The sequence below is a fragment of the Mchenga conophoros genome, linkage group LG10 (assembly GCF_057382185.1).
Source record: "Mchenga conophoros isolate Kocher_MC1m ecotype Shallow Benthic linkage group LG10, M_conophoros_male_GT1.1, whole genome shotgun sequence".
NCBI lineage: Eukaryota > Metazoa > Chordata > Actinopteri > Cichliformes > Cichlidae > Mchenga > Mchenga conophoros.
Genome location: NC_140535.1, coordinates 36,588,484 through 36,659,671, shown reverse-complemented (window position 1 = coordinate 36,659,671; position 71,188 = coordinate 36,588,484). Strand labels below are relative to the sequence as shown.

The window sequence follows — 71,188 nt, the reverse complement described above, 5'->3', positions numbered from 1 at the left end:
GACTCACACACACACAGACACATAGATACACACGCACACAGACACACACACACACAGACACATAGATACACACGCACACAGACACACGCACACAGACTCACACACACACACAGACACATAGATACACACGCACACAGACTCACACACACACAGACACATAGATACACACGCACACAGACACACGCACACAGACTCACACACAGAGACACATAGATACACACACACACACACACACACACACACACACGCACACAGACACACGCACACAGACTCACACGCACACAGACACATAGATACACACACACACACACACACACACACACACACACACACAGAGACACAGACACACACACAGAGACACAGACACACACACACACACACAGAGACACACACACACACACACACACAGACACACACACAGAGACACACACACACAGACACATAGATACACACGCACACAGACTCACACGCACACAGACTCACACACAGAGACACACGCACACAGACACATAGATACACACGCACACAGACTCACACACACACACAGACTCACACACGCACACAGACTCACACACACACAGACACATAGATACACACGCACACAGACTCACACGCACACAGACACATAGATACACACGCACACAGACTCACACGCACACAGACACATAGATACACACACACACAGACACACACACACACACACACACACACAGAGACACACACACACACACACACACACACACACACACACACACACAGACACACACACACACACACACACACACACAGAGACACACACACACACACACACAGAGACACAGACACACACACACACAGAGTGGAGAAGGCACAGGGATGTGAAATTGACCTTACACGGTGGGCTGTGTGGAGCCCACTCTAGATCACAGTGGGCTCTAGATCACAGTGGGCTCTAGATCACAGTGGGCTCTAGATCACAGTGGGCTCCACACCAGTGAAACTGCTCTGTAACACCGGATCCCTGAGATGCTCATCCAGGAGAAAAACAGTCGTGTAGGTGGTTTCTGTCCTTTCATTGTTTATCAGTTAGTAATGTCTTTGGCGTGTGTGAAGGGCCACAGTGGAGGTAAGGCTCTAACACAGGTAACAGTTATAAATCTCTGCTCTCCTTCACATTTTCCAAAGACATGCAGCAGACTGGACTGGTTCTGGCCCCCGGGCCTTATGTTTGACACCCCTGAAACAGAACAGAGCATGTGTGTGACGTCCTTACTGCTCCTGATCCATGATGACACTTTGGTTCGGTCCAAACCTGCAGCAGGTCTGAGTGAGCGAGAGGGTTCCTTTAAGATGCAGGAAAGCCTGAAATCACCCTGGAATCATCTTGGAATCATCTCCTCTCTAACCAACACAGTCAGTCTTACACTGCTGAACCCCGACGATACAGTGATGATGATTCAGCAGACTCTGGGATCAAATGCTAAGAACTGAAGATGGTCCAGCTTCTTTCAGCTCCTACAAAGAGGACGACTTCATCAAACACACGAGACACGAAGGAAAGAATGAAACAGGAGGTTAAACACAAACATGTGAAGACCTGAGCATCCAAACAGGAAGTGAGAGACCAAAATAAAAGCTGCAGGACCTCGTCAGTTTCATCCTACCAGTCAGCTGCTGGCGTTTTTTCAATGCGAGCCGGTGAACCTGTTTGTTCGGGCGAGGGAAACTCCTCCCACTGTTTGTTCAGATATCACAAGTGATTATCTCAAACCAGTTTGTCTTCCTGTGGTAATCAGATAATCTCTGTAAAGATCGTGTCACGTCATGTCCCGGGCTGCTCCGACCAGATCACTTCAAAGACGGTGGAAAAATTCACAAAGTGAGACTGTGTTGGTCGTCCTTCTACTGCCCCATAGAGCTCTGCCCAGGAAGCTTTTATTATGAAAGTGTCTCTCCAGGGAACATTACCAGACTCTTACTCTGAAGGACTCTTTCATGAAGCTCCCCATGCTGTCACACTTATTGTGACATTCCAGTGTATTATTAGATGACTTACTCTGAAAGCCCCTGTAATTATATTGCAGGTGTTATTATTGAGAAAGTATCACTAATATTGCTGACCTTTTATTGTGATAGTCTTTTTCACTGTTCTCTAAACGTAAAAGTCTAAATGAAAGTTTAGCATTTTTATTGTGAATCATCATTTGGTATTACAAGACTCTTATTGTGAAAATGTCAGTGATCTTTATTGAAGTCTTATTGTGAAAGTTTCTGAGCTTTTTGTTGTGAAATAATGATGAAGCTGATGTCATGTGTCCTCCTCAGATGAAGATGCTCACAGTGCACTGAGTCGTAGCCTCACCTTGCCAACTCTGGACGGCGTCACTGGCGTGATCGCCACCAACATCCCGTCACTGGCAGGAGTCGCTGCTTCCATTGGAGGCTCCGCCCCCTGGAACCCCTCCACACCCTCTGCTCCCCCCTCCTTAGACAGCATAGCTAATAGCATTACCACCCACATACCTGACTTAGCAGAAGCTGCTAGCACTGAGGCTAACCTTGCGTCATTCAATCCAATGCCACCTGGTGCTAACACAGATACTGCTGTGCTAAGCCCCGCCCCCTCCACCACACCTGCACCTGCTCCTAGCTTGGACAGCATTTTTAACTCACTGGCTAACATTCCCAGCTTTGCGGGGTTTGTTAGCAGTGTGGGTAACCCTGCTGTGAGCTTCTCTCCATCAGCCCCACCCCTCCCAAATACTAAACCCCACCCACCCTCGCTGACGGGAAGTGGAGCTGGAGATGCTCGTACAGGTGCAATGACAGGTACGACCACCAGAAAAAGGACGTTTGTGTGTAATTTTTATATAAACATCAGGAGGGTATGATCCACAGTTAGAGTGCAGCTTCACTTCCAGCTGGTAGAAAGTGTCAGGAGGTCAGGTGCAGGTGATCACCTGAGGTGGTGCACAGCTTTAGGTCACCTGAACGTTAAACATTCTGCAAGCTTAAAAGGATTCAGCCCTTTCTGAGGGTAAGAAGAACTAACACATGCTCTTTGTGTTCCTCTGAACCTGTGTCCAGATGTTGGAGCGCTGTCACAGCTGGTGACATCAGCTTTAGACCCGACTGCTGCAGTCACGCTGCCACCTGTAGAGGGTGCTGCAGGGTTAACAGGTGAAGGTACTGTTAGTATTTCTTCTGCTGGGCTTCTTCCCACTGGCTTCCAACTGCTTCAGTTTTTCCTGGTTCTGGTTCCAGTTTTATCTCCAGGTCCTCATAGCACCAGAGCAGAAAACCCGTCGGACACCACGTTGGCCTGCTGGACGACCCAAGAGGAAGCTGAATCTGAGTCATCCAATGAGGAGGAAGAATCAGGTGTTAGCCCCGCTCCTTCTACAGCTGAAGCAGATCCTCGTTCTGCCCCGACGACCAACAATGACAAGTGTGTATGGTTACTGTGAATTCAGACCGTTCTCACTCCCGAGGCGTAACATCCTGATGTTTTGTCAAGTCGTGCGGCGTTCCTGAGGAACGCGAAAGGTGACCTTCCGTGTTCATATGGTACACGCCGGGTTATAGATGAAATCCAGTGACAGTCCTGCGGAAACAGACGTTCCAGCCCTAAACCTAACCTTATCCTTAACCATAACCTTGTTCCTAACCCTAACCAGCACTTTAATGACGTTAAATAGTGTTCTCCCAAGCGATTTTAGGAAAATGAACGAACATGTGTAGATTGAGTCCAAACGGTTCTCATACTATCTCATATTATATTTAGGAAAAAACGTAATGTTGACGGTTTGTCACCTGGCGTGAAATGTTTTTGGGATGAGAACGTGTCGGTAAATTGTATCACTGTAGGGTTTACCTTACAATGTAAAGCTCCTTAAAGGGTTTGAAACATCTTTCTCATGGTGTCGTTGTGTTTGTTCTGCAGAATCTCGACTAATACTTCCTTTCGTTTGATACCTACTCGGCCGGCCCCGCCCCCTCCCAACACAGCAGGCCGATCAGGAAAATCTGTCAGACAGAAGACACCGAGGTAAACACAACTACGCACAACGCCTGCAAAACTAAATCGACCTTCAAAGTGTTAACGTGGGTGTGTCCTGCAGGGCGGCCACCATCCGAGTGTCAAGGAAGAAGGGCGCCAGCGGGAAACCTACTCCTCAGAGCCCTGTCGTCCGGGCAAGCTGGCTGGACGTCTGGAAAGGCTTCAGGTAATGTCAAGGCCATCACAGGTTTCACAAGTCGTGCTTTAGATTCACTCCAGGACAGAGTCGGCCTGGGCCTCAAAACCTAAAGGGTGTCCACAAAGACTAGGTTCTCGAGTGGTCCGTACTATCTACTGTTGGGATATTTATCATGTATCAGCACCTAAAGATCTTCATAAAAGGTTCTTCATTTTCTGGTCTTTTGGCCTCACCTGTCTCGTTCGCTGAAACAAAATCCCATTAGAAACTCATGTTTCCTATAGTATGAGCAGAACCAGCTAACCTGGGCTAATCAGGGGACCCAAAATCATGTGACTGCTTACTTGTCAGTTGAATGGATGATGAACTTGTTTTCTGCCTTTAACAGACATAATGTATTATGGGCGACGCTGGACGGACAGCTGATGTCTCTGTGGAAGAAACGCACAGTAAGCTGGCATCTCTCACCTGTCTCACTGTGTTATTTACCTCACTCTGTGTACCTGTCTCACTGTGTGGACCTATCAATTCAATTTTATTTATATAGCGCCAAATCACAACAACAGTCGCCTCAAGGTGCTTTATATTGTACAGTAGATACAGAGAAAAACCCAACAATCATATGACCCCCTATGAGCAAGCACTTTGGCGACAGTGGGAAGGAAAAACTCCCTTTTAACAGGAAGAAACCTCCAGCAGAACCAGACTCAGGGAGGGGCGGGGCCATCTGCTGTGATTGGTTGGGGTGAGAGAAGGAAGACAGGATAAAGACATGCTGTGGAAGAGAGACAGAGGTTAATAACAGATATGATTCAATGCAGAGAGGTCTGTTAACACATAGTGAGTGAGAAAGGTGACTGGAAAGGAAAAACCCAGTGCATCATGGGAATCCCCCGGCAGCCTACGTCTATTGCAGCATAACTAAGGGAGGATTCAGGGTCACCTGGTCCAGCCCTAACTATATGCTTTAGCAAAAAGGAACGTTTGAAGCCTAATCTTGAAAATAGAGATAGTGTCTGTCTCCTGAATCCAAACTGGAAGCTGGTTCCACAGAAGAGGGGCCTGAAAACTAAAGGCTCTGCCTCCCATTCTACTTTTAAATACTCTAGGAACAACAAGTAGGCCTGCAGAGCGAGAGCGAAGTGCTCTAATAGGGTGATATGGTACTACAAGGTCATTAAGATAAGATGGGGGTAATGCCATCCAGAGTAAGAATCTGCTTAGATACCATATTTCTAAGATTTTCAGGGCCGAGTACAATAACCTCAGTTTGATCTGAATTAAGAAGCAGAAAGTTAGCGGCCATCCAGGTCTTTATGTCTTTAAGACATTCCTGCAGTTTAACTCATTGGTGTGTGTTATCTGGCTTCATGGACAGATAGAGCTGGGTGTCATCTGCATAGCAGTGTAAATGTATGCTATGTCTTCTAATGATGCTGCCTAAGGGAAGCATGTATAATGTAAACAGAATTGGTCCTAGCACTGAACCCTGTGCAACTCCATAATTAACCTCAGTGTGTGAAGAGGACTCTCCATTTACATGCACAAACTGGAGTCTATTAGATAGATATGATACAAACCACTGCAGCACAGTACCTGTAATACCTACAGCATGTTCTAATCGCTCTAATAGGATATTATGGTCGACAGTATCGAACGCTGCACTGAGGTCTAGCAGGACAAGCACAGAGATGAGTCCACTGTCAGAGGCCATAAGATCATTGTAACCTTCACTAAAGCTGTTTCTGTGCTGTGATGAGCTCTGAAACCTGACTGAAACTCTTCAAATAAACCTCTGCAGATGATCTGTTAGCTGTTTGACAACTACTCTTTCAAGGATGTTTGATATAAAGGAAGGTTGGAGATTGGCCTATAATTAGCTAAGACTGCTGGGTCTAGAGATGCTTTTTGAGTAAAGGTTTAACTACAGCCAGCTTGAAGGCCTGTGGTACATACAGTGGCTTGCAAAAGTATTCGGCCCCCTTGAACTTTTCCACATTTTGTCACATTACAGCCACAAACATGAATCAGTTTTATTGGACTTCCAGGTGAAGGACCAACACAAAGTGGTGCACACGTGAGAAGTGGAACGAAAATCATACATGATTCCAAACATTTTTTACAAATAAATAACTGCAAAGTGGGGTGTGCGTAATTATTCAGCCCCCTGAGTCAATATTTTGTAGAACCAGCTTTTGCTGCAGTTACAGCTGCCAGTCTTTTAGGGTCTGTCTCTACCAGCTTTGCACATCTACAGACTGAAATCTTTGCCCATTCTTCTTTGAAACAGCTCCAGCTCAGTCAGATTAGATGGGCAGCGTTTGTGAACAGCAGTTTCAGATCTTGCCACAGATTCTGGATTGGATTTAGATCTGGACTTTGACTGGGCCGTTCTAACACATGGATATGTTTTGTTTTAAACCATCCCATTGTTGCCCTGGCTTTATGTTCAGGGTCGTTGATGCTGGAAGCTGAACCTCCGCCCCAGTCTCAAGTCTTTTGCAGACTCCAAGAGGTTTTCTTCCAAGATTGCCCTGTATTTGGCTCCATCCATTTTCCCATCAACTCTGACCAGCTTCCCTGTCCCTGCTGAAGAGAAGCCCCCCCAGAGCATGATGCTGCCACCACCATATCTGACAGTGGGGATGGTTCAGAGTGATGTGCAGTGTTAGTTTTCATCCACACATAGTGTTTTGCATGTTGGTCTCATCTGACCAGAGCAGCTTCTTCCACATGTTTGCTGTGTCCCCACATGGCTTGTGGCAAACTGCAAACAGGACTTCTTATGGTTTTCTGTTAACAATGGCTTTCTTCTTGCCACTCTGCCATAAAGGCCAACTTTGTGCAGTGCACGACTAATAGTTGTCCTGTGGACAGATTCCCCCACCTGAGCTGTAGATCTCTGCAGCTCGTCCAGAGTCACCATGGGCCTCTTGGCTGCATTTCTGATCGGCGCTCTCCTTGTTCGGCCTGTGAGCTCCAGGCGACCGTGGCTCAGGGGGTTGGTAAGCGTATCTGTAACCAGAAGGTCGCCGGTTCAATCCCCGGGCTCTCTTTCCTGGTCGTTGTGTCCTTGGGCAAGACGCTTCACCTACTGCCTACTGGTGTTGGCCAGAGGGGCCGATGGCGCAATATGGCAGCCTCGCTTCTGTCAGTCTGCCCCAGGGCAGCTGTGGCTACAACTGTAGCTGCCTCCACCAGTGTGTGAATGCGAGAGTGAATGAATAGTGGCATTGTAAAGCGCTTTGGGTGCCTTGAAAAGCGCTATATAAATCCAATCCATTATTATTAAATGTCTCAATAACTTTATCCCTGACCTGTCTGGTGTGTTCTTTGGACTTCATGGTGTTGTTGCTCCCAATATTCTCTCAGACAACCTCTGAGGCCGTCACAGAGCAGCTGTATCTGTACTGACATTACACACAGGTGCACTCTATTTAGTCATTAGCACTCATCAGGCAACGTCTATGTGCAACTGACTGCACTCAGACCAAAGGGGCTGAATAATTACGCACACCCCACTTTGCAGTTATTTATTTGTAAAAGATGTTTGAATCATGTCTGATTTTGGTTCCACTTCTCACGTGTGCACCACTTTGTGTTGGTCTTTCACCTGGAAGTCCAATAAAACTGATTCATGTTTGTGGCTTTAATGTGACAAAATGTGGGAAAGTTCAAGGGGGCCCAATACTCTTGCAAGCCGCTGCAGCTGATTATTAGAGATCGTAGTTACATGCGGCTGTCCTCTTGTTTGATGGCAGATACTCCCTTCACCCTGGCCAAAAAGGCCAAAATGACCAAAGAAAAAGTGGAAAACAGTTAAACATGAGAGGTTTTTGGACAAAGTTTGAGTTTTTTCCATTGTTTAAGCACTGCTTCCAGCTAAGAGTGATGCCATATATGCCCCATAGCTGCAGAAAAGGCTAACATTGTTATTTAAAAAAAAAAACAGCTAAAGCACCAGTTCAAGCACCGTTTAAGCACCGGCACCGTTTCAAAAGTACCCGTTTGGCACTGGCCTCGGATAAAACCTAAACGATACCCATCCCTAGTGGTGGGTGGGTTCTTTTACATTCTGAGGAAGCCAATTGGGTCTAATAACAGATTAAATGCCATGTTGAGGCTGTCATTTTTAGCATCCACATTAGGGCTGCCACAAACGATTATTTTTGATCAGAGGCGGAGCCAGACATTTGAAACACCCGGGGCTTAGCCCAAAAGGGTGGTGGGATTTTTTTTTCCGGGGGGGGGGGGGGTTAGAAATGACTGAAAGATTAATTGGCTCTGTTTTGAGTTTTGTTCAAAAAAGAATGACTTCATAGAGGGAAAAGTATATATCACATGTGCAGGACACCTTAAACTAGTTTTTTAATTAAGCAGCAAGAAAGAACAAAGTCGGGCTGTATCAAGACACGAGGACTAAACCCCGATTCAACCAGACCCAGAACTGATCCAGAATTAAAACAGGACTACAAGAGTTCAAAATCAGGACTACTGAGGATTTAACCAAAACAGAACCAGAATCTGAACTAGATGATAGCAGCACTGAAAATCATCAGACCTGCACTACACTTGTTTTTTAATAATACCAAAGTCCACTGTTTAGATTCAGAAAGGTTTATATAATTATTTATCCTTGTTGTGCAAACAAGCTGCAGAACTTAATAAATATAGAATTTGAAAAATAACAAACCTAAAAAGAAACACGAGGTACGAGATACATGAGGACCTGTGATACGGTGATACTTTTGGTAAACAACCATGTGACTAACAGGTGTGTCTCACCTGCTCTTGTTCCCTCTTTGTGCTGACAATCATCAAATCTACAGTTGAAACCAGATATTTACTCTTCAGATAAAAACACTTTTTTAATTGTAACATCAAATCAGACTAAATGTTTATTTTTTAGATAAATATAAAAACATATTTGTTAACTTTAAGAGTAAAGAGAGAAACTGTCTGTATTTCTTGTAAATGGCACCAAATTGTATTCAAACTGAGCCACACTTGTTGGGTCTAAACTCAGACCCCGCTGTATCTAAGACTTATTCCCATGAAAGAAAAGCAAGGCAACAACGTTCGATTTCTTGCGCAAGGGAGGCCTCTCGTCTGTGACCAGCACGTTGAAATGACCACACTGGTGGCCTCCTCTCGCCGCCTTTTATTGACAAACTTCAAACAATAGTTTACAAAACACCTCCCCTTGCAACCCCCCTTTGGTTACAAAGACAAGGCACTGTATGTAAATGTATACACTGAGTGTGTGTGTGTGAGAGTGTGTGTGTGTGTGTGTGTGTGTGTGTTATGTGAGAATGTGTGTGTGTGTGTGTTTGTTGGTCAAAGGGTCATAAAACCTAAAAGCAGGAACAACATCCTTGGTCATAAAGAGGGTAGTCTTCCCCCACACCCAATGTATGGTTTACCAAAAATAACACAGTGAAACCATACAAAGGGTAGGAAGCTCTACCAAACATCAAACAGATCTTCAAGTTAGGATGTATCTACAATAAAACCTCCCCCAGCACAGAGTGGCTGGAGAGGTGGTCAGGATCAAAGGAATGGCTTTGATCCTACTGCTTAAACTAAGACTATACAAATTTAAGAAACACAATGGCAACATTCAACAATTAGACTTAACATTTCCCTCCTTTTTGTCATTGCATACTTAAATTTCAACTTATGCACCCTTTGTTTAGACAGTGTCAGTGTAGATTTCATTCATGCACAGTAAACTACATCCTATACATAAGCAAATCAGTATCAACAGTTCAAAAACAGGAATTAATATTTTCAAAAGAAGATGCCACCAAGGACCAGACGGTAACCAAGCTATCCAGTCTTGTGGCGGATCTACTCCTGTCGTGCAATTCATTATGTATTTCTTCAAGTAAACAACTGAATGTCAAAGGTCAAACAAGAAGAATCATCATTCTCAAAAATCATGTGTCACTACAATCCAACTGTATATAGACATAGGTATTTAAATGCATCAGTTGACTTTATTGTTTGTCCATGTGGCTCTCAGCTAACTTCAAAGCTGCAGCAAGTCAACACCCTTCTTTATTGACTCCTATCAACCCCCCAAATCTTCTCACTGTAGGCATCCTGTGGGGGTTAGAGTCAACTTGTGAATTATCTGCATTTACAACTCTTCTCCTGTCCTGTTGTCACCACAGAAAAAGCTTTGTAAAGGAAATTGGATCAAGCTGTTTTGATCTTCTTGGCTCAAAACCTCAAGTGTTCATGATGTAAATGTAGACAAAAGGCTTCTCTGTTTACATCCTTCTTGCAAAAGACAAAAGAATAAGTGATGTTGCCATGTTCCATGGTTAATCTCCAACTTGGGCTAATCCATTGTCCTTCATACACATAGGCATTTGGCCTGTTTCCAGTTCGTTTAACTGTATAATGTCCTGCAACAAGTCATATTCTTTGAGTCAGACGAGCAGGTCTGTCCTACCAGAGCAGTTCACCTTCCCAGCTACTGGTGAATCAACCTTCCATTCAGGTTCAGAGCAGTTGAAAAGTTGGCAGTGTTCCTGGATGTGTTGCTAAAGCAACCAAACAAACTGTCTCGCTCTCAGTGATGCTACATGGCCACAGTCCAGAAGAATGTGTAGCCAGTGGCATCACAAGCATAACCATTGGTCTCGTTGTTTATGTGAGCGGTTGTGTTCTTAAACTGCCACCAGTAGTTGTTGAAAACCCATGCGGGTACCTGGTGTGGTTCGCTCTGTCCCAGTGCGCTCCCTGTCATCCCACTCAGGGTCCACAGGCACAAGAAGATGCACAGCACATTCCCAGCCATTCTGATGAGTACCTGTGGCTCAGTTGGTTTCTTCACCGGATTGAGACGAGGGGCCCTGGAGGCTTTCCCCCCCCTTTGTTCCCGGTCTTCCTGCCACTTACTCCGAGCTGGCCTGGATGTGTGTCACCTTCTTGCAGTGCGCTTGATATATCCAAGTGTTCCTTCCGGCAATCTTCACTGCTGTGGTCGTCGTCAGCAGCATCCGATATGGACCTTCCCATCGTGGACTGGACCAGCACTTCCTCTCCATGGCCTTATCATCATCCAATCTCCAGACTTCAGGCTCTGCTCCTGCGAAGAAACAGAATCATCTGGCAGATCATTTGTTCTCATGACTACTTTACTTTTAAACATTTCAAGCATCTAATCCGCTAATATGCTCTCTCTTCTGCTTTTCTATCATCACTACAGAAGACTAGAACTCTAAATGCTCTACCATATATAATCTCAAAGAGTCAGACCATTCTCTGTTGGAGTAATCCTCATGTACTTATTCTATACAGTCTAACCATGTCCTGCCTGTCTTCCTAAATCTTAACTTTACTGTTCCATTAGTTCTCTCTGCAAAAAAGCTTTTTTTTAAAAGTATTTAATAATCCTAGAGTGAGTATAACGACTGCTCATCTCCCTCCTGTTTGAGACATGGCATAGCCAATGGCTCAAAATAGCAGCAGTCTTATACAAATTATTAGGCAGTACTGGTGTATCACACAGATAAAAAATCATCCTGCAAGCTTGCTCCCTCTGTAAGTCACAACTATTGTCCTGCAGTAGGTGAGTGGGCCTGCATGTCTGCTAATGCTGTACTGATAAAAGGTTAACACCATGTTTAACTAAAGCTGCCTCTTTTGCGATCTTATCTGCAAAAACTTTTCCTAATGCAACCGGATCTTTCCCTCACATGTGTGCTGCACATTTACAAACGGCAATTCCACTGGTTAATAACGCTGCATCCAGCAGAATTTGCAAGAGTTTGGTGTGTTCTGCAGGTTTCCCTGTAGAGGTTGTCACACCTCGTCTCACTCACTGCACTACAAAGAAATGTACAGTAGCAAATGTATACTGCCTATCAGTGTATATTGTCTCTCTACAGCTTTACACGCTTCCGTTAAAGCTAGCATCTCTGCTGCTCAAGCAAACATGAAACATGCTAGTTGTCCTACAAAGATTACTCTCTCTCACTGTCTGCTACAGTAAAACCTGTTCTAGTCTGTCCCTCTGCTGTTATAAAACTCAAATCATCAACAAACCAAACCTTTTCCTCAACGAGTGGCACATCTATTAAGTCATCCCTCAGCTTACACGTCTTCTCCTCGCGCTCTCTACACTCATGAGAAGTGCCCTCCTCCGTTGGCAAAAAGGGTTGGACAGATTCAGAATTCTGCACCACTTTATGGTAATATGTGTGGTTGTGAGAGTAACAGTAACATTAAAGACAAGTGTCTTGTAGGTGACAGAAATGTAAGTTTAGTCTGCAATAGTAAACATCTACCTCGTGTGGAACTAACAGTGTCAAAGGGTGAAATAAACTATTGAAACATTGTACAGCTTAAGCTGCTGCACATACTGATCTCACGCATGGAGGTAAAGCACGAGCAACTAGAGCTAATCTTTTAGGATAGTAAGTTACTGGCTTCACTTGTGGAAAAAGTGCTGTTAGTTATTTTACAGTCACCTTGCATTTGTGCTGTTCACAGAACCACAAGTCCATCGCTGGACCTCCTCTGCGCTGTCACTTTTTGGAGCTTGGCACGCTCCCTCAGGTTCCATTTTGTGGGCGATCCTCTCAGTCACTCCTTCTCATCATGGCATCTCACGACATCTACAAATTGAAAAAATGACACTCCTCTCGCCACACGGCTTTCGCCATGTGTCAACTCCCCAATGAGACATGTACAAGAATGTTGCACAGTCTCCCTAAAACAATCTCCAGGGTTTGTCCCTTGGAGCAGCTTCACTCCAAGCTGTAACCCTGTATAAAAACATTAATCAGCACTTAAATGTTCAGCTTGTTTAGCTCCCAGCTCCTGTATCACAGAAGACAAAGTCTTAAATTTAAAACAACTTCACATTCGCAACCAACTGTAGATCATAAGAGTAATAAAGTATTCAGCATCACAGAGACAAGTATCATTGCAGGTTTATTCTAAACTCATTAAACTCCTACGTTTTCCCATAATTTATTCCAAATTATTTAACATCTCAATGTTATTCCACATTATAATCAGTGAACTTCACTTATAGGCCATCAAAGCCTCATCTGAACAAGGATGCACCACTTGCATAGGTTTAATACTTGTAAATAAACAGCTAATCACACAAATCACTGCAACAATAATAGAAAACATTGTTTAATGTTACTTCTGGACCCCACCTCTTGACGCATGGACACTCTCATGCGTCAACTCACCAAACCTGGATCCCTGCCTTAAAAACTGGCTCCACCAGGAGCCTGCATACTCACCATCATGGCCTGGAAAACAAGATCTGGAAGTAAAATCAAACGTCACACTTATAAACAAGTATATCACAAGGGTAACAAGCATTCAGCATCAGCAAGACAAGTGTCATGTGCAGGTTTTCTCAAATCATTAAATCCCTATTGTTACCATAATTCGCCTCAAACATGGATCATCCCATGTGCTCAGTTAACATTAATGTAATCGGTGACTTCCCTTAAGCAAAGTCACTCCACTCATATATTATTATGGGTCCAAAAGTGGCCAGCAAATGAGCCCATAATAAACTATTCCATAAATATCGTAATCTCTTATTTGTTTTACTCATGTCACTTGTCCACTTCTGCTGAATGCTACATGCACTCTCAAAGAAAACAAAACCTGAAATAAAGAAACAAACATCCACCAGTTGTTCTGCTAAAAACCACATCATCAAATCACATGAAAAACTGCAATGCTGTAAGAAAAAATGCAAATGTTAGCGCTGCGCAGGTGTGTACACACTTTCTCACAGTAACTTCTGTGAGTACCACAAGCCCATGAATAACACACCTCTGATAGATTCACAAACATAAAAATGGCATTTAAAAGGTTAAACCATCACGCAACCTCAGATGTTGCTATCATCTTTCTGCTCCTGTAACAGAGACACACACAGAGATACATCCACACCTTTGTCAAGTGGGGGTTGACTTCACACAATGGTGTTAAGTCAGTCAGTCAGTTCCCCATTTATTTTAAAATTCTTACTCATTCACTCAGTGATTCCTTCTTTTGCTAATTGTGGAAATTATCGTTGCATTCGTTTCCACGCTCAGCAAAACAACGTCATTTCAAAAAGAAAAATAATTTAGACTGGATTTCCTCGTTGAATCCTTTTGGACAGGAACTTGTTTCCTGATTGTCCCAAATAAGAGCCCATTTTAATTTTGGGGAAGCTCACTTTGCAACAGTTTTCTCGACGACGCTTCGATTCTAATCGTGCAGATCTGCTCAAACAGAGATCATCAAACAAAACTTTCAGTGCACCATGAAAGTAACAAAATAAAAGAAAGAAAATAAAAGAAATCAAAGAAAATAATGGAAAGAAAGGCCTTGTTTAAGTCATGACACGTGTTCTTCATGCCAGGGGGATAAATCGTAACAACCCAATTGGCAGGTTCAACTTTAGTAATAAAGACAATCAAACAGCCAGTTTAATCTCAAACATTCATCCAATCAGCCATACACACAACATACAGCATAACCCTGTTGTCTTAGCACATAATCAGTTTTAGTTCTCATGTAACTAAATGTGTGTCATGGTAAAACTTCTTCACACACCAGAAACTCACAATCAGCTCACTCAACTCACTCATTTAAGACCTCTCATCAGCATTCTGCTTTCTCCTCTATAATGCAACCATCTGTCCTCCTATAATATTCAGTCCACTAGTCTATGTATCACTTTCATCTTACTAGTGACTTGGACAAGATGACAAACAGAATCTCATGCTTAAGATGCTGTCTGGTCTCATGAGTATCATTGTATGTGTATATGCATGTGGGGTTAGTATAGTTAATGCATTTTCAGTATGTTTTTGTGTTCATCTCTCATCACACTTCCATTATTCTCATCACTGCTTAAAACAACACACATCTCTCTCTGTTTTTTTTTCTTTAACCGTACTTTTCTCCAAAACAGAAAATAGCATTACAGCTGTTTCAGACTGAGAAACACCAAACACTCTTCGTGCCATCATTCATCCACACAACTGTTTTATTTCTTTTTGTCCACTGGGCAGGTGACATGCAGAATCACGTCTGCCCCAGCTGGATACCTTTCACACACACCATGACGTCAGACACTCTCACACTCGCGGAATTGATCAGGAGAAAAACTTTCTTCATCTTCACACTCTGTTACAGAAACACCATATGGGTTTTTTTTTTGTGTTGTGTCAGGGATGGATATGTAGTTGTAACGTTTGTGTTCACTTTCTTTCCTTTCTGTCTCCTCTCTTGCCTAGTCTGTCTTGGACTCAATGCTGCTCCTAATATGCCTTTAATCTCTCCTCCACTTCTGCTCTCTCACGCTCTTCTCTGACTCTACTTTCTGCTAACATTCTTGCTTCTCTCCTCTTCTGAACCTGCTCCAGCCACAACTTAGCAACTGCTAACTGCAATTCCTTCCTCTGCTTCGCTTTACCTGTTTTACCTGCTACACTTACAGCTATTCTTTCTACCAGCATTTTACACTTAACTTCCACTAATGTCCCTTCAAATCCACATTTCTTACACCAACAACCTACATACTGCGTGCTGCCTGGTAAAACTTTCTGCATAAATTTTACATCTCCTTCTAAGGCAGACTTACACATTTTATTCTCCATTACAAGACAACAATCAGCCACACTCACGCAGACCACGTCTGGCCCGCACACACACAACATAGGCCTATCGCTTGCGTTTGCACGCACAGCTAGCGCTCTCTGTTGAAAACTCTCAAACGCCCCATATGGCGGAGAATTCAACCTTCGGACACTCTCCAACGCCCCAAATGGCGGAGATTCCGGACTCTGAACCTAGGTTCTCTCCACGCCCCAAATGGCGGAGAACTCTCTACGCCCCAAATGGCGGAGAAGCCTGCGTCTCTCTCACGCGGCTAGCGCGCTCCCGGACTCACGTTTAACGCACAGCCCGTAGCCGCTCTCTATTGTTTTGGGTCACGTGCGCTCTCGTGACCAGCGCTCCCCCGGACTCAAACGTTTCACGCAGAATCACGGTGACGCGTATCTAGGATCCACATTCATTCACACGGTTATAGAGACGCTCTCTAAGGCCTTCTGTACTCACTGTTTGTTTACGTTCATGGGAAGAGTCTCTGGATCCCGTCAATCGTTATCCATCCCGAGGGGAGGTCAGGCGCAAACTTCCCGGCCTGGTGGCAAGCCAAAAACACCAGGGCTTTACGTCAATCATCCCAGACGTTGCGGTGGCGTCCTCTCCCTCTCCTCGGTGGATGCAATGTGTTAGGCTCCGGCTCCGAAGGACCAAATAAATGTTGGGTCTAAACTCAGACCCCGCTGTATCTAAGACTTATTCCCATGAAAGAAAAGCAAGGCAACAACGTTCGATTTCTTGCGCAAGGGAGGCCTCTCGTCTGTGACCAGCACGTTGAAATGACCACACTGGTGGCCTCCTCTCGCTGCCTTTTATTGACAAACTTCAAACAATAGTTTACAAAACACCTCCCCTTGCAACCCCCCTTTGGTTACAAAGACAAGGCACTGTATGTAAATGTATACACTGAGTGTGTGTGTGTGAGAGTGTGTGTGTGTGTGTGTGTGTGTGTTATGTGAGAATGTGTGTGTGTGTGTGTTTGTTGGTCAAAGGGTCATAAAACCTAAAAGCAGGAACAACATCCTTGGTCATAAAGAGGGTAGTCTTCCCCCACACCCAATGTATGGTTTACCAAAAATAACACAGTGAAACCATACAAAGGGTAGGAAGCTCTACCAAACATCAAACAGATCTTCAAGTTAGGATGTATCTACAATAAAACCTCCCCCAGCACAGAGTGGCTGGAGAGGTGGTCAGGATCAAAGGAATGGCTTTGATCCTACTGCTTAAACTAAGACTGTACAAATTTAAGAAACACAATGGCAACATTCAACAATTAGACTTAACAACACTTATGCAGCTCCACAGTTCTGTTCCTGCTGTTTTTGTTGACATCTCTTGATGTTCCCATGTCACAGAAACAGCCTCTGTGTTTTGTCTTATATGCATCCACAGCTGTGCCACCAGTTTACTCACATGGACTCTACGAACCAATCAGAAGCTTCTTCAGCTCAGAATGGAATCGTCTGCAGTTTCTTATTAATTAACAATAAACTTAGTGTACAGGGAGTGCAGAATTATTAGGCAAATGAGTATTTTGTCCACATCGTCCTCTTCATGCATGTTGTCTTACTCCAAGCTGTATAGGCTCGAAAGCCTACTACCAATTAAGCATATTAGGTGATGTGCATCTCTGTAATGAGAAGGGGTGTGGTCTAATGACATCAACACCCTATATCAGGTGTGCATAATTATTAGGCAACATCCTTTCCTTTGGCAAAACGGGTCAAAAGAAGGACTTGACAGGCTCAGAAAAGTCAAAAATAGTGAGATATCTTGCAGAGGGATGCAGCAGTCTCAAAATTGCAAAGCTTCTGAAGCGTGATCATCGAACAATCAAGCGTTTCATTCAAAATAGTCAACAGGGTCGCAAGAAGCGTGTGGAAAAACCAAGGCCAAAATAACTGCCCATGAACTGAGAAAAGTCAAGCGTGCAGCTGCCAAGATGCCACTTGCCACCAGTTTGGCCATATTTCAGAGCTGCAACATCACTGGAGTGCCCAAAAGCACAAGGTGTGCAATACTCAGAGACATGGCCAAGGTAAGAAAGGCTGAAAGACGACCACCACTGAACAAGACACACAAGCTGAAACGTCAAGACTGGGCCAAGAAATATCTCAAGACTGGTTTTTCTAAGGTTTTATGGACTGATGAAATGAGAGTGAGTCTTGATGGGCCAGATGGATGGGCCCGTGGCTGGATTGGTAAAGGGCAGAGAGCTCCAGTCCCACTCAGACGCCAGCAAGGTGGAGGTGGAGTACTGGTTTGGGCTGGTATCATCAAAGATGAGCTTGTGGGGCCTTTTCGGGTTGAGGATGGAGTCAAGCTCAACTCCCAGTCCTACTGCCAGTTTCTGGAAGACACCTTCTTCAAGCAGTGGTACAGGAAGAAGTCTGCATCCTTCAAGAAAAACATGATTTTCATGCAGGACAATGCTCCATCACACGCGTCCAAGTACTCCACAGCGTGGCTGGCAAGAAAGGGTATAAAAGAAGAAAAACTAATGACATGGCCTCCTTGTTCACCTGATCTGAACCCCATTGAGAACCTGTGGTCCATCATCAAATGTGAGATTTACAAGGAGGGAAAACAGTACACCTCTCTGAACAGTGTCTGGGAGGCTGTGGTTGCTGCTGCACGCAATGTTGATGGTGAACAGATCAAAACACTGACAGAATCCATGGATGGCAGGCTTTTGAGTGTCCTTGCAAAGAAAGGTGGCTATATTGGTCGCTGATTTGTTTTTGTTTTGTTTTTGAATGTCAGAAATGTATATTTGTGAATGTGGAGATGTTATATTGGTTTCACTGGTAAAAATCAATCATTGAAATGGGTATATATTTGTTTTTTGTTAAGTTGCCTAATAATTATGCACAGTAATAGTCACCTGCACACACAGATATCCCCCTAAAATAGCTCAAACTAAAAACAAACTAAAAACTACTTCCACAAACATTCAGCTTTGATATTAATGAGTTTTTTGGGTTCATTGAGAACATGGTTGTTGTTCAATAATAACATTATTCCTCAAAAATACAACTTGCCTAATAATTCTGCACATCATCAATGTACTCCTACATTTGATCAAAGTGATAAAAATAGCTCTGTCTCTCTTTATTCTGACATTTAACTGATTCAAAATATGTTTCAATATTTATCTAAAACAAAAGTTTACTCTAAATTGATGTTGTACAGTAAAAATGTTTTATGTTTTCTCCCTAAAGTGTAAATATCTGGTTATAAATGTGAATATCCTGCTGTGTACTGAAACCCCTCTTGTTTTGCATAGAAATATACTGAACAACATACAAAGCATAATATATAAAATAACATTTACCTGAGTTTTTCTTTGAAAGAACCCTCTAATGTCCATTCTTATATTTCAGTACATAACTGAAACCGATTTAGTCGGGGAGGGTAAGAACTGAAAATATGAAATAAACACACGTAAGCTAAGACTCTCTAAAAAAAATTGCATTTGTTCGGCTTTTCATTTCGCCATTTGTTGATTCACTCGAAGAGCGAGTAACGTAATATTGGTCAAGTGATCAGTTTGATATCAATCTTTCGTGATTCACCGTCATATTTACATTATTTGTACGGTACAAATGATTTGCTTTGGTACCTGGTCAAACTTAAGCTCTCCTTAGTATGGCTGGCTGCGTTTCTCCAACAGCGCACTCACAGGCAGCAGCTGCCCCGCCCCCTCGCTCAGTCGCTTAGTGCCTGAGCTCGGATCATACCAATATCAGGGGGGATTCACGCACAGTCGTAAATTCCCACAGTGTGCACTATGTGCTTCGAATATTGTGTGTACTTTTTGTTTTATACAGTTGTCAGCCAGGCATCTAACTATGAAAAAATTACACTCCAAAAGACCCCGGGCTTCTGACAAAACAACCCGGGCTTAAGCCCAGTAAGCCACCCCCACGCTCCGCCCCTGTTTTTGATAGTCGACTAATCAGATCATGCATGATTAGACATAAAACGTACAGCCAATTACAACCAGCATGAATCTGCTCTTATATTACTGTCATTAGCTCACAGCTTGAAGTGTTTAAGGTGCTAACTAACAATAAAGGGCAGATGACAGTTTATTAAACTTTTAATGAAATGTCCAGATTGTCTCGGTGGAGTTTAATGAATCGTCCGTCTGCTCCTTGCTGTCTAAAATATATCAGGACACTGGTGTAAACTCTCGACGATCTCACACTTCTGTTTTATCAGTTTTCTGTTTGACGTTTATTCAGCTGTGTGAAAACGAAGGAGGAACCCAACCAGGGGATTAATAGAGTTTTATTTTATCTAATCTAATCTAATGACTTCAGCCAAAGCGATTTACTCGTTTGCTTTGCTCTTTAGGACCGGTTCAGCGAGGTGTTGTTTCATGTCTCCAGTATCACCAACGTGAAGAAACTGGACAAAGGCAGATTCTCTGTTTACTTCAGGAAGAAGCATTATGACTTCATGGCTCATAGTGAAGGTAAGAACAGTGACTCTTCTGGTTTCTACTGGATTCTACTGACCCAACACAGGAAGACGACTGGGGACAGCTCCTACCAGATTGGTCAAACCTGCCTTTGTTTTATAGCGTGAGCGATTTTAGCACGATTATAAAAGAGACCTGCGGTCTCGGCTTCCCTGTTTCACGCCTCATATTTTTTCTGCTTGCTTCTGTTTGTCTATCAGAGGTTCAGGACGGTTGGGTCACTTCTCTTCTCGCCACTCGAGGCAATCCAAGCCCCACCCCCCCAGAACTCCATGGACAAATCACCCTTAAGGACCCGCGGGGTCGTGCTTATGCTGCCCTCTGGGGTCATGACCTTTGGATTTACCCTAACAAGGAGGGCTTCCAGCTGGGTGTGGCCTCGTATACCGTCCCCCTGAATGTGGCCTCGGTCAAATCGACGGGGAAACACTCGTTTAGCCTCATCACTCCATACAAGACCTTCAAGTAAACCCCCGTCTGTGTGTCTGCCTGTCGGTCCATACCTGTATGGTGTTTATTTGTTTGCTAAAATTATATCCTCCTCTCTTTAACCCCGCCCCCTACCTACAGCCTGTCTGTTGATTCGTCCAAGGATCTGTCCGTCTGGGTGGACAGGCTGTCTTCAAGTATCCAGAGCGCTCTGTCCTGCTGTCAGGTGGCGCTGCGTCTCTGGGAACACCCGTACAACAAGGTGTGCGGGGACTGTGGTGCGGCCAATCCGGAGTGGGCCTCGGTCAATCTGCTGCTGGTCATATGTCAGCACTGTGCAGGTATGACAGCACACCTGGTACACGTTAAGATTATTAATGCAGAGGGTTGTGTAACAGCAGAATGAGACGCATCGATGTGAACCTTTTCAGGATTCAAACGATCGTTGGTCACGGACGTAAAGAAGCAACATTACCCAGGACTTATGTCAGAACACAAGTATGAAAAAGGCAGAAAATAAAAATATTGAGGAAAATATGTAACACAAAATCGATTTTAATCTACCAAAACAAAGGCACAGATTCATGTCCAAGAGACCGCACCTCCCTGTGCTGTTTTTAAAAGATCAGAGACTCAGAGCTGTCCTCTTAAGAATCTGGATGCTGTGAATGAGCAAATATAACCAGGTGCAGAAGATCCTCCAAAGTGCCATTAAAGGCCCAGAAGAGAAACCAACAAACACTGTTGTAAGATCTCGGTGATATCACAGGAGTAGCATACGTCCAAACCAACAGAGCAGAAAGCTCTGAGATAAAGAAACGAAACCAAATGTGAGCCTGACTCACTGACTGTTAGCTGGAACAGTTTATATGATGCTGATTAAATGAAACGATACCAGCGTTCCAGTTTCACCACTGCCAATAAAACGTGTGCAGTCTGAGGGAAACACACCTGTCAATAAAACTCACCTGCTGATAACACACACCTGTAGACTGTTGATACACTGTGATCACTGCGAAAACACAACCTTCACACATTTTCTTTTCTGTTGTTAAATAGAAAAAATATTTGAGGACTAAAGCACTGGGCAGCAACCCTATCCTCACTTTTTCATTCTTATTCACAGTCTTGTAAATACTATATTCATTTATTTATTTATTTATTTATTTCATTTTTTCTTTGTTTAAAATTTATTGTACATACTTATCCTCTTAAAATTGCCCTTTTTTCACTTGTAGTGAATTGGTTTGTATACAGTTTTTGTTGTTCGAAAGCACAATGACAACAAAGATTCTGAGATTCTGTAAAACCCACTGAACGCAAAATGCTAACATGTTCTCAGGTCACCATCGAGGCCTGGGCAGCAACCTGTCGAAGGTGCGCAGTCTAAGGATGGACAATAAAATCTGGACTGAACCATTGATACAGGTGAGTGGGTGGAGATTGAACACAGTGCAACACAAACACAGTCCCAGTTCAACCAGCCAGTTAGCAGCTACAGCTGCCTTTGTCACCACCCACTGTTGTTATGATCTATCAGGTCTTTAAGTGATGACGTGATGAAACCTGCTACTCTGCGTTTAATAAGGCTGTTGTGTTTTTAACATGTTTTAATGCTTTGTATCTGGTTCTATTTATTCTCAAAAGCCCCTAAAAACAGTCACTGATCACGGTCGGCCTCTCTCAGTTTTTATCACCACTGTTCATTTTAAAGCTCAGTTTTTAAAACCTTAGGATGTAACTGCAGCCCATGCAGCAGTATATGAATGACTAACTATTGTGGATGGATTATCTCAGTTGTTCTCCGTTTACAGCATCCTGCCATGCGATTGCATTTGTCCCTGATCATCGGGAACTTTTATTGAGTGGGAAAAAAGTTTATGCTATGCTAACATAGCTGTGTCGCTAGCGGTCACGTAGCACATCATTATATACCAGCTAGCCAAACTAAAGTAACCCTACAAACGTCACTGCTGTTTAGTTTTCTGTCTTCATTTATTTCAGAAGCGATAGCAGAGCTGTACGTTTGAATTTGTTTTAGAAATCTCTCAGTCGGGACAGGCTATATTATATTTAGACGGAAACTAGCAAGCTAACTCCTTGCTAACTTCTAACTCTGTTAAGTTTAATAAATTCAGTTTTCATGGATGCCTGAACGTTAAACTTAACCGTTACACCTGGAAGAGCAGCCACAGTGACCATTTGGCTTATGGACCTGCAGCTGAGTCCGGGCCCAGACACGGCTAATGACGTCAGACTTAAAGACCGGATAGAGACCAGTTTTTGTCTCAGGCTGTAAACATGTTTATTTCTGCTGTAGAGTTTTAACATTGGAGTCAATGCTGCCTCTGCTGGACATTATGGAAACTGCAGTTAACTTTTACCTTCAATCTTCTGCCAGCTGTTCGTTACCTATGGTAACCAGCTGGCAAATCAGGTGTGGGCTCCAGCGGTGCCAGCGGCAGAGCAGCTCCGCCCAGAGTCCACAGATGAGGAGAGGTCAAAGTTCATAAAGGATAAATACAGCAGGGGGCGCTACAGACGAGTGCACGCTCTGGCCTCATTTCCCTCCATGATGGAGCAGGTCTGACCCAGAATCAGCTCAGCCACCGCACACGCTCAGAGGCGTTACACAGGTGTCATATGTGTGACAGGTGTGTGTGTTTGTGTTTCAGAGGCTGTATCAGGTGGTCTGCACTGACGACGTGGAGGAAACGATGTCTCTGATCTGCTCCGGAGCAAAGGTACTGTCCTGTGTTCATGATGCTCGTTAAGCTTATTAAACATTTATAACACACTCCCTCCTTCATCTGAGGCTCTCACCTGTGCAGGTGTCTTCATCAGACCCACAGACCCCCTCCCTCATCCTGCTGGCAGAGCGAGCCAATCAGGCTCTGCAGACCGAGCTGCTGCGAGTCAACGAGTACACAGGTAACACACACACAAAGGTAACACACACACACACTCACACACACAAAGGTCACACACACACACAAAGGTCACACACACTCACTCACACAAAGGTCACACACACACACTCACTCACACAAAGGTCACACACACACACTCACTCACACACAGGTCACACACACACACACACACTCACACACACAAAGGTCACGCACACACAGGTCACACACACACACACACACACACACACACACACACACACAAAGGTAACACACACACAGGTGACAGTAAATGCTGATCTGAGCTCACCTGCCGCTCTGTGTGTGTTCTGTGCTCAGAAGTCCCGCCTCACCAGCCGCTGGCAGGTAGAAGGAGGTTGGACTCCGCCCCCTCAGGTATGCAGTTCAAATGAATCCAGGTGCCCTCGCAGAGATCAAAACGCTGTACATGAATATGAATGTGGTGATATGTCAGAGTCTCTTTGATCCACCCAAACATCAGCAAACACTCACCTGTGTCAACTGTGCAGGTGAGGAGAAGGAGGAGCTTCACGGGAAACTGGAGGATGATCGTTTTCTCTTCTCGCTAGAAAACGAATCAGCAGCCTGCGACGTGCTCGACCTGCGAGAAGTCCTGTCTGTCTTCCTCAAAGACGGGTAAATATGCAGTACTAATACCTCTGGTACCACAAGTACTGCAGTACCTCACAGTAATACTGCGTTTTAGAGGTTTTAGCAGAAAAACACCTGACTGACCACAGGCTGTGTCTGAAAGGCGGAGGCCACCTTGATGAGGCCACGCCTCTGTGAATGTTTTTTTGTGAACTTTGAACTCATTCATGGTGATGTCAGCAATGATGTAAAGCTCAACCATCAGTGGCCGGGGTCACGCGGCACACCTGTCAGCTGGTTTGGGACACCTCGGTGTCAGAGCAGGAGGAAGTGGAGGGAGAGCTCGGGGTGTCTCTGCTACGACTGTCAGGAAATTCAGTCCGTTGCACAGTGTGAGGCAGAAGCTGCGTCCCTGTCCCGGGTCACCTGTCTGTTGGACAGTGTTTCCTCCGGGCCGACCCGAACTCGTTCAGAGGTAACGCCATGACAGAATCAACCACCTGCGGCCTCAGCTCTCTACTGCAGCTTCAGCACTGGAGGTGTGGAACGTGGCTCGCTCCGAGTCAGTGGACCCAGGACGCTGTGCGACACAGCGAGCCCGAGCACTGCCCCGGCTCCTTCAGGGTCCTTCATTTCATCAAAGGGTAGCTCTGAATCACTCAGGACCAGTTTGTTTGGGGACATCCTAAATCATCTGCATGATGTGTGGATAGAAGAAAGCATCCAACAGATTTAGTGCAGGACACACGGGACTGAGCTCAGACCACTGCCAGCGCCAAAGCTACACCAAAGCAACACGCTGAGCTCGTTACACACAACCGGTGAACGTTTTACATCACAGGAAGTTCCCACAAACAAAACAGGAAGCTCAGGGCAGCCAACTCTGACACCGCAGCTCCCTCTGCTGGACACATCTATTCACTGCAAACACCTACAAACCGACTCAAACAGCAAAGCTGAAAGAATCAGTCGTTTCATATGGTTACCAAGGCAACAGAAAAACAAAGTGACTGGCTCCTCAGCTCTTATTGTTACTCTGCAGACGAGTCCTAGCTCCAGGGTGTTTGTGTTCAGGTATCAGCTGCTGTGTCTGAGGTGGAGGTGTGGCCTATCCCAGCTGTCATAGGACGGGAGGCGGGGTCACCTGGGCAGCTCACCTGTCTGTCACAGTACTTTTATAAGAACCATCAATAATAATCATAAACTGTTAGTTTACTGGGGCAGCACGGTGGCACGGTGGTTAGCACTGTTGCTGTACAGCAAGAAGGTCCAGAGTTCAATTCCACCATCAGGTCTTTCTGTGTGGAGTTTGCATGTTCTCCCCGTGTTTGTGTGGGTTCTCTCCGGGTACTCCGGCTTCCTCCCACCGTCCAAAGACATGCAGCTTGTGGGGATAGGTTAATTGGATAATCCAAATTGCCACTAGGTGTGAATGTGCGAGTGAACGTGAGTGCAAATGGTTGTCTGTCCCTGTGTGTTGGACCTGCGACAGACTGGCGACCTGTCCAGGGTGTACCCCGCCTCTCGCCCTATGACAGCTGGGATAGGCTCCAGCACCCCCGCGACCCTGAAAAGGATATGCGGAAGCGAATTGATGGATGTTAGTTTACTAATGTCATAATGAATCTTTACTCTGATCTATGACATCATAACAGCCTGCCTACTTACAGGTCCTTTAAACCAGGTGTGATAAACATCAGCACGTCTACAGGTCATCCAGAAGATGTTCTACAGGCTGGTTATTAAGCCTGATAAATGAAGTATATCAAGTATAAATGTTGCATATTAGTGGTACAAAAACATCACCGAGGGCATTTATTTTTGAGGGTTACAGTGTGTCTCTGTGATGAAGATGACCGAACCATACCTGCTGCTGTGTTTCAGCCGAGCTCATCAGTTTGAGATCGTCACACTCACAGATCAGCTGATCTGTGCAGCTGACAGCAGGGAGGGGCTGTCGGACCACCTGGTCCATATTCTGAAGGTAATGTTGGTTTGGGTCAGACTTTTCCTCTAAATCCACAGCTCAGGTCCTCTGACTGACTGAATTCATGTTTCCAGGTGATTCTTCCAGGGGGCGTGTCTTATGCTGAGGTGGGCGGAGCCTCCGCAGTCAGTAAAGTGTGTATTGTAGAATTGGGCAGAGCTTCCAATCATCCAGAGGCCTGGCTGCTGCTTTGGGAGGATGGAGTCAGCATTCACCCTGTCCACAGAGAATCCCATGAGTCTCTCACAATTGATCTGGGCATGCTCAGTCACCACGGTAACAGTCTGTCTTATGAGTATGCGTCTGTATGTTGTTTTGTTCAGTAGATGTTGAGGGAACACATATTGATCTGTTTGAGTGCTTTCTTGTTGGAAATGTTTTCCACCCATGACTGGATGTTGGTCCTGCAGCTGACGGTTATTCCGTGTGTAAATGTTTTCATTCACACACACTCGTGTAGTTTATTCTTTGATTATCGGTCTGGTGTCACCATCTCTGCCCTACACAGCCTGAACTCTCCGAGCAGCTTTCAGGCTTCTTTGCATTCGGAGCTCTTCTGTGGCTGTCGGCATTGTGTTGTGTGTATCTGCTGAAATCAGTCAGGCTGCTGATGAATGTGAGGACAATTTGATATCATTGACCACTCTGGGTTTAACTCCTCTTACAGAAATGGATCCATCTGAAAACATCGTCACCATGGCAACTGCAGACAGGTGTGCAGCATCACTCTATAACATCTTCATTAAAACTAATGATGTGAATTCAGAGCTTCTGATTGGCTGACACCACCACAGATATATGTGACATCACAGCTGGTTTCTCTCCTCAGGAGGGTGTCGTTGCGTTTCGAAGAGCAATACAGCTGTCGGTCCTGGTTCACCCACCTTCAAAGAGCTCTAGCCAATCAGAGCCCAGCCGTGCCACGTCCTCCTGCAGCCAATCAGAGCCCAGCCGTGCCACGTCCTCCTGCAGCCAATCAGAGCCCAGCCGTGCCACGTCCTCCTGCAGCCAATCAGAGCCCAGCCGTGCCACGTCCCCTTGCAGCCAATCAGAGCCCAGCCGTGCCACGTCCTCCTGCAGCCAATCAGAGCCCAGCCGTGCCCCATCCTCCTGCGGCCAATCAGAGCTCAGTTTCTTGGTCTCTGTACCCGGTGATGGATGTGCAGCTGAGAGGTTCGGTACCGCCGGCCATCGAGCGCTGCATCTCCCACATCACCACCTACGGTGAGCCGAGGTCACCATGCCGACACAGTGACAGGCAGCAAAGCATCATGGGATACTTCTAATGCAGCATTTTCTCTCTCAGGTCTGAAGGTGGAGGGCGTGTACCGGCGCTGCGGTCTCGCTTCAAAAGTCAGCCAGTTGGTGGAGGCCTTGATTATATCACCAAACTCCGCCCCCCTGGAGAGTCATGAGCAGGGCGTGCTAGATGCTGGCTCCGCCCTCAAACAATATGTCCGCCGGCAAGAGAGTCTGATTCCCAACGGAGCCCAAGGGCAGTGGCTGCAGGCTGCAGGTACACGAAGAACTACTGTCTGAGCTACTACTACATGTAGTACTGCTGTCTGTAGAGCTGCTGCAGTATCTGTACTGTAGTACTAATAGCAGTAACCTCTGCAGAAACTACAAAAACATCAGAGACCTTATATGAGCCGCTATTAGCCCTCCTGAAAAGTACTGCAGTTTTTCTGAGTGAAGTAACTGTAACCCGACGCAACAGGAAAACTGTGTAACACTAAAATATTTATATATTTGTCTCCAGAACAGAAAAAGCATGTACTGCAGTATAACCGTAGTACTACTGACAGTATCCTGACAGCAGTGATACTGCAGTAGTCGTAGTACTCGGGCTAACAGCAGCGATACTGCAGTAGTCGTAGTACTCGGGCTAACAGCAGCGATAATGCAGTAGTCGTAGTACTCGGGCTAACAGCAGCGATACTGCAGTAGTCGTAGTACTCGGGCTAACAGCAGCGATAATGCAGTAGTCGTAGTACTCGGGCTAACAGCAGCGATACTGCAGTAGTCGTAGTACTCGGGCTAACAGCAGCGATACTGCAGTAGTCGTAGTACTCGGGCTAACAGCAGCGATACTGCAGTAGTCGTAGTACTCGGGCTAACAGCAGCGATACTGCAGTAGTCGTAGTACTCGGGCTAACAGCAGTGATACTGCAGTAGTCGTAGTACTCGGGCTAACAGCAGCGATACTGCAGTAGTCGTAGTACTCGGGCTAACAGCAGTGATACTGCAGTAGTCGTAGTACTCTGGCTAACAGCAGCGATACTGCAGTAGTCGTAGTACTCGGGCTAACAGCAGCGATAATGCAGTAGTCGTAGTACTCGGGCTAACAGCAGCGATACTGCAGTAGTCGTAGTACTCGGGCTAACAGCAGCGATACTGCAGTAGTCGTAGTACTCTCCCTAACAGCCTGTTTGTCTCTCAGGTGTGTCAGACGAGAAACGCAGGTTTAAGGAGTACAGACGGTTACTACGGCAACTTCCTGATGACAACCGAGCGACCCTGAATGCCCTGTTTGGACACTTCTACATGTAACACACACACTCTCACACACACACAGAATCAGAGCAGTTTATTTAAAACAGTAACAGTAACTAACATTAATGTTACACACAGATATGTGTCGTTCAGTGGTGCATTATGGGTAATCTCAGTCCTGCACTGAGCGTGCTCCTGTGACAGCACGTCATGGAGTGGGTGGGAGGTCCAGCACTGTCCTTATCTTAGACAACATCCGCCTCTCTGACACCACCCTAAGGCAGTCCAGCTCCCCTCATGGCTCCTGTCAGTGGGCGGGATCTATCAGGGAGCAGGTGAACATGTTGGCGTCAGAAACAGGAAACACAGCGTCTTTGAGGCGTTCCCACTCTGCAGTTGACCAGCGGTGAAACAGCCAGAGAGTCACGATGAGGGTGGTGGTGGTGGGGCGGGACCTGGGAAGATGATCGATCCTACAGATGAGCTGCTGACAGAAAGGTGTCCAGCACACAGAGCACTGCAGTAATTAGGCAGGAACACTGACGCTGCACCCTCTCTAATGTCCAGCAGGGGGCGACGACCTGCCCAGTTTAAACTGTTTCCTGTCTAACTGAATAAAGTAAAAAGTTCATTTTGAACATTTTGGACTCGGAGTCACAGAGGAACACGAAGTGGAAGTTCATTGGACAACGACTCAGTCAGTCAGTTTCTCAGTCAGCCCCGCCCCCTCGCTACTTACAGTTCCTGAGTCTGGCAGCAGGGGGTGTAAGACGTAGTTTCAGAGCTCGTGTTTGCCTCTGTCTCACCTGAGATCACCTGACAGTGTCACCTGATCACACTCACGTCCCACTAGGAGAATCTCTCAGACTAACACTTCACCCCCCGTTTATCAGAGTCACAGTGGTAAATGCTTCATGTTTGCTCTTTAATGTCATTACCTGGACTGTAGAGCTGGGCGATATAAGATTTCTTCATATCACGATATGTTTTTTTCATTTCAGGCGATAACGATATCTATCACGATATCAGCCAAATAACTATATTTGTAAGATTTAAATGTGCCGTTGCTCACAAGTAAAATGTGAAATAATCAGCAGCTTGTTTTGATTTAAATATTTATTTCCCATAATAAGTTCAACAGGGTAGATGTACTTAAGGAACATGAGACTTTTTCAGATAAATAAAGGCAAATATTGCAAACTACACAAAAGGCAGCCGCTAAAGCGTTTAAGTTTCAAAATAGAACAAACGAAACAGACTAAACTGTCAATTCCACTTAGAAACAAAGTATTAATTCTAAAAATAAATCTTAGTTTGTTTTACAGAAGAACAGACAAAACTGACTAACTTTTGTCAATATCAAATAAACTGAGAACTAAAAGGAAATTCTCAATCTCTCCTTGTTGTATAGCTGAGCTTTTCAAACAGTTTTAAAAGTTACTTTAGTCTGACAAAAGCCGAATGACGAATCAGCGCTTCCAGTCAGAGACTGAGCTGCACCGGCTTATTGTATTTCCAGACTTGCTTTCAGCACATTTACAGTGTAGCTGCTCTGTTTGACTTGAAATAGCTGAAATACCTTCACACTACGGGACTTCTGTGGCTCTTCCGTTCGACAATCTCTCCGGCGTTGGAACCATCATCTGTTTTCTCTTCGGTAACCTTCGGTCACGCTCGGTTGATCTTTCTCTAGTCGGCGCGCTCATTTCCTCCATTACCCGGGTGGCACGGCAGCTGGCTGCTTCCCAAACAAATACACGTGTGCGGCTTGGCACGCGTGCTGTACGTAACAAGTCACGTGACGCTGCGGCTGTGATTGGTTCGGCTCTGCGCTACTTAATTTGGATTGGCTGTTCTTTTTCTTTTTTTAAGAGGACAAGAGCGGTGAGGCCTATCACAATAGTTTAACTTTTCTATCGAGAAAACGTTATTTTACATATCGTATCGTTCTATCGCCCAGCTCCACTGCACTGACGTGCAGGTAGGAGGGCTGGAGTCACCTGAGTTTGAATCGAACGCTGATGGAACCTGTTAATATGATTTATTTAGTCTGATCATGAACACAGTGAATGAAACCAGCACACAGAACATCACCTGCTCACTGACTCCTCCCTCTCTCCCTCAGGGTTCAGGTGTTCTCTCAGGTGAACAAGATGTCGGCCCATAACCTGGCTGTGGTCCTGGTCCCGTCCCTCTTCCAGGCCATGAACCAGGACTTGATCACCCTCACTAGAGAGTTCATCATCCACCACACCCTGCTCTTCCTCGTAAGTTTGCTGCTTCCTGTTTCCTGTTTCTACGACGAGTTTGGGCTCAGCTGATCCAGCTAACCCAGAGAAAGCCTGACTGATGTGACGTTTGTGTGCAGACCCCAGACTCGGCTCAGAGGCAGGAGCAGACCACTGTCTTCTGATGAAGATCAGCCCGTTTCTTTTAGCTTACTGTGAATCTTTTGGGATGTTGAGGAAACTGTTGTTATTGAAATCACTGACCAATCACTGTCTACTTCCTGTTTCCTGTCAGTTGAACTACGGCTATCAGAGAGAATGATTACTGCTGGCTGCTCTTTACGGTGGTTGTTAAATGAATGTTAATGTGAGGCTCTGCAGCTGAGCGGGGTGTACCACTGTGTAAGCTGAGCACTCACTTTATGAAATGTTATCTTTAAATCTGCAAATAAAACTGAAACTGAACATTTAATAAAATCTGCATTAAATTCTTGTTTTATTTTGTAATTAAATAATAATAGATCGACTTCATTGAATTTAAATAATTGACCATTCCCGTTCAAAGACCCTACATTATGACAGAGAACCCCCAACAAACAGACCCCCCCATGAGCAAGCACTTGTGACAGTCGGAAGGAAAAACTCTTTAACAGGAAGAAACTTCCAGCGTCACCAGGCGACGGGTGAGGAGAGAGCCAGAAATGCATAATAACTCATGGCTACATGCAGAGAGGTGCACTATGACAATGCAATGAAAGCTTTGACCAGCAGGCGGGTTGTGTGCACACGAAGCGTCACACAATGAACCTTTGTGAACCATCTGGATGGAAAAAGCTTCATGAGGCTGACCATCACTAGCAGTGAATCCTGCTATGTGAGCATCAGCTCAGGGTAAACATACTCAGACCTGATTGGTCCACCTCTGATCAGCTGTAAAGGAAACTCCTGGATCAGGTCCCTACGCTGTTCAGTGTAAATGTCATCTGCAGGAAGAACGAAGCCCTGTGATGGTGAGAGGCACACAGTCTAACCACAGTGAAACATGCAGCCTGGGTTTAATGTTTGATGCTTGTTAGAAACCAGCGTGACGATCCTGGAAACAGTGAAAGCAACGAGGACATGCAGTTTGTGAACACACCGTCACAGTGTCAGTGTGTAATATGAGGCCAGAAACCCGGGTCAACTGGAACTCGACTTTGTGTTTAGTGCATTTCTACCCCCCTCCCCTCCAGTAACGCAGCACTGTAGGGTGGTCATGCACATCCTGTACACTAACACAGTGGTTCACAAAGTGGGGAGCGCGACCCCCAGTGGGGGTGCAGAGCCATTGAAAGGGAGGGCGGGGTAAGAATAATAAAAAAAAAAAGCATGCTTGGACCCTGCGAGGATGATGGACAGCAGGAGCGTTTTTAACCCACAATCAAAGCACTCCAAAGATTTCTTACTTTTTTGACAGTATTTGCTGTTTGTGTGACACACTACTAAAAATAAACTTGGTTGAGACGTGACATTTTAACAACAAAAGTATAGATACCCCCCCTCCAAAAAAATGGTTTGTTCCAGCTCGCCTGTCCCCTGCTCTGGCGCCCTTTCTGCCAGAGCGATGGTGGCTTAAAACAGGACATGTTGGCTGCATTTAACCTTCAGTTACTCTTTATACAGTTGGTAGGAGTCAAGCCGTGTTTCTTTTTAGCTGAAAACATTACACCAGGTAACCTGCAGTGTGGGAAACGTCTTTTCTGACGATGTTTGCTGCCCTACAATCCGTCCTGCTCTGTAGTAAAATCAATAATGCATTGACGCCGTGCAGGCCCAGGTTATTTGGCACGCTTCCATGTGTTCTACAAAAATCAGTGCTTTGTTGTGTATCTGACAGACGAAAGCTAAACCAGTTACACACCACTGAAGCTGCAGGATCTTTACAAACCAGTTCAGGTTCATCCGTTTCATTCAACGATCTGCTTTTTCTACCATGTGTGTATGAAAACAAAGGCACTGGCATATGCGTTTTACCCATATTCTATCGACATATTTTACTTTCTTATCGTTGCCCAACATTATACTGGTATTACTGTGAATGGTACGATATGGCCCAGCCCTTAATAGGTTTTTTTCATATTAATGTCATTTTTTCATTTAATTGAATACAACCTATTTGTGTATGATTGTCAGTCCAAAGAGGGAGAGAGGAAAGAGGGAACGTGAGGACAAAGTACAAGGTCAGGAAGAACCAGGGAAGAAAACAGACGGGGAACAGTGACAGGCAGAAACTGTTAAACCAACAAACTACAGTAGATGCAAAAGTATTGGGCCCCTTGAACTTTCCCACATTTTGTCACATTACAGCCACAAACATGAATCAGTTTTATTGGACTTCCAGGTGAAAGACCAACACAAAGTGGTGCACACGTGAGAAGTGGAACGAAAATCATACATGACTCCAAACATTTTTTACAAATAAATAACTGCAAAGTGGGGTGTGTGTAATTATTCAGCCCCTTTGGTCTGAGTGCAGTCAGTTGCACATAGACGTTGCCTGATGAGTGCTAATGACTAAATAGAGTGCACCTGTGTGTAATCTAATGTCAGTACAGATACAGCTGCTCTGTGACGGCCTCAGAGGTTGTCTGAGAGAATATTGGGAGCAACAACACTATGAAGTCCAAAGAACACAGCAGACAGGTCAGGAATAAAGTTATTGAGAAATTTAAAGCAGGCTTAGGCTACACAAAGATTTCACAATCCTTGAACATCCCACAGAGCACTGTTCAAGCCATCATTCAGAAATGGAAGGAGTATGGCACAACTGTAAACCTACCAAGACAAGGCCGTCCACCTAAACTCACAGGCCGAACAAGCAGCTGATCAGAAATGCAGCCAAGAGGCCCATGGTGACTCTGGACGAGCTGCAGAGATCTACAGCTCAGGTGGGGGAATCTGTCCACAGGACAACTATTAGTCGTGCACTGCACAAAGTTGGCCTTTATGGCAGAGTGGCAAGAAGAAAGCTATTGTTAACAGAAAACCATAAGAAGTCCTGTTTGCAGTTTGCCACAAGCCATGTGGGGGACACAGCAAACATGTGGAAGAAGCTGCTCTGGTCAGATGAGACCAACATGCAAAACACTATGTGTGGCAGAAAACTAACACTGCACATCACTCTGAACACACCATCCCCACTGTCAGATATGGTGGTGGCAGCATCATGCTCTGGGGGGGCTTCTCTTCAGCAGGGACAGGGAAGCTGGTCAGAGTTGATGGGAAGATGGATGGAGCCAAATACAGGACAGTCTTGGAAGAAAACCTCTTGGAGTCTGCAAAAGACTTGAGACTGGGGCGGAGGTTCACCTTCCAGCAGGACAACGACCCTAAACATGAAGCCAGGGCAACAATGGGATGGTTTAAAACCAAACATATCCATGTGTTAGAACGGCCCAGTCAAAGTCCAGATCTAAATCCAATCGAGAATCAACATCAACATGACACCACGGCGCCAGCTGCACGGGCCCAAGGCTGGAGCTGAACAAAACTCCCTGATAACGACTGTGTGATGACTATTCTTCCCATCCCATGCAAGGACACCTGGGTTGGCTGGTAGACTGTTTACTTAGCCTGATAGGGTGAAGGACACTGTCTCAGCTGAACTATGGACATGCACACACATACATTTACACTGATAAGCACTCACACATCCCCCTCCCCTTCCAACGCCTTCGATGCTTGTTGCCTCCTGGGAACACGAGGCGGGTCTGGGCCCGCGCTGGTGAGTTGGCACAGTGGCAGGATGGCTGCTGTGGTGCCTGGGATTACTCCTCATACCCAACCCTGTTGCTGGTCACGTGCTCTATAATGTTGTGCTGTGGACGTTTATGTGCTTCCTGTGCAGAGGAGTTTTTTTGTTTCCTGTTCTCATGCTGTCCTCCTGTAGCACAGCATGAGCAGAGGTCTCTTTTTTCCTCTTGTACTTTCCCATTGTAGTGTACATTTCAGTGTTTTTCTGTAATGCAACCGTTCTCCGACTTGTATCCCCATGTGATGTCTGTCTGTGTAAGGTCGGGGGGCGGGTTCATTCCACTGCATGTGGCGAATAAAATAAAATTTGAACTTGAGTATCTGTGGCAAGATCTGAAACTGCTGTTCACAAACGCTGCCCATCTAATCTGACTGAGCTGGAGCTGTTTCAAAGAAGAATGGGCAAAGATTTCAGTCTGTAGATGTGCAAAGCTGGTAGAGACAGACCCTAAAAGACTGGCAGCTGGAACTGCAGCAAAAGCTGGTTCTACAGAGTATTGACTCAGAGCTGAATAATTACGCACACCCCACTTTGCAGTTATTTATTTGTCAAACAAGTTTGGAGTCATGTATGATTTTCGTTCCACTTCTCACGTGTGCACCACTTTGTGTTGGTCTTTCACCTGGAAGTCCAATAAAACTGATTCATGTTTGTGGCTGTAATGTGACAAAATGTGGGAAAGTTCAAGGGGGCCGAATACTTTTGCAAGCCACTGCATGTTTGAGTTCCCGTCTGTGTCTTTCGGTTCTTAGACCTCTGCCTTATGGTTTATGTCTCTGTGTTTCTTAGTTGCTGTCTCCACTGTGTCAAGTTCGCGTCTCTGTGTGATCCTTCCTGTTTTACTTTGAAGGTCCGTGTCCTATGAGAATGTGTCCTGCTTTGCTTGTCTCGTCAGTCCTGATTTCTCCCAGCTGTGCCCTCCTGTGTCTCATTCCCCTTGTTACTTCCCAGTGTATTTAAACCCTGTGTTTCTCTGAGTCAGTGTCGCGTCGTCCCTCATGCTGTGTGGGTCTCCCTGTGTCTCTCTGTGGGTTTAGTTTGTGAGTTTCCAGTTTAGTTTGCTTCGTATGACTTTCTCCTGCCAGCGAATAAAGCTGAGTTCTTTGTGTTTAAACCTCGTGCCTGCATTTTGGGTCCAACTCCTGCCTGCCACACAGCGATTCATGACAGATATAGTATTTACATTAGCTCATATATATGTTTATTTGCCATGTCTCAACACAAATAGTAGTTTAGCCAGAGCAGCATTTCCCATTTTCCAAATACACCCTGGTAAAGAAGGCCCAGCAGCTGCACCTCCTCCGTGTCCTGAGGAAGAAGAACCTGGACCAGGAGCTGCTGCTGACCTTCTCCCCTCCTCAGTGGAGAGCGTGCTCTCCTCCTGCCTGGTGTTTAAACTCAGGGTCCACGACTGAGCAGGAACGCTGGGCAGAGGGCTGTGTCAGGTAAACCAGGGCCATTACAGTATATATAAACCCGTGTTATCTGAGTGACGTTGACCCTGTGAACTGTATGCAGTGTGTCTGACTAATGTATGCAGGTTACATAATGTCAGCTGTATCACAGGCCTTCAGACCGCAGCGCCAGCCCCGACGAGTCTTGCTCTTTGTCTTCTGTCAGAGACAGTTTAGCTGCAGGACTCATGTCTGAGGAGCAGGTTTCATGTTCAGATAAGGCTTAATCACCATGTCCTCAGAGTTGATAACAGAGCTGGGTGGAGCTGTTTATTTCCCCCACAGTTTATCCATAGCTCATGAGCCCAGTATAGCCTTGGCTCAGTTTCCTGTAAATCACGTGGGAATAATGTGAGTTAACACAACGGACTGGAGGCACTCCCCCGGCCCTCCCCCTGTCCTCCCCCTGCCCTCTGCAGCCTGCTGTACATGAGCACCGGCGGAAGAACTCGGCACATGAAGAAGATTTGACTCTCTGCAAGGATTGCAGTCTTTGAGCTCAGGGTTGAGATTCTTGTAAGTAAAACTTTATCACATTGATTTTTAGTCTCCTGCGCAGGTCACTGATTTTGGCTTTTCTAATAATTTGGAAAATGACTCCAATCATTTTTATCTTTCTTGTGAATGCTAACATCTACATGGTCATATCTGCTGCAGCTTTGATGTTTTCCAAGTCAGTGCTTAGGAATCTCTGTCAGTCTACTCCTTCAATTTCAGTCCATTAAAGTTCATATTCTACTGATCAGTCATTTTTGATCACGGGCCACGTTAAAGTTTTATTTTTATATTAGTTAAAAGTTGCTGTCATGTTTTTACATGTCTTATGCAGCGCTACCTTCAGGTTTCGTAAGCGGTCCTGACCTGAGGCTGAACTCTCAGGTAAGAACAGCTGTAGCTGCATCCATGTGTTAAACAGGAAGTTGAGGTTGCTGTTGGTATTTAATGTTGAGTTGTTGCACGCTATCCGAGAACGAGACTCCCACAGAAGTCAGATAGTTCCTCTTCTATACAGAAAACTGTTAAATAAAGAAAAGCTGATTAAAAGATGTAAAAAAGCACAAAAAATATTTTTAATGAATAAATAATCAGAATGAAATGAATCACTGCTTTCTGGACGGTAATTAAAGTTGCTATTTTGCGGTGGTTGGTTTGAGTGGCTGTAGATGACGTGAACATAAGATGTTTATAGTTGGTCTCCAGGGGAACAGGTTTACTGGGCGGATTCTGACAGATAAACAGGAAGCGAGCTGGTTGGCTGACTTGAGGAAACTGTGACACGTCCACACTGATCGTTTTACTGTAGCTGAAACGGTCTGGATGCTTCTGACTCCCAGTTTTTGCTTGATTTGGAAAACTGAAGGATCATTTGGACCCGGAAATGGATAATGATGTCATAAATAACAGGCAAACAAGGACCTATCTAATATATGTGGCACTACACCTGTATGAGTTGTGTGCACTGTATATATGTATATATATATATGTATGTATATGTGTGTGTGTGTGGATTGGGGATGGAGACAAGAGAAAAAACCACAATAACAACACTGGTCCGGCCGGGTTAAGTCAAACGATGATTTTAATGATCACACACGTGGGAGATGGACACTGTATGCAGACAGCCTCAGATCTCAAAATGGTGGAGCATTAATCAAACTCTTATAGCCTCTGGTTCTCCCACCTTATCATAAAAGCCTAAACATTCACATGCTTTCTCTCACACGGCGCCTAAGCTACGACCTTGGCTCCCCGTTTATCTGCTCCTGCTGAGATGGGGCAGAAAACTCCAGCATGTTCTCTTCTAATCAGACAAATAAGGCGATGACTTTCTGCAAACAGTATTTCTTATAACATCATAAAACAATATCATTCATCCACAATAAATCAGGAGTCTAATGTAATGCAAATCAGTTTAACTAATGCAATAGTTATCAGCTTCTTCTAATTCAGGAGAATAATGCCAACTAAAACTACATAATAATTCACAATCTTTAATTAGGGGTCTAACATGGCATAAAATAATATTATAATCTCACACTCCCCCTGATGAGCTCTTTATTCTAAAGAGCTCACCTACACCCTATAATCCAGTGTGGCCGGGTTCCTCTCTTCTCACTCCTGAGGCCCTTTGTCCCCCTGATGGGCGAACCACATGTGAGATGACCTCTGTGTTTGCGCAGTTCAGATGTAAGAAAAACTATTATTCCAACAATGGCAGGTACAGATGACACTCCCCAGTTCTCCCACAGCTTTATTTGGTGCTACCTTATACCCTTCAGACGTACTCAGACTAGAACCTCTGTCCAAGGAGCTTTTAGCCTTTATTTTATTGCTGCAGCTACCAGTGTCGTCCAGTTGGGTGATCCTCTGCTCTTCTTTCTTCAACCTCAGGGGTTAGACAACCCTTCAGTCGTGGCACAGATCAGGGGATTATTCTGCCCTGATTTCAAACAACGATCTGTGTATCCTCCAGAAAAAGATCAGGAAGGTGTCCCCCTTTTGCCCAAGAGCCTCTCGAACCTCGTTGGTCTGGTGTTCCCGGATTTCCGCCAACCCCTTCATGGTTATTGCTGTGTTTATGGGATCCATCCTTTTGAGGTGACTAGCTGGAGCCCAAACGCCATGACCCTTGGACCCAGTTGGTGTCTCGGCAGTCACTGTGTCTGTCTCTGCTGCGAAGGATCCTCGTATCTCTGTGGCCTCGTCTGGTGTCTGTTCCTTTCTCTGTAAGAGACAGAAAACCAAAACACCTCTCTTCCTAACCCTAATAATCTAATGTTGTTATCTACTGACCTTCTAGTGATTCAGAATTGGTCTAAAACATTCAGAATGTCCCAGGGACTTATTCTAATCATATCCTATGTGTGTGTAAGCTTGTTTGCATTTAGCCCTCTGCACTCAAGGCATTTCCTACACTTTATCAGTCTGGACCATCACGCCGAACGAAGCTTCTGACCTTCAAAAGGCCGAGTGCCAACTCATTATAAGCACATTTGCAAGGTGTGTTTGAAAATTACTAAAACCGCTCATATTAAGAAAAGACATCAAAAACAAATTAGCCATTTTTAATCCTCACATTTGCCCCCCAAAAATCATGTGTTTGCTTCCACCTACTGTCCCTTATGGAGACACAATATTGCAGCTACAAGGTCTCCCAGGTTGTTAAGTTGATCTGCGTGTGATGCTCTGACTCAAGAATATGATCTTAAATGAATATCGTTTAATTAACTACCACTACTTAAAACTAAAGACATAATTGAATAAAAATCACAAAGAATAACATGATATCAGTGTTATGTAAGCGCGTGCGGCCTTCTATGCTCGAAGTCACTCCACACCATAGATCAGCCAAACATCGCGTTTACTGTAGCTTTTAACCCTCATTAACTTGAGCACAACTCTATAATGAGCAACAAACTGCAGTATGTCTGAAAATGATCATGGTTACACCTGCAATAGAAGATCGTATGATTATCCTGACACCTGTGAATATACGATTAAGAAAGAAGATTAACCTGCGGTTATAACAATCACTGGAACACAAATGTTAGTACAATGTCAAAAGCTTCAATAAATGTTTAATGCAATGCTTGTTATATGATTCTGATGCAATAATAATGCTGATGCTAAAATAAGAGTGAGAACACCCCCTTTTATCCCGTTTAACTTGACACATAAACGTTTATAAATGCCTCTTTTAAATTTTATTTGCCCCTGTTTTCCCCTCACTGACCACAGCAGGGGATCTTAGTCATGAATCAGCCATGAGTCACCTGATTCATCAGTGAGCCCCACCGTCACTGGCGTCTGACAGGGTGGCGCTGCATGCTCTTCCTTTAATGTCACTATTTTCAACCTGTTGATTAGAGTGCTTAAACCTGAAGTCGACTACGTCCACAACAAGTCAATACAGCTGTAAATGTGGCCAATTATCAATCTATTACCAATCAATAACAACAGATAGCTTTTATTTTATACATGCTTTCAGTCAACCACTCACCCAGAGGATCTCCAATCCCAGAAAATTCCTTCTCCTCAGTCAATGAGTCTGTCCTCCTTCCATGCCCTGGTAACTGGTCCCTCCAGAGCCATATGATCTCAAAATATACATACCACAAGCCAAACCACACCTTGGTCACACCAACCCTTTTCCGCCCTGAAGATGTTCAACGCCATCTTAGTCTGGACTGTCAAATTGACTTTAACGCTGACTGTTCCGACAATCTATTTTATAACGTTTCCTGGTCAGATTTGCCAATCTCTGCACCAGGGTTTTAAACGTTTTGCCATCTTCATTAGTTTTATTTTTATTTAGTTTCGACTCCAGATTTTCAATTTTTACCAGTTGTAATCAGTTTTTACCAATTCTTTGATAGTTTAGTCTAGTTTTTATTTTCTGAAAATCCTTAATTTCAGTTTAGTTTTGATTAGTTTCAGTTATAGTTTTAGTTTTGTTTTGCAAAAATTAAGTGTCACCAAATCCCAGTTCCATTATATCAGTCATGCTCTTCCGCTTATCCTTGGGTATTGAGACTATTAACTCTTGCAGCACCGGGTGTTCCTAATTTTGGTTCAAGTGAATTGATAAACTTTTTGAAGGCGATTGACTCACACAGTTATGTAGATGTCCCAGTCCTGTTGTCTTGGGATGCATCACGCTGCCTTATCTGGGGTTAGCTGTTTTCTGGGGATGCTGGTTAAGTGGGGGAGCTCTTCAAGGAGGGGGAGTGTGCTCCCCCTGATGAGCTCTTCAAGATAAGCTAGGTTAACCTTCTTGTGTGAGCTTTTCAAGTGCACTTCAAGGTTTGTGGGATTTTTAATTTTATAAATGTCCCTCATAACCCCCTGATGACCCAGTAATTCATTTTTGCGCACTGTAGTACACATTTAGTTTTTGCTTGTAGCTCTCATACTCTACTTGCCACTCCTCTAAGTCCTGATGTTTCTTAGAGAGGACAACAGTACCTTTAACCTTATATGTATATCACATGTGTGGGGGTGTGGCCTTGCCAATTGTTTTTCCCACCTTTTCAAAATGGCTGGCGTGCCCACAAGCACATTTTATGGAAGAAAGAAAGGTAAGCTTGATATTTACATTTAAAATGTTTTGTTAAACTCAGATTTTTATTAATTTTCAAAAATAAACATCTAGTAAATAATTTGAGGGGTCTTTAAGAATTAGGCTCATTGTGTTTGACAGAGGAAATGACTAATTTATTAATGTGTGCTCTAGTGCACGTTGGGACTTTGTACTTATATTTATTTCACTGTTTCCTAGTAGACAACTCTTTGACAAAGGCGGAGAGAATTCTCAACAGAATAATTGAGCGAGATTCAAACATAGATTTTTCAGAAGATGAGAGCCATGTGAGCCAGATAGGAGAGGGTGAGAACCCAGGAGGAGCCACACAAAGATTATCTGCAGTGGCAGATGTAATGGAGAAAAACACAGGGCCACCTGGAATCTGTCGTCCCACCTGGTCCGAAACCAACATGTAGGAGAATCTGGAATTTTTTATTTTGAGTTAAAAATAAAATATGGGTAAAATGCAGAAATGATTTCCAGTAAAGTAAAAAATAAGAGTCACAATTATAGCTGAATCCATGACACCTGATTGTTACTACAAGATCACGTCGTTGCTAAAAGTTATCAGTGCTCTCAATGTGTGAAAAGAACTCCCAGTATCTGGGGTTCAAGCTCCTGTTGGCTGAGAAACCAGGGACAAACATGTGAACAAGACGTGACTAATACCAGTAATGAAGACTTCTCTCCAAAGATCAAGAAAAGGAGGCCCCAACCAGATGAGAGTGTAGCAAAATATGGTTCACTCCACTTGCCTGAAATGGTTAACAGTCCAAGGCATTTCAGTTGTAGAATGGTTGGGTGCAACAGTAAAACATATGTGAGATGTGGGAAGTGCCAAATGTTCCTTTGTGTCTCCAAATAAAATCACAGTACTTCCTCAGATATCATAAATGAATTGACTTTTGTGAAATAGAAAGCCCAGTGCAATCACTTGTTCCTGAACCAATGACTTACAGCTAGTGAAGTGTCAGTGACTTCTAAGTTGATCCCTGATCTACATTTTTATGATATTGTTATATAAATAAGTTTTAATATCCTGCTTACAAATTTCAGTGGAGCATTTAATTTTCTTAAATAGCTCTTGAATTTTGTTAGTTTCACATTCGTGATCAATGAACTCCCCTTGTGCACTGTGGTGCACATGTTGTAAAATTTAAATAAAGTTAGTTAAAAACAATTTTGTTTTTGTAGTGTGTTTTTTTTTTTTACCGTCCCAACACTTGATTTATCTGAAAGAAAAAAGAAAAAGACAAAATGAAAATACTTTTCTTTTTTTCCTATTTTCTTCCTCCCTGGGTCTCAGGAGGACATTGTGTCTCTTTCCACTGCCAGACTCTTGCTATCTCTAAAAAACAGTCCTATTCAAAGTAATCCTAAATTGGACTCTGGCGCTTTCTCCCGACTTTTCCTGACATGATTTCTGCGCGTGGACGGAGCAGCAACACAGACGACTCGACTAACGTACTGCCTTGACTGTCAGGTTCGACGGTGCCCCGACCGGCGACCTGTGTGTGTGTGTGTGTGTGTTTGTTCTCCCGCTCTGTTTTTGTCTCCGTTGTAGTTGTTACGCGGTTGCGTAGCAACGGGAGATGTCCGACCCGGAAGTTCCGCCACTCTGAGTGGTCCCACCTGCAACTGATTCCTCGCCAGCTGCTGCCAGTCATCCACCATTGTGACAGAACTATTTAATGATGTGGCTGAGTGACAGACAGCGCTGGAGTATTCCACCAAGCCGGGTAGTGACTCGAATTCAGCGAGTGTTAGACAAACGTTTGATAGCGGAGGGAGGCTAACCGCATCTGTTTGCCTTTTTCCAGGCTACGAGTGAGACGGAGATACGAGAGGAGAGACGTCACTGTTTACGAAAGTTGTATGGACACACGAGGGGAGCACGGAAGGGACTTAGCACTATGGATTACTTTGGATTTGCTTCACTGTAAATAAAGACACTGTTCAATCTTAACGAGCGATCCGCGTCTGGGTTCTCTTACTCATCACTCCCGTAACAGAATACTCCAGCCACTTACATGGACCCAGCGGACGCCGCTCCGATTCTGCGAGAACTCTCGATTCAAGGTGAGATGTTGGAACGCCATGAAAGAATGATGAAACATGTTGTTGAAGAACAAACTGTGTTACGGCAGCTGGTTGCTGAATTAAAAGGGATTTTGCTAACTCCCCCTGGGGCTGCAGCTAATGCTCCGTCGCCCGGGCCGTCTCTCAGCACAGCCGCGGCTACTCCTCTGCCTCCTTCCCCTCCCACACCGCAGCGCGAGCATCCGCTGCCGGCCCCGGAGAAGTTTAGTGGGGATCTGGATAAGAGCCGCGGGTTCTTAACACAATGTTCGTTCATTTTTAGAGAACAGCCTCGGTCTTATTTCTCAGATGGAGCCAAGGTGGGGTTAATGGTGGAATCAATGACTGGACGCGCTTTACAATGGGCCCAGGCCGTGGTAAGCATGCAACCTGCTATCTCTTATGAAGATTTTTTGTGCAAATTTCGTTGTGTTTTTGACAAAGGCTCCAGCGCCGACAGCGCAGCACATCGCATGTTTTCCCTGAAACAAGGATGGAGGAGTGTAGCGGACTTCTCGATTGACTTCTGGATTTTGGCCGAAGAGACCGGCTGGCAAGAAAATGCACTACGAGGGGCTTTCATAAACGGCCTGAACGAAAATCTAAAACGTGAGTTGGCCTCAAGAGAACTGCCTAAGTCGCTCAGTGCTTTGGTGAATGTGTGCATTCAGTTGGATGAGCATAGGCGTGAGTTTGGACGGCGACCAGCGGGCGGCAGCAAAACCTCGGCAGGGCCCTCTCTCGAGTGGAGACGGGAGTGGGAGGAACAGCCGTTGGAGGAGGAGCAGCCCATGCAGATCGGTCGAGCCAGCTTTAGGTCTGTGGCCCGACGGAGAAGACCTCAGGGGGGTGAGTGTTTCACTTGCGGAAAGAGAGGACACTTTTCTGATAAATGCCCAGAGTCGGGAAAAGACGCTGCTCGTCAGTAGCCGTGGGCATACTGACGGGCGTTACCGCAAACATCTTGCCCCACCTCAGCTGTCCTGCCAAATTGATTTTCCAGTCCTGTATTCACCCATGTAGTGCTTTAATCGATTCGGGGGCCGAACAAAGTTTTATTGACGAAGCCCTGGCCCAGACGTTGGGCATACCTGTTGAACCCTTACCTGAGGTCCTCCAGGTGGCGGCGCTGAATGGTGCCCCCTTGGCCAGTATAACACATCGCACTACTGATTTGACTCTTTCTCTTTCCGGAAACCATGTTGAACGAATCAGCCTGTTTCTGTTCAAGGCTCCTCACACTCCGCTAGTTTTGGGCTACCCCTGGCTCGAACGCCATAACCCGCAGATCGATTGGGAGAACAGCAGGATAACTGGGTGGAGTCCTAAGTGTCATGAACAGTGTTTACGTTCTGCTACAGTTAGCCAGACGTCCACTAGCCCATCTTCACCTGACGCTCCTCCCGATTTGACTGCAGTTCCAGCTGAATATCATGACCTAGCCCAGGTGTTCAGTAAAGAAAAGGCCCAGTCTCTTCCCCCCCATCGTCCGTACGATTGTGGGATAGACTTGCTACCCGGCGCTCCCTTGCCCACAAGCCGTCTATACAGTATTTCGAAATCAGAGCGAGAGGTAATGGAGGGCTACATCACCGACTCGCTGGCGGCCGGGATAATTCGGCAGTCCACCTCTCCTCTCGCGGCAGGTTTCTTCTTCGTTGAGAAGAAAGACAAAACGCTCCGCCCCTGCATTGACTTTCGAGGTCTTAACAAGATAACCATTAAGAACAAATACCCGCTTCCTTTACTCACCTCTGCTTTTGAACTCCTTCAGGGGGCTGCCATCTTTTCTAAACTGGACCTCCGCAGTGCTTATCATCTGGTGAGAATCCGCCCGGGGGATGAGTGGAAGACGGCGTTCAACACGCATCGTGGGCATTTTGAATATTTGGTGATGCCTTTCGGGCTCACGAATGCTCCGGCGGTCTTCCAAGCCATGATAAATGATGTTTTACGGGACTTCATTAATCATTGTGTTTTCGTTTATCTAGACGACATCCTTGTGTTTTCTCGGAACCCAGCTGACCATGTCAAGCACGTGAGAATGGTGTTGCAGCGCCTGTTGGAGAACCGGCTGTTTGTAAAGGCAGAGAAGTGTGAGTTTCACGTGCAGACAGTCTCCTTTTTGGGGTTCGTCATCGAGGAGGGACGGCTGCGGGCAGATCCGGCCAAAGTGAGGGCAGTGGTGGAATGGCCTGAACCCAAGAACCGTAAGCAGCTGCAGAAGTTTCTGGGATTTGCCAACTTCTATCGACGGTTTATCCGCAATTTCAGTCAGGTCGCCTTGCCTCTCACCAACCTAACCTCTCCTAAGCAGCCATTCCAGTGGTCTCCCGGCGCTGAACGGGCTTTTGTGAGACTCAAGCACCTCTTTTCCTCAGCTCCGGTGTTGGTACAGGCAGACATCAGTCAACCTTTTTTTGTGGAGGTGGATGCTTCAGACGCAGGTGTGGGGGCGATACTATCCCAACGAGTGAATGCAAAATTACACCCATGTGCCTTTTTCTCCCGTCGCTTATCTCCTGCAGAGTGCAATTACGACGTTGGAGACCGGGAGCTCCTCGCCATTAAGTTGGCGCTTGAAGAGTGGCGACATTGGCTCGAAGGCAGCGAGCATCCGGTGGTTATCTGGACAGACCACAAGAACTTGACCTACCTCCAAGCGGCCAAAAGACTGAATGCCCGGCAGGCCAGGTGGGCTCTGTTTTTCACTCGGTTTAACTTGACCATCTCTTACAGACCTGGCTCCCGCAATCTTAAAGCAGATGCTTTATCGCGCCAATTTTCCCCGGATCTCGACCCAGACGAGAAGGAGAGACCCATTCTGCCATCCTCGTGCTTCATGGGGGCTCTGACCTGGGACATAGAGCGGGTTATTAAGGCTGCCCAGCGGTCGGAACCTGATCCGGGCACTGGGCCCGATGGGAGGATGTTTGTTCCCACGGCGGTCCGAAGTAAGGTCCTTCACTGGGTCCATACGGCCAAGTTTGCCTGCCACCCGGGTAAAAACCGCACCATCGCCTTTCTGCAACGTTTGTTTTGGTGGCCGACTCTAGGGAAGGACGCTCAGGAGTATGTGGCCGCTTGCCCCGTTTGTGCCCGGAACAAGGTCTCCTGTTCACCCCCTGCTGGCCTCCTTCGTCCATTGCCTGTGCCCAGCCGCCCGTGGTCTCATATTGCACTGGACTTTGTTACCGGTCTTCCCCCCTCCTCGGGTCACACAGTCATCTTGACCGTGATCGATCGCTTCTCGAAGGCTGTTCATTTCGTTGCTCTGCCGAAACTCCCTTCGGCCCTGGATACTGCCAAGATTCTCACGCAGCAGGTGTTCCGTCTCCATGGGGTTCCCCAAGATATCGTGTCCGATCGGGGTCCCCAATTCACGTCGCGAGTGTGGAAGGAGTTTTGTAAGGAACTGGGGGCCCAGGCCAGCTTGTCGTCCGGCTTCCACCCTCAAACCAACGGGCAAGCGGAACGGGCTAATCAAGAGCTCGAAGCGATGCTGCGTTGTGTGGTCTCTTCGAACCAGTCATCATGGAGCGATCAACTGGCGTGGGTCGAATATGCCCATAATGCTAGCACGTCGGCGGCTACTGGGGTTTCCCCGTTTGAGGCCTCCCTGGGGTATCAGCCCCCGCTTCTCTCTGTGTCGGAGGGGGAATTGTCAGTTCCTTCAGTCCAGCACCACCTGCGGCGCTGCCGGCGGGCATGGCGCGCCACCCGGGCCGCCCTCTTGAGGACCGCTGAGCAGAACAAGAGACTTGCAGATCGCCGCCGTGCTCCGGCCCCTGCATACCAGGTCGGGCAACAGGTATGGCTGTCTGCGAAATATGTTCCTCTGAGGGTCGAGTCTAGGAAGCTGGCTCCACGCTTTATCGGGCCCTTCCCCATCCTGGCCGTGTTGAATCCTGTGACTGTACGTTTGTCTCTTCCCCGTTCCATGAGAATTCACAATGTCTTTCATGTGTCCCAGGTGAGGCCTGTCCGGACCAGCCCTTTGTGCCCGCCCTCCGGGCCCCCGCCACCCGCCCGGATTATCGACGGCTCGCCGGCGTATTCCGTATCGCGGATATTGGATGCCCGGCGCCGCGGTAGGGGCTTTCAGTTTTTGGTGGACTGGGAGGGGTACGGTCCGGAAGAGCGTTCTTGGGTGCCGCGGTCCGCGGTTCTCGATGCTGCCATGGTGAGAGACTTCCGCCGCAGGCACCCTGATAAGTTTGCTGGGTCGCCGGGAGGCTCCCATTAGAGGGGGGGTACTGTCAGGTTCGACGGTGCCCCGACCGGCGACCTGTGTGTGTGTGTGTGTGTGTTTGTTCTCCCGCTCTGTTTTTGTCTCCGTTGTAGTTGTTACGCGGTTGCGTAGCAACGGGAGATGTCCGACCCGGAAGTTCCGCCACTCTGAGTGGTCCCACCTGCAACTGATTCCTCGCCAGCTGCTGCCAGTCATCCACCATTGTGACAGAACTATTTAATGATGTGGCTGAGTGACAGACAGCGCTGGAGTATTCCACCAAGCCGGGTAGTGACTCGAATTCAGCGAGTGTTAGACAAACGTTTGATAGCGGAGGGAGGCTAACCGCATCTGTTTGCCTTTTTCCAGGCTACGAGTGAGACGGAGATACGAGAGGAGAGACGTCACTGTTTACGAAAGTTGTATGGACACACGAGGGGAGCACGGAAGGGACTTAGCACTATGGATTACTTTGGATTTGCTTCACTGTAAATAAAGACACTGTTCAATCTTAACGAGCGATCCGCGTCTGGGTTCTCTTACTCATCACTCCCGTAACATTGACTTCTATTGCAGGACACGCACACATCAATGAAACTAAACACATTTTGCTATAAATCCAGTCAATTTTAGTTAGTTTTGTGAACATTGATTACAGTTTTAGTTAGTTTTCCTTTTTGTTTTAATTTTATTTCCGTTAACGCAAATGTTTTTCCACTTCTAGTTTTCGTTATTTCATTTGTTTTCTTTAATAATAATAATAATAACCTTGCTCTGCACACTGGAATAAACATAATCAACATGATCAACATTTTGCTGCGTATCAATTCACCATCTTATCGATTCAAATGCTCCATCCTTATGTGGTTTGTGACATTATGCTTATCTAAACCTCCACTCTGTCTCTAAATGTTTGAAGAATTTTTCAAGTTTGGGGTCAAATTTTGAAAATTTGACCATAAGTGAAAGTTATGGCGTTATCACCCCCTTTGGGGCTTACCTTTCCCAGTTTTGATGATGTTCCTCCCTATTCTTTGCAAGTACCCCTTTTCGGTGGCGAGAAACTGTTGGTGTGGTCAAGCGGGTGCTGTAAAAACAAAAGCTCAGGACAGAACAGTCAGCAGTCATGTACTTCATTCAAAATTAGCATATATCGAACTTCATATTGATCCTCTGAGTGTAATGGTAGATTTTAATTTGAACTTCTCAAAGCTAAAAACAATATTTTCTTTATTTTACTCTTGTTCTTGTGCAGCACCACCCCTCAGCACATGCCCCTGTTATTCTATCTTACTTTTAAATTGCAGACTATTTCAAGAAAGCACCCAAAAGACGGGGACCAGTGTTTATCATTACATATCTCCATTTTGAGTGTGGCTGTCTATCATTCCCCTGTTATTCATAGACCTCGTTAGAGGGTTTTTTTAATTTATTTTTTTTACCTCTATAAAAGTTAATTGACTCTCTATAGTGACCCACTATGGTTAATAATAACATGTTCAGTCATGAGTGAAATCAAACCTTTTCTTCACTTTAGCATTTAACATTCCCAACAATATAATGTGATACCTTAATTAAAACACAGCTACTAAAACACAATTTCCTTAATGCAAACATCAGTAACTCAAAATTAGCAACCAAAGGGTTCAGTCTGCAGCTCACACTCCTGTGAAGCTACAGCCTCCCCCTTTAGTCTCTGTCATTCTTCTGTTCTTGCAGACAAAACAAAGCAAGACAAAACCTCCACCCTTCTTCTACAGGCTGGGTGAATTGTTGTGGACATTCACTAATCCTAAAGTCGGCACCGTTTTTGTCTCAGTATCAAGTCAGTTAAAACGTTTAGTCGTCAGTCCGTCACAGTCCAGTCACATGCATACATCCACACACATTCATACCAGAAGTTGCTGATAATGGAGTCTCACGCGCAGCCTATTCGAGCCTCCATCACCAGCAAGATGACGTCATCATTTTAAAGGAAACAGTTCCTTGTTTTTTGACTGGATTGACTCGCTGCAATCCTTTTAGGCTCAGCACTTCTCATTCGATCAGTGTCCCATATAAGTGAATTTCTCCCAAGCCCATTATAAACATGGAGAAAAATACTTTGCGACTGTTTTCAATAAGAATATTTTATAGCGCTTTAAAGTTCAATCTCTCAGGCCTGGATTAAAGAGCCGATTTGTTAAATCAGGAACTCACAAAATACCAAAATATCACCACCGGTGGATCACACCTCTCAGATGTTCTTATCTCAGTGCACTGTAACAAAAGCAAAAACAAACGTAGCCAATAAAACACTCATATAATAACAGATACTGGGGCCCATTGCAAACATGTCCAAGCATAAAACCATCCTTCTCTCTCTTAGAGAAAGAAAACAATCCAAACCTCACTGATAAAATCAACCTAGTGTCAAACAAAACCCAAAAATCAACCAAAGCTCCACCAGAAAGTTTTTCTCCCTCCCGGGACAATATTGTGTAAGCATACCGGTACCGTAACTCCTTTTTGCACTGACAAAAACATGTTGGATTGACTTAACTTAATAGTGGACACTGGTTGCACACAAATGCGTTGCTGTGTGAAGCACAGTAAACAATTCAGTGGAGGCCTTAAGCCATAAACAGACATCACGCACAGACATTGTTTTCACAACCACACTGTTGTGACCTTGTCCCCTAAATCTACACAGATGCCCTCTGTGTGGCATGAAATGCATTTAACCAATAAACAATCAATGGCTTCTTGTTGTTGTAACCGACTCCGTATTTGGATGTTTGTGTGCAGCATTTGTTAGTAAAGCATTCTTCATTGCATCAGCGTGTGTGTGTGTGGATCACTTCTCAGTGAATTGAATCAGCATTTCGATTTTTTCAGGTGTGTGTGTGTCATTTCTCACTCAATCAATGAGTGCATGTGTTCATATGTGTGTTTCTCTTCATTCTGAGTCGGTGCATGTAGATGTGTGTGTTTGTGTTCATCACTTTCCTGTTCTGGTGTTCTGGGTAAACCACGGGCTGAAGCGTGCCCTGGGTCCTGCCCTCCTCCTTTTCAGTCCGTTTGCATCCGTTGGTGCTGCTTCTCAAAGTTCTGTCCATACTGGTTCTGGCCCCAATTGAGGCAGTGCTTTTCTCCAGTGTCCTGCATCTTCTCCTTGTTCCGCTCCTCCTTAACTTGACCCTTTTGCTTCTGTAGCTCCTTCAGGGCTTGCTCATGCTGTTGGAGCTTTTCATCAGGTTTGGCGACCTCCTGCTCCAGCAAGCTCCGGCTTTATTTCAAGTCCTGTGTCTGGGACTCCAAGCCTGATGGGTTCTATTATCAGCCAGCTCCTCCTGAGCCATGTTCAGTTCCTGCTCTGATGCCTTGAGCTCTTACCGAGGGCAGAAACCTCAGAGTCTTCTCCGTACAGGTCAGAGTGAAGTCCATTGATGTTTCCCTTGCTTTGCTCCACGGCCTTCTACAGCTTTGCTGTTCGGCTCTTCTCAGAGGTCAGCTCCTGGCCGAGCCCCGACACCTGTGCCTTCAGCTTATTTTCTCCTGGTGCTTTTGTTCATTCCGAGGTGCCTCCTGACCTCAGTTACTCCTCCTGTCTCTGGCACGCCCTTTTTGCTGCCCGTCACAGCTCTGTCAGCTGAAGCTGTCTGGAAATCTCCCCGTGTAGTGAAACGGGCCTTGGATTTAACGCTCTCCGTCTCTGCTGCACGAGATCGTTTTCCTGCAGCAGTGTTGACATTTTCAGGTTGTTGTTGTGGGTCCAGCTGCTGTAGCATTTGGTCAGGGTCACATCAAAGATGGTGGAGGAGAGAGCAAAGATGGTAGAGGGGAGAGCAGGAGTCCAGGGTCAGCCTCGGCTTTCCGGGCCGACAAAGCAGCCTGTAATCAAGCATAAAGAGAAAAAACAAAACAAACACAAAACAAAAACGAACGAACAGGAAAATGATGTTATTTTGGCTGCGTTATTCAGAGAGGGGAGAAACAACGGGGCCAGGCCCTGTGTCAGCCTTCTCTCCCCCTCTTTTTGTTTTTTCTCACCATATAATCCACTCATGACCCGCCAAGCTGACAGGACAACACAGGTACATGTTAAAATTCTTAAGATCATGTTTAAAAGCACAAAAATGGACTTTTCTTTCACTCAGTAATCACTTGTATTAATCAATCAGCAGAACACATGTCACAATTTGAATCTTTTTACCACTAAATTTGTTGTGTCTTCACTGGTTGGTCAGACCAGTGTCTTTTTTGAAGTTAAGTTGTTGTCCTGCAACCCAGAGAGTTTATTTGTTAGTAGTGGATAAACTTTATTATTTAACGGCAGGTGTATGTTAAGTTTCGCTGCTTTAAACTTGCTGGAAAATCTTCACATGTTCATGGGTGTAAGCTGTTTCTTCATTGCGTGTATGTGCGTTTGTAGGTGGGTTAATTTAACTTTTTTTTTTCTTTTCTTCAAACGAGGCATTCCTCTAACACGTGCCTCTCTCTCACATTTCTCTGCTTGTGTGTGTTTTTGTTTCACCTTTTTGTTGTGATGCTCCGGACGCCTTCCCAACCTCCACAAGTCTGTTGGCCCCAATTTTATGAGTTAAAAACTTCTCTTAATTTCTCCTCTAATTCTCTCCTAGCTGCTGTCTTTTCCACAGCTGCTGATTCATTTGCATGTTCACACACCGTCTAAAAATAGCTCGCAGCACTGCAGCTGCACGTCACACACAGTCTCACACAAAGCTCTGTTATTTTATATTACAAAGACGTCTTATATTTATAATCACTGCAAGGCCTGACAGATTTAGCGCCTACACAATTTTGACAAATTTTACCATAACGGGTCCAACCGAAGAAAGATAACTTTTTTGCAGCCACTTACCCAGTATCTGTTTCCTCCAGAACAGTTTCTGGCCTAATTTCTAAAGTCCCTAACTCAATTTAACTGTGTCCAAAAAAGCACATCACACCATTTCAAACGGTGAGGAGACTCTAACTCCTAGCTTATTCCAGGATGCCCTGTACCCCACAGATAAGCCAAACTGAACAAACCCTGTTCGCCGACAGGTCAAGACCGCGCGTCCACGGCCAGGAGGGAGCGTAACCTCCGGGCTATGCGCTTCTTAGCAGTTTCCGACTGCTGTCCTATAATAATTTCCACCTAACCATTTTTGACAAATTTTACCATAACGGGTCCAACCGAAGAAAGATAACTTTTTTCTAATCAATTAACTAGTATCTGTTACTTCTGGAACAGCCTCTGGCCTAATTTCTAAAATATACCTAGCCAATTCCCTACCAAACTACTTGAGCCTTTAACTCAATTCCTTGGGACTCTAACCCAGCATTTCTTTTTCAACTTCATTAAATACTCTTAACCGGCTTTAACTGCATAACACACACGGGGATCCTCATCAAAATCAAAACAGACCCTCGACCAGTAATTTCAGTGAGTAGACTTTTAATTTAATCATGTCCAATTTGGCACACTTTGGAAATAATTCAACAGGTAGTGCCTTACCTTTGGATAAGCCGGCTTATGCCCACTCACGTCAGACCACTGGCTGGTGCCTGTCCGTTCGACAACCTCGGACCGTCCAAACCTCTAACTTCCACCCCAATACCACAGGACGAGCCCCCAAGCTGTTACGAGTTCAAAATTGGGGATGGAGACAAGAGAAAAAACCACAATAACAACACTGGTCCGGCCGGGTTAAGTCAAACGATGATTTTAATGATCACACACGTGGGAGATGGACACTGTATGCAGACAGCCTCAGATCTCAAAATGGTGGAGCATTGCTCAAACTCTTATAGCCTCTGGTGCCCCCACCTTATCATAAAAGCCTAAACATTCACATGCTTTTCTCTCACACGGCGCCTAAGCTACGACCTTGGCTCCCCGTTTATCTGCTCCTGCTGAGATGGGGCAGAAAACTCCAACATGTTCCGTTCTCTTCTAATCATATATATGTATATATACATATATATACATATATATGTATATATACATATATATATGTGTGTGTGTATATATATATATATATATATATATATATAATTTTTTGCGCCTCTGGTATTCTTGCCAATTCCTTTCTGTGTCCCGCTCATGTATTGACCCATGTGCCTGTTCATCTTAGCCGATATGATGCCTGACAGGAGCTTCCATGTAGTACTGAGGCAGGTTATTGGTCGGTAGTTGGAGGGGACCGGTCCCTTCTTGGGGTCCTTGGGGATCAGGACCGTCCGACCTTCGGTTAGCCATTCCGGGTGTCTCTCCTTAACTAGCAGCTGGTTCATTTGTGCTGCCAGACGCTCGTGGAGTGCAGTCAGCTTCTTTAGCCAGTAGGCGTGAACCATGTCGGGCCCTGGTGCTGTCCAACTCTTCATACTGGAGACCCTTTCTTAGATATCTGCCACTGTGATGTCTGTGAAGGTTCTCAGTCATCCAGGTCATCGTAGTCTAAGGAGTTTGCAAAGAAAAGCATCTGGACTTCTTTAAGTTACTTGAAGACGTTTCACCTCTCATCCGAGAAGCTTCTTCAGTTCTAAGGTCAAATGGTGGAGAGTCCCAGATATAAACCTAGTGGGAGTTTCCCCCCACAGAGGGACAAAAGGACCCCTGATGATCCTCTAATCGCCTGAGCCAAGGTGTGAAACTGGGTGTGGGCTCCAATCAGCCTGATCGTACTTGGGGCTTTGTACCCAATCTCGTGTGGGGGTGATGATATCTCCCCCCTGACCTGGCGTCCTGGCTCCCCCTTGCCGTAGCACATGTGTTGTACCTCGTCAGTCTCTAGCTGTGAGAGCAGTCCCTTTTTTCGAATGTTGGAACACTGAGCTACTAGTTGTTTCGCCGTCAATGTGGATGGTGGATATCGAAGCATCCATAGGGTATTGAAGCATCCATAGGTCCCTCATCGTATTCATGTAGCCCCTTCCGCCGGGGTTACTGGCGTAGTAGCATTCCAACAACGCCCTGTTTTCATCTCTTGCCCACCGATGCCTTCTTGTTCCAGTGGCCCACTTCTCGTCAGGGTGCCCTGGTTCCTCAACACCTGACGCGGACCTTGTTGATCCGGGTGACATCCGAGCCGGCATGCCTTCATATTTCTCTGTCTCACTCATGTCTGCGGTAGGCCTGCTTAGTATGTGGGGACCTTACTGGATACAGACGTCCCAGTCGGGAATCCCGCTCCAAAGGCGTGTAGTCTTTCAAATTTCGCATGGTTGGATCTTAACAAGGTTCCAAGTAGAGCTTCAACATGCAACAAGAAGAAGTGGGAGAGAGACAAAATATTTTTTGAGTATGCTATTTGTTGAAAACAGCGTTTAGTAACTATTGATATCTATGACTAGCTAGTTTATTGTGATGGTGCTTTTTTTTTTCTATTATTATGTTGCTCTTTGTTGTTTGCTGTCTCCTCTGTTTGTTTGTTTGGTTTTTTTCTCCATACAGGTGACCCAGGAGTTTTTTTTTGTTGTTTGTTTTTTTTTTTCTCTCTTCCCCCCCTTCTCACCGTCTCTTCTCCCCTTTGGTTTTCTTTCTTTCTCTCCCCCTCTTTCTTTCATTCTTTCCCCCTGTCCTATTAAAAAAAAAAAGATGACAAAGGATGAACTGAAGCTCCGCCATCACGTGATGTCACATGCTGCTGTTTCTGATGTCACTTAAAAAAAAAAAAAATGAAAACAGCGTTTAAACTGAAACAGGCTGTTTTACAGCAAATCAAACGTTTAGGACCACGTGCCTTTAAAAGGCCAAATCTGTGCAAAAATGTGGATTCATTGTCCTTTTCTGTCAGGTAGTCACACTGTCATGACTTTCAGATGGCAAAGGCAAAAAAACCTTTGTTTTTGAACTTGGTTGGGTTGTTAAACTGCATAAGCAGGGTCTCTCACAGCATGCCATCACTGCTGAGGTGGATGCAGTAAGACAGTCATTTGGAGTTTCTTAAATGGTTATGGAACAAAAACGTATATACATATACGCACACACACGTGTCCAGATGAACAGAATCAACCTTTTGGGATTTACTTACCTGGATGACCAACACAATCTCACTGCATATTAAAGATCCAAGTATCCATTTAAGGCCCACAACTGCAGTCACACAACTGTAAGTGTCTGCATTCAGAACGAATGCCGTGTACTCTGTAAAAGTACAGCCCTGATAGTAACTGTCAGTCTGCCAGTACTGTTGGGTTGTTCCAAACATCCACACTCTGGACACAAACCTGATTAGAGACATTCATGTGGTCACAGCTTTTCTCTCAGCACCCAGTCATCTCCACAATGTTAGTAAAACTTCTTCTGACCTTCTCTAAATTCTCTCTTTCATTTGTCTTATAGAGCTTGAACCATGTGGAGCTTCTATACGATACATAATGAGACTCCCTACACATTTCACTACTGTAGCAAGGGGAGAGAGGTAAGTCTACAAAACCAAATGACAAGTTTCACCCTTGTCTGTGGTCATTCATCCTGGTCCCTCCCCCTCTCTTTCCTTCAGGGTGTGCGTACAGTGCGTGGCAACAGCACAGGAGAGTACCTGCATGCATTACCACCATTTTGGGGCCTTTCCTTTAGATACGGAGATCATTCAGGAAGTGACCTCACTGGTGCAGGTGGTGGCGCTTCGTACACCATAAGAGAGAGTAAAGACCACAAAGAATTTGAACTGGTCCACAACATGTTAGGTAGTGTTGTTGACCGTTGTCCTAACTTTGGTAAGTATCAGTCAGTAGTGTGTACTGCTTAATAAGACCAGAGTTCACACACCAGAAAGAAATCAGAAAGTTAGCAAAAGCCTAGAGTGACTGACTACGTCACTCTGGATGCTGTAGCTGCTGTGAACAACAGAGCCTCAAATCAGAAGTATTTGACTCCGTGGTATAATTCTCAACAACTTACCCTAAAGCAGACGACTCGTAAGCTGGAGAGCAAACGGCGTGTCACAAATTTAGAAGATCATCATTTAGCCTGGAGAAATAGTTTGCTGCTACATTTCCTCTTCACAGTCACCCACCCGCCTGATTTCCTTGCTGCTCAGGAGGACCTGGTGTGGGACAGCTAATCAGGCTAAGCTACGTTGGTCCACACCTGCTCCTGGCCAGTTTTAGGCTTACTTTCAGTGGTTTGTCCTCCAAAACTATGAACAAGCTATATTTATTACTACTTTATATTTATTATTATTTATAAGTACTAACCCCCCAAAATAGGCCACGCAATAACTAAACACTTGACACACTGAGCAGGAAAGTGCCATGAAGAAAGCACAGAAACACAGGCCACACTGCTAATGACACAATGAGTGAACACTGAATAAAATTTGCAGCTGATTGAAGAGGAAGTGTGCCCTGATAAATCACACAAAGGTTACAGGATGAAATAAGTTGCTAAGTAAGAGTTTGAAATGAACTGGGCTGCACAGATGTCGCTGCACAAGCCACCAGTGTGTACCAGGAACAGGAAGTGACACAGTATTCCAGTGAGAGCCAATACCAAGCTCTTTGCAGTGTAACAGGGTTTCATGTCAGAAGCTTTTAACAAATTAAAAACAAATTAAATTTCTCTAAGCATGCATTCATTCCTCTACAGGCAGAACTGATGAAGAGAAACGAGAACGTGAGAAACGCCAACAAGAGGAACGACGCAGGAAAGAAGAAGAAGAGAAAAGGCGTCAGGCAGAGCTTGAGCGACAGAGAAAGATCCAAGAGCAGATGGAGAATGAAACATTAAGAAAAAAGCTCTCTGAAGCGCACAACAGGCTTCAGGAGGATAACCTCCAAACCTGGGAGCACCGTCAGCAGCACTCTCACGTTCTACACCAGCTCTTGGAAGATGAAGCACATCACATAGAGAGAGATGAGGTAGGGTCCAGCCTTAGGTAATAACAGCTACGGGCATCTGGGAAAGGATAGCAAAGAGGCTCTGGGTCCTTATAAATGTCTAACATTTAAGTCATCGTAACCCTATGTCCCAGCCCTATACTCTGGAAGATGACAAATTTCTCTTTTTTGAAAAAAAAACAAGCAATAATGGATTGGATTTACATATATATATACATATACACATATTATATAGCGCTTTTTCAAGGCACCCAAAGCGCTTCACAATGCCACTATTCATTCACTCTCACATTCACACACTGGTGGAGGCAGCTATGGTTGTAGCCACAGCTGCCCTGGGGCAGACTGTAAACAGTTCAGATCAGTATAATATTATATTAGTATAACATTAATAATTAGCATAATATTTTGTTATATAGGTCTCCTTTTAACCAGGCAAATTAAAAAATCAATTGCTACTCCTGAAGGTCCTCATAGCAGAACATCATCAGAGTTCTGAACAGATGTTTGCTGTCCTTACTGCCAGATACCCAAAACATCCATAATAATTCAACATTATGGTCAGGTGAGGATGACAGCATCTGACCCTGCATACAGTTTCCTGCTGCTGACACTGTTACGCTCGTGTCTTTGTTCCTCTTTAATACAGGTCGCTGATGTTAATGAGAAGTTTGAAAAACTTCTATCAAAGTATGACATCAGAGAGGATGAACATTTACAGATCCAGCTGGAAGACAGGATGAAGACTCTCCAAAATAAGCTGACATTACAATATTTTAACGAGCACCCCCACTTCGTCCCCACTTCATTACTGTGGGCTTTGGATCAGACTACTGGATACGTGCTGCTGTCTTTGACTGAGAGGTTCAACATCCTGGAGGCAGTGCTGAAGGTGACCTTAGAGGGTGACCCTGATTTTGAAGATCTCCTCCAAAATGGACAAGACAAGAAGACAGAGTTCCTCCTCAGTTTGCAGGAACAGCTACATGCTGACAACCCAACACTGGCCCAACAGGTGTTAGCAAATGTTCTGGATCTGTCCTCAAAGCTACCCCGATCAGGTAAGGAGATCGTCAGTCAAATAGTCTTCAACAACCTCTGGGCACCAAAAGACATCAAGCTTTTCCTTGGAAAGACCTTAAGCATGGATCAGAAAACAGTCACAAAAATCCTCCACAAAGCGCGCACGTACGGGCTGAGCTGTGACGACGCTCTCTCTGCCCTGAATGAAGACGATCCTGCAGAGTACATCCAACATTGTGTGGACAAAGCTGAGCGAGACAAAGATGCTTGCACACTTTTGGCTGAAATGGAAAACAAAAACTTTCCAGAGTGTGTCCCGTCACTCCTGCGAGAAGTCCTGACATATATTGAAGAAGAGCTACCCAAATATGGAAGTGTGGCCATCAACAGGGAGATGATTGAAGACTGTAAAAAGATAATAACTGCTCTTGATTTTAACAATCCTAAGATTGATGCTCTGAAGAAAGTCCTGATCATCGTATCCAGAGCTGTAAAGGAATGCACCGCCTTTACCACTCAAAGCGGTGAACATGTTCAGGGCTACTTCCCAAGACCCAGTCAGCTAGCATCACTGCTGCTGCTCCTGCTGCCACAGTCTGGGGATAAGAAAGGTTGTCTGTTGGAAATCAGCACTGGAGAGGGCAAAACTTGTATTTTAGCCATGTTTGCTACAATACAGGCCACCCGAGGCATAAAGGTGGACATTGTGACAAGCTCTCCTTTGTTAGCAAGTCGTGATCAGGATAAGTGGAGAAAATTATATGATATGTTTGGTATTACATCATCCACGGTCCCTCCAACACAAATCGATAGCTGCTCTTTTAAAGATCATGACAAGCTGCTTGAGGATGCATACAGCCAGCAGGTCATTTATGGCACTGTTGGTACATTTGCAGCAGATACACTGAGGCAAGAGTTTGAGAAGGAGACTACCCGAGGTCCGAGGAGGTTTGAGTGTGTGGTAGTAGATGAGGTGGACTACATGACGTTGGACAGCGGTGTCCAGGTCACGTTCCTGTCACACCAAGCCGGCAGCCTAAGGCACATGGAGCAAGTCCTGGCAAGCATCTGGGCCATGATGTCATCCTGCAAGCCAATAGAAATGTTTGAAACTGGGGAGATCAGGTGGGGAACCAGGATCCAGCACTTCCACAAGGCTGTAATGCAAGCAGTGGTTGGCCCAGAATCAGAAGATGTTTCAGCTGATGACATACTTATTCTTGGTGCCCAGCTGGGGTTTTATCCACAGGAGGATGTGGATGAATTAAATAAAGCAGATGGTCAGACACAAACAGAGACTGACAGCTTTAAGGATGCCAGGTGGAAAGCTACTGAGAAAATCATGGCCAACATTGGACCAGAAGAACAGTGTGAGCTACTGAGACAAGTTCAGACAAAAATAGAAAACGGTGTATCTGTAAATTGTTACTCACTAATGAACAACAAAGCCAAACTTTACAGCAAGGACAGCTCTCATGGAGACCCTGATGTCAGCCTGCTCCTCCTGGAGAATGGCTGTACCTGTGAAATAATGTCCGAGGAATCCCTCATCCAAGGAGCTGTGGACAAATTAAAATCAAAAATTAAATATTCTGATGAGTGTTCAGTGAAGTCATTGGATGAGTGTAAGGGATTTATTGTGATCCCCTCTTTTTTGAAAACATACATTGAGAATCAGTTACTAGTTTTTGCCGAGAACGCCTTAAAAGCCATCAGAATGACTCAGGGAAGAGAGTACATGATTGAGAAAGCACCGGAAGCTGACGCAGGTGGTTTCAGTGATGCTGACAGTCATCAGTATGATGCCATAATTCCTGTGGACTTTGAGGCCAGTGGGGTGTTGGAGAAAAACAAGCGATGGGGTGACGGCCTACAACAGTTTCTGGAGATGAAGCATCAGCTGGCCATTTCACAGCTGTCCAATGTAACAAATTACATGTCCAATGTCCATTTCTTTAAACGGTACCTCAATGGAAAAGGCATTTTTGGTGTTTCTGGGACATTAGGGGGGCAAGCTGAGAAAGTATTTCTAGAACGGCATTACCAAACAGCAAGCTATGTCATTCCAGCTCACCGCTGTAAAAAGCTTGTTGAGTTGCCAGCAGTTCAGGTGAGTGGAGGCAACATGCAGTGGATCCAGATGATCTGTGAAACTGCACAGAGAGCTGCAGACAGAGGCCAAGTTGTTCTTATCATTTGTGAAGATGTTAAAACTGCAGATGAGCTGAAGACAAACATGCATGTTCCAGAAAGGCAAGCCAATGAGATCACCATGTACACAATCAGCGAGAAGCACAACATCGAGAAGCAGAACTTTAGCCCGGGAAACATTATCATTGCTACAAACCTCGGCGGCCGAGGGACAGACATACACGTTCAGCAGGACGTAAACGAGAGTGGAGGCCTCTTTGTGCTCCTCACATACTTTCCTAGAAGTCACCGTGTGGAGCGACAGGTCTTTGGACGCACCGCCCGAAAAGGAAACCCAGGGATGGTCCAGATGGTTCTCAACCAGGGCCATCTTGCACCAGCCTACCAAGGCCATTCCATCGAAACCATGAGACAGCTCAGAGAGGAGTATGAGCTCAGACATTTAGACAGCATGGAGAAACATGAACTCTGTGAAATTGACATGAAGGAAACTCTGTTCTCCAGTTTCTGTCAGTTTCTCTGTAACTTTGACAAGAATTACACGGTGGAAGAAAGGAGTGACCTGTCCAAGATGAAGCTGAAGGATGTTCCTGAATATTTTAAGATCCATCAGAACAAGTTCGACTATCAGACTGCACTTGATGCTTTGAAAGAATCGTGGGCTTTGTGGCTCATCCTTCATGAAGAGCACATCAGCAGACATGACGATATCAGCCAGCTGAGAGAAGACCTCACCAAACACTTGAAGAAGACTGGTGACTTCCTCCTGCAGGGGACGAGCTATAACATCTATGATTACATCAAACAGGCAGCAAGCAGAACTGACCTACACTGCATGAACAAAACCAAATGTGACTTTGGTGCAAAGACTTACTGGCAGAGAGCTGCAGAGTGCGATCATTTCTACAGTGCTGTGGCGCTTTATAATCAAGCTTACATCACACTCAACCTCAGAAAAGGAGACTACATAGCTGAGGCAAAGGAATTACTGGAGGAAGCACAGTCTGCAGTGGATGTCTATCTCTCAGAATCAACAAATACGATGATGTTTTGTAATCTTTCAGTGACGAGTGGCTTTGTTCCACACCACACAAACAGCAACCTCCAGATCCAAATGCAAGCCAGGATGACTATCTTCAAATCTTGGAAAAGATACATCGAAAGTGCCCTGACAACTCTGACACAGCTCGATGGCAGCAAAGCTGATGCAGAGGTAGAGGATTCCAGTGTGTACCATCTTTCCAAAGATAAAGATTTAATCACCACCAATGAGCTGATGATGCTCTATGAGAATGGCCTTAGCACAGTCTTTGAGGTTAAAAAGAAGCCCGAGTTCTGCTATGATGCCCTTGTTTGTTTTGTTCTCGGCGCCCTTCAAGTTGCAGCAGGTGTTCTTGTTTGTGCTCTGTCATGTGGTGGTGCCAGTCAGTTTGGACTTGGACTGATCTGTGAGGGAGTATCTGACATGATTCAAGGGATCAAAGGAATGATACAAGGAGGCTTTGACTGGGCTGAATGGGCAATCTCCAAGGCCATCAGCATCGGGCTGTCTCTGATCTCTGGTGGATTCAGCCGACTAAAGAAAGCTGCAAGTGCAGTGCGTAGTGGCACAAAAGGTCTGATCGCAGGAGCAAAGACTAGTGCCTACACAGTAAAACAGTGTTTTCTGAAGGCAGGGAAGTATGCACTTCAGGAACTGGGGAAGCAAGGATGCGTCAGTGCTCTGAGTTATACTGCTGAGAAGGCATTTAATGCTTTTTTCCAAAACGTTCTGAGGAAAGTCTTTGAGGAAAAGGTGCTTTCACTCATAAAAGCCAACCATGACCTGGATGAAGTTGTCACAAGCTTCATTTGCTCAGGAATACCAAAGAATATCCTGGAGAATGGGTCCAGTGAATTCAGAATTCACAAAGAGTGTGAGGAAGAAATGCTTCAGTCAGTGGATCTGATAACAAGAGAAGTGATTCCTGACCTGATGATGAATTGTACCATGGCTCTTAAGGCTCTTGATGGACTTTCAGCGGTCTGTGGTGCTGTAACACAACACATAAAGAGCAAAAAAGGGTCCGATCGAATAGAAAGTATTCTAATGGGTTTGGAAGCAGCTAAATATGCCACAGCCTTTGTACAAATATGGAATTCGGTACCAACAGAGAAAATCATTAACAACACCTTTGTTCCTAAACTCTTGCAAAGCATGGGAAAACTACCTCAGGAAAGCAATGACCAGGATGAAAGGCACAGTTTATCAGATGTAAAACGCTTTAAAGATAAACTCATTAACATGATTGCAGAAAGTGTTTCAAACTCTTATGTTGAGGCCTGTTCCAGGCATATGACCTCCATCATGAGCAAAATGTGCATAAGTCAAATAAACCATGCTGTTGGTGGTGCTGTTAGCAACATACTTGGCAGGGCTGACACCCAAAGTTTCTTTAACAGCCAGGAGTATAAGTACAACATGAAAAAGGTCCTCCAGCGTCCACATGAGTCCCTGTCAGAGTCTGACAAGAAAGACTTGGAGTGCTACATTGAGGACATTTCTGATGTTAACCGCCCTGCTACAGCTTTGGACATCCACGTCCTCACCCAGAGTGATGCTCTGGAAGGCAAAGGAATCAAACTGGTTATGGTGGACAAAGATGGAAAGAAGCTCTCAGAAGACTATTATCCTGGGAAGGAGGACTCAGCAGGCGATATAGTCCTCCAACTGAAGAAGGAGCCAGAAAATCCAACACAGTGAGTGAAGCATACATATTTGATATTATTGCGCCTCTCATTTAATTAAGTCAAAATAATATATTTTTTTAATTGACCAACTCATATGGGCCAGAAAGTTAATTTTGACCTGTTTTGCAAGGGTAACCCTCCCCATCCCAATTTCCAGACTTTGGTTTTGATACTGTCGGGTTCTTCTACGCTGAGAGAAGTTCAGGAGACAGTCTAGCAGTTCACTCTCTTTTATTATCAGGCAGTTAAAATTGGGCTTGCACAGCTGTGGACAGTGTCAGGCAGTCTGTACATGGAGAAGTGAAGTACAATTCATAATTCAAAGTATATATTAGACACATGGAAACAGGAAATAATTGTGATTGCTTATTGATGGGGAGATGTCGTGGTTGAGGCTCAGCACTCCCTGATTTGTTCCTCATGGCAGCGGTCACTAACCTCCAGTCAGGGATCTTGTCCTGTGTGAGAAAACTCCCTACCTCCCAGATAGGGATGTTTTATTTCCATGCTCCATTCCTTAAAGGAACACTATTAAGTGTTTATTTCTTGTTCACTGGAACGCCCTGTTATCATACAAGCAGCCCTTCCTGTCTGTTCTGTGAGCACGTAGCTACACTCAGCTCTGTTTGTGCCTCTTACTTAACCCTTCACACCGTGGGGTTAGTGCTCGTATCCTTCTAATGAGGAGCGTATCAACCCTATTATGATCACACACTGCAATCAATGTCAAAAAGAAACTTTATCTAAAAACGTAATAATTATTCTCCTGTCTGATAATCAGGGGACAAACAAACTAACAAACTGTTTTCCCCAAACTGGTGTAGTTTAGTCTGAGGGCAAATCAGAAACCCACTGAACAGCTAGAACTGACACCAGTCATGGTGAATAATAACACAGAGCTGGCACCCTGACATCCTGTGGTCCCACTATAATGACTTGTCCTGTGTTGGTCTACTGGCTGTGAACTGGGAAGGACTCCGTTATTTTCCTGCCCCCCCCCAGTTTCAATTTTTTCTGGCATTCTCGTATCACTTCCTGTTCCTAACAGAGTGCACAGTAGTGTTTTGTTACCATGTGTGACTTGTTTAATTATATACCTTCAGATAAAGGCTTATGTCAAACTGTAATCTTCATGTGGTTTATCCAAAGCGCGCTTTCTGCTGACTCACCCACAGTAAAGACCCAATGACTGTCTTTAGCGTAGCTATTAGCTTAGCTTGTAGCTGAGTCATTAGTTCCTTCTCAAATGTTTCGTTTCTCCTCTGTTCAGCACAGATACTGGAAAGAAATGTTGCCTGATTGTACGTCTGGAGGCCAGGCTCAGTGAATGGAAAACCAGCTCTGGACTCTGGACTCTGGCATAGACAGTAGTTAGTGTGGGCAACGCTAGCTTTGCTACCATTAGCTCTTCCTCAGCAGATAGTCCTGAGCAACAAGAAAGAAGGCTGGCTGGGTGACGGTGAGGAGGAAGTGTAGCTCTAAACAGAACACCCCGGTACACCACCTGTTCCTCTCTCACGTAGTTTTCTCGCCACTTTTGTGGGTGATTCTGTTTTGAGAAATGTGAAGCTAGGGACTCCAGCAGCCATAGTCAACTGTCAGAGGCGAAGGCAGGCGACACTGAAGGAACCCTGAAATTGCTGGGAATGGCCTCTGACCTTGACTCATCCCTGTGCTTGTCCTGCTAGACCTCAGTGCAGCGTTCGATACTGTCGACCATAATATCCTATTAGAGCGATTAGAACATGCTGTAGGTATTACAGGTACTGTGCTGCAGTGGTTTGTATCATATCTATCTAATAGACTCCAGTTTGTGCATGTAAATGGAGAGTCCTCTTCACACACTGAGGTTAATTATGGAGTTCCACAGGGTTCAGTGCTAGGACCAATTCTGTTTACATTATACATGCTTCCCTTAGGCAGCATCATTAGAAGACATAGCATAAGTTTGGATTCGGGAGACAGACACTATCTCTACTTTCAAGATCAGGCTTCAAACTTTCATTTTTGCTAAAGCATATAGTTAGGGCTGGACCAGGTGACCCCGAATCCTCCCTTAGTTATGCTGTAATAGGCGTGGGCTGCCGGGGGATTCCCATGATGCACTGGGTGTTGTGGTTTGGTGATATATAAAACAAAATTGAATTGACTTCCTTTACTGTTATAGTTTAATCTGATTATATACATTATTCCCCACATTCATTTTCCTTATGCTTCTAGTAGAAAGAGAAGGATTATTACTCATTCATCAATATTGTTCCAACAGCTTCACTGGTGGACACAACTTACATGACAGATTTTATGTACAACAACATTATTATTGGTCCCAATCAAAACTCTTAAATAAAATTTAAAGTAATAAACAAATGTTATGGACTACTTGTATTTAGAGGGAGATGTGTTAGTCTCACCTTTTCCCTTTTTTGTCCAGAGTGACTGATTTGTTGATTTTTTGTTTTATTAATGTATTTTTTACAGGACGATGGGGTTCTTCTCAAGGATAACTAAACGGATTCGTGGTGAACAGAGCCCGTGCACTGGTCATTTTGAAATCCTGAGACCAGATGGGACCACAATCCCAGTAAATTCAGAAGATCAGAACTGCCTCTACCACGCTGTTGCCCAGGCCACCGGTAAAAATCCAGGTGATGTAGGAAAAGAGGCACGGATCCTTCGGGAGCAGGTCAGAAACAATGTAAGTCTTACTGTTATTATTAATATGGTCTACAGTGGGGCAAAAAAGTATTTAGTCAGCCACCGATTGTGCAAGTTCCCCCACTTAAAATGATGACAGAGGTCAGTAATTTGCACCAGAGGTACACTTCAACTGTGAGAGACAGAATGTGAAAAAAAATCCATGAATTCACATGGTAGGATTTGTAAAGAATTTATTCGTAAATTAGCGATATCAATTCATTAACGGATTCCACACAAAGACGTAAACACAGAGCGGACGCATCAGAATCAGCTTCGTCTTTCTCGGCTTTCTCACCCGACGGCCCGCAGACGGACACGCTGTCGGAGCTCAGCGATTCTGATGCGTCTGGTCCGCGCTGTGTTTACGGCTTTTTGCGCTGATTCTGAGCTGCAGGTTTTGTCTCTCCAACCAAAATTCGCCAGCAGCAAAAGAAGCAGCAAAAGAAGCAGCAAACTGCGCTTCACATCTGATCAATGTCGTCATGAATTCCCTCTGACTTTTGCTGTTTTGCTTCCATCATGATAAAAATCACTTCATGCACAGCTCTCTCTCTCTCTCTGTACTTCAAGAACAGTTTCCCGTCTCAAATTTCTGTTTTCTGTATTATTCATTCGCTTATTACCCACCAGTCTACCGTTGCTTACAGCGCTGTCTTTTTCTTTTTTGACTTAAATGACCTCGGACAAGAAAGCCTAATTTCTGTTGTTCAATACTGAAGAAATTTAAACTTTATATGCAGAACATTGTAGAATATTTTTAAGGTTATCTGCTATAAAAAGCCAGACCAGGAAAATCTCCTTCATGTTTTTCTGTGTTTTATTCTCAGGTACTTTCACACAAAGGCATCTGCTGTGATGTTCACAATTCTGATGAAGTCAGTACTGATAAATGATCAGAATTATAATATTTCTGACTGTCTGAGGCTAAGTTGAATCGAATGGATTATAGAAATCAGTGAGCAGCCTTGGCCTGACAGAGTGGATGTAGCTGTGGGTAATGAGAAAAGATGAAAAGAACTATTGATAACATTTTTGTTAAGTTAAGGCCTGATCCGTCTGAAGTTCACAGCCAGCTCTGACACAGTGCCATCAACCTCTGAACGCTGAAAAAGCAGCAGAAACACATTATATGCTGCGATAAATGCACAAGTGTCCCCTCTCCCCACTGCCTTTCAGTGGCAGGCAACAGCATACAGGTCGTCAGAGGAGCCGAGATGATGATTAAGTTTAACATTTCCTACAATATTGACAAAGCACTTGAAGCACAAGTTTGTTAGTTAATAATTTAGAAATGAATATTGGCTGTATACACCCCCCCCCCCCCCCCCCCCCCCCCCCCCCCCGCAAAGAAAGTGCACATGTAAAATTGTGGTGTTAAGCGATGCAGTTGAAAAACTTTCCTTTTTGCTAAAGCATATAGTTAGGGCTGGACCAGGTGACCCTGAATCCTCCCTTAGTTATGCTGCAATAGATGTAGGCTGCCGGGGATTCCCATGATGCACTGAGTTTTTCCTTTCCAGTCACCTTTCTCACTCACTATGTGTTAACAGACCTCTCTGCATTGAATCATATCTGTTATTAACCTCTGTCTCTCTTCCACAGCATGTCTTTATCCTGTCTTCCTTCTCTCACCCCAACCAATCACAGCAGATGGCCCCGCCCCTCCCTGAGCCTGGTTCTGCTGGAGGTTTCTTCCTGTTAAAAGGGAGTTTTTCCTTCCCACTGTCGCCAAAGTGCTGCTCATAGGGGTCATATGATTGTTGGGTTATTATTGTAGGGTCTACCTTACAATATAAAGCGCCTTGAGGCGACTGCTGTTGTGATTTGGCGCTGTGTAAATAAAACTGAATTGAGTGAAAAAGCCGCTGGGTTTACAAGCTGAGGAGCAGATTTAACAGACTCCTCAGTAACTTGCTTGGCTGTTGTACAAACCAGAGGTGGTGCACAATGATCTGGTTTAGTTCGTTCAAATGGGAAAACACTAGGGCCAGTCTCACCCTTTATGGCTGGCTAGTGCAACACTAAGTCACTGATTGCATATGCAAGTAAACACAAGGTTTCTTTTTCTCAGAAATTGCAAACTGGGAAACTCTAACTCATCTTGAGCCGCCTTGGACTCATCAAACCCGGTCTCTGTGGCCGCCTCTACAGGCTTAGCCCACCCTGACTTGGCCTCTGGAGCTCTGTGCGATTATGGACCCAATCAGTGTTTCACCTTTTTACAGGAGGTGTAGCCTTTGTGTTATTCAGAGGCCGCACTGGAGATGTTGGAAGCAATTAGGTAACTCATCTTATGGCATGTTTTATCTCCACTCAGCTTCAGCAAAACCTACCCAAATACGCAGGAGCTCTGAAGCTGCAGAAAGGATATGAAGAAACCTTTAACTCTCCTGGAAGATATTACATATGTGGAGGAGATCGAAAGGCGCGAAGAAAAGCCGTAGACGATTTCAACGCCATCTTGGGCGACATGAGCAAGAAAGGTTTGAGTCCAGAGGAATTACGAGATATCCAAGAACGACGTCTGGGTTTGGTTGGAGCGCACGCTGAGTAAGTATTTAATGTGTGACCACGACGACCAGCAGATCGAACTTCACGTGTAACACACATTAAATCGTATTCTGAATGTGTTTCTTGCCAACAGTGTGTACAAGATCCGGGTGCAAACCTCAAACCAAAGAGAATGTGGTGAGAACGGGTTGGCGGTGGAAGCCGACCACGTCCCACCTAGATGTGTCTTTCAGAATGCCCTTAAAACATTGCAGGACCCTGAGAACGTAAAGTTAAGAGAGGACCTGAAAAACAAAAGGCCCAACCTCTTTGCTCTGTTGGATAAAAACGGAGACCGCGGGCTGTGCAGAGAGGTTCTGAAGCCGCACCACGAGGCAGGCCTGACCTGGCGCAACAGAAAAGAGTCTCGTATAATCAGGTGAGAACGAATCTGTTCGTCCTGGAGCTAAACTCAGAGTTTTCTTTGGATAGCTAACGTGCTTCTGTTCCAGCGAGAAGCTTGAGGAGACTCTTATTTCTGGAGACGGGGAAAAACTGGTGAAGATGTCGCTGCTGGCAGCCAATCCGGTCACATCCAATTCTCTCAGAGAGGATGCAGGTACGCTACAAACAAGCCTGTAGAGATAGAAGTATTATGTGCTGTTACCAGGTTACTGATGAGACAATGAGCAAAGATGTTCGTCACCATAGAAACGACACAAAGAAACATCTGTCTGCAAAAATGATGCAAGAGTCTTTCAGCAGTTTAATGCACAGAGTCAGAGTGCTGGTTACACTGGTTTCACAGCCACACACAGGTTAAATATTAGTACAGGAACACGTGAAGCACCAACGATCACATTAATGAGTCCTCGCCTCAGCGGTCACAGTAACAGATATAGTGCGATGCTGTCAGAGACACCGTTTCCTGTTCAGTGAGTAAACCCCGCCTCTCCCTGCTCGCTGTGTGAACTCTGCAGGAATCCTCTCGCTGAACATCTCAAATATGTCCAGAGACGCAACGAAGCGCTACCACGATGTTGGAGACAAGCTGCTGGTGGAAGGTTACTACAAGAAAGGAGTCCTGAACGAGGAGGAGAAGAACAGCATCATGGGCTGGCTGAAGGGCGGAAACCTGTACTCGAAGAACACGTCAGAGTACAAAGAGATGTGCCGCGAGCTGAGAGCCAAGATACAGAAACACAACAACAACAGTGGAAGATAACAACAGTGCCTGTGAGAGACGTGTGTGTGTTCAACTGAACGTATCAGATCATTTATCATTTATATATTTTGTTTCCTCTCTGACCGTTTCATCATCATCCTCTTTTCCTCTTTTATGAGAAAACAAAGGAGGAAGAGTTTCTCTGAAAGATTTCAATCCGAGAAGGAGCTCAGAGACAGATGTGTAATCACAGGAGCTGCTGTGTGTTCTGTGTGTAACACACGACAGTGATGTGTAATCACAGGAGCTGCTGTGTGTTCTGTGTGTAACGCCTGTCACAGGGACCTGCCTCTGCTTACAGCACAACATATGAATCATGACATGACTTGTGTAAATGAACCACAACACAACCACACCTCACTGATTCCACGTCAGAAAACAAAGTGTGTGTGTGAGGCCACACTGGTGTTTGGGGTCAGAGGTCACACTGTGGTGTCTGGGGTCAGAGGTCACACTGGTGTCTGGGGTCAGAGGTCACACTGGTGATCATCTTGCTAAGTTCACCTGGTTTTTTGCTCCCACCATAAAAATGAAGAAATAAAGTTGTGTGTAAAACTCTGTGTTGTTAATGATTCACACACACACACACACACACACTGTTAACTGGGAAAGACACTTCACCTGCCGCCTGCTGGTGATGGTCAGAGGGGCTGATGGCGTGATATGGCAGCCTCGCCTCCGTCAGTCTGGCCCAGCTGTGGCTGTAGCTGCCTCCACCAGTGTGAATGTGAGAGTGAATGAATAGTGAGAAGCGCTTTATAAATGCAATCTTTATTATTTACTGCCGTATTACAGACTTTCAGACTCAGTTTGTCAAAGTCAAATGTTTTTATTTAGCACATTTAAAACAACAGCCGCGGACTAAGGTGTTGTACAATGAAGATAATAGAAATAAAAACATAGGGAGAGATGATAAGAGTTAAGAAAAAGAATCATAAAATTAGATAATTTGAGTAAGAAATAAGACAAAAGTAATACAAACTCATTCTGACTTAAAAGCCAAGGAATAAAAGTGGGTTTTCATACTTGTTTTGAAAGTGTCCAAAGTTGGGAGGTGCTGATGTGAAGGGGCGGTCCCAGCAAAGGCCTGATCTTTGGTCCGCTGACCTCAGCGATCTTGCAGGAGTGTCCAATTTAAAAGATCAGAAATGTATGAGGGTGCTAACCCGTGCAACGCCTTCAAAACAAATAATAAAATCTTAAAATTAATTCTAAAACTAACTGGCAGCCACTGCAATGAGAGTTAGTAACCGTGCTGCAGGGTTTTGGACCAGCTGACGGCTGACAGACTAACACCAGAGTAAAGACTATCACAGTGGTCGAGGCAGATGAAATGAAGGCACTGATATCTCTCTCAGAGCCTCTAAAAACAGAGAAATGGCTTCACTTTAGCAAGTAGCTGAAGATGAAAGAAACTGGACTTG

The 71,188-nt window shown here is 45.0% G+C and overlaps 2 protein-coding genes and 1 long non-coding RNA gene across 9 annotated transcripts in view; 2 read left to right on the top strand and 1 right to left on the bottom strand.

The window, feature by feature from the left end:
* Positions 1 to 31,444, top strand: part of LOC146566445 (arf-GAP with Rho-GAP domain, ANK repeat and PH domain-containing protein 1) — a 35,289-nt gene extending 3,845 nt beyond the window's left edge. For 4 of the 5 annotated variants that reach the window (XM_085290114.1, XM_085290113.1, XM_085290112.1 and 1 more), the window contains 23 exons: positions 2,305 to 2,808; positions 3,067 to 3,165; positions 3,244 to 3,427; positions 3,923 to 4,027; positions 4,101 to 4,205; positions 4,567 to 4,627; positions 20,190 to 20,310; positions 20,517 to 20,781; positions 20,887 to 21,086; positions 22,088 to 22,173; positions 23,147 to 23,329; positions 23,421 to 23,489; positions 23,577 to 23,676; positions 23,994 to 24,050; positions 24,185 to 24,311; positions 26,151 to 26,250; positions 26,328 to 26,529; positions 26,921 to 26,966; positions 27,083 to 27,477; positions 27,560 to 27,769; positions 28,697 to 28,802; positions 30,875 to 31,016; positions 31,118 to 31,444. In XM_085290114.1, the coding sequence (XP_085146240.1) occupies positions 2,305 to 2,808; positions 3,067 to 3,165; positions 3,244 to 3,427; positions 3,923 to 4,027; positions 4,101 to 4,205; positions 4,567 to 4,627; positions 20,190 to 20,310; positions 20,517 to 20,781; positions 20,887 to 21,086; positions 22,088 to 22,173; positions 23,147 to 23,329; positions 23,421 to 23,489; positions 23,577 to 23,676; positions 23,994 to 24,050; positions 24,185 to 24,311; positions 26,151 to 26,250; positions 26,328 to 26,529; positions 26,921 to 26,966; positions 27,083 to 27,477; positions 27,560 to 27,769; positions 28,697 to 28,802; positions 30,875 to 31,016; positions 31,118 to 31,162 (3,512 nt within the window). In that variant the 3' untranslated portion in view covers positions 31,163 to 31,444. The remainder of the gene's footprint in view (positions 1 to 2,304; positions 2,809 to 3,066; positions 3,166 to 3,243; positions 3,428 to 3,922; positions 4,028 to 4,100; positions 4,206 to 4,566; positions 4,628 to 20,189; positions 20,311 to 20,516; positions 20,782 to 20,886; positions 21,087 to 22,087; positions 22,174 to 23,146; positions 23,330 to 23,420; positions 23,490 to 23,576; positions 23,677 to 23,993; positions 24,051 to 24,184; positions 24,312 to 26,150; positions 26,251 to 26,327; positions 26,530 to 26,920; positions 26,967 to 27,082; positions 27,478 to 27,559; positions 27,770 to 28,696; positions 28,803 to 30,874; positions 31,017 to 31,117) is intronic. The other variant, XM_085290111.1, reaches the window with a different exon arrangement.
* Positions 9,257 to 25,110, bottom strand: LOC146566446 (uncharacterized). 2 transcript variants are annotated; one of them, XR_014894221.1, is made up of 3 exons: positions 24,168 to 25,110; positions 23,965 to 24,096; positions 9,257 to 13,473 (listed from the first exon to the last, which is right to left on the bottom strand). It is a non-coding gene; the product is annotated as an uncharacterized LOC146566446 (long non-coding RNA). The 2 variants fall into 2 exon arrangements; XR_014894222.1 differs by lacking the exons at positions 23,965 to 24,096; positions 24,168 to 25,110 and adding an exon at positions 19,453 to 19,495.
* A 5,201-nt stretch (positions 31,445 to 36,645) lies between the features above and the next one.
* On the top strand, positions 36,646 to 70,313 carry LOC146566444 (uncharacterized). Of its 2 annotated transcripts, none has more exons than XM_085290124.1 (10): positions 36,646 to 36,740; positions 55,950 to 56,028; positions 56,110 to 56,326; positions 57,198 to 57,469; positions 58,098 to 63,361; positions 65,831 to 66,047; positions 68,367 to 68,599; positions 68,694 to 68,978; positions 69,052 to 69,158; positions 69,520 to 70,313. In XM_085290124.1, exons 2-10 carry the CDS (start codon positions 55,960 to 55,962, stop codon positions 69,762 to 69,764), a joined length of 6,909 nt encoding a protein of 2,302 aa, XP_085146250.1. In that variant the 5' UTR covers positions 36,646 to 36,740; positions 55,950 to 55,959; the 3' UTR covers positions 69,765 to 70,313. The 2 variants fall into 2 exon arrangements, with proteins under 2 accessions (XP_085146250.1, XP_085146251.1); XM_085290125.1 differs by lacking the exon at positions 36,646 to 36,740 and adding an exon at positions 37,054 to 37,103.
* The last annotated feature ends 875 nt before the right edge of the window (positions 70,314 to 71,188 follow it).

Bases quoted from the DNA above. Each gene is read 5' to 3' on its own strand.
- LOC146566444 (XM_085290124.1), top strand. From the start codon at position 55,960: ATGTGGAGCTTCTATACGATACATAATGAGACTCCCTACACATTTCAC. The intron at 56,029-56,109 runs GTAAGTCTACAA...TCTTTCCTTCAG, and splicing joins ACTGTAGCAAGGGGAGAGAG to GGTGTGCGTACAGTGCGTGG. The intron at 57,470-58,097 runs GTAGGGTCCAGC...TCTTTAATACAG, and splicing joins ATCACATAGAGAGAGATGAG to GTCGCTGATGTTAATGAGAA.